The sequence below is a fragment of the Hippoglossus hippoglossus genome, chromosome 3 (genome assembly GCF_009819705.1).
Source record: "Hippoglossus hippoglossus isolate fHipHip1 chromosome 3, fHipHip1.pri, whole genome shotgun sequence".
NCBI lineage: Eukaryota > Metazoa > Chordata > Actinopteri > Pleuronectiformes > Pleuronectidae > Hippoglossus > Hippoglossus hippoglossus.
The window spans coordinates 883,707-952,867 of NC_047153.1; the positions used below are offsets into that span (position 1 = coordinate 883,707).

The following is a 69,161-nucleotide window of genomic DNA, read 5'->3' on the forward strand; positions in this document are numbered from 1 at the left end:
AAAAGAAAAAGTGAATTATTAACTCAACAACTGAACACAACCAGAATCACGTCATTATACTTTTTATTAAAAGATTTGAAGAATTTAGACTTTAATAGGAAGGAAATTTACAAAATGACTTATTAGGTGATTCTGTTACTACGACAACTCTCTGCTCTGTAAATATGGACCCTGTCATTTTATACTTCCTCCCGTCTTCAAACTCAGGTCACAGGTCAGAGGTCAGAGGTCAGAGGTCAGAGGTCGTCCATGCAGCTCAGACACGACTTGATGATAAAATAACAATAAAATAAGAAGTGTCATTAAACTACATGTGAGATATAATCACCTCATGAGACTGAAGCCCCCTGCAGGACGTCAGGGGGAGGGCCCTGCTTCAGGTTCAGGTTCAGGTTCAAAGGTGACGCAGCGTTTCCACAGGAGGAGGCGTGTCAGTGCAGGGTCGTGACCTCTGCTGTGAACACACCGTGTCGCACAAAGCTTCAACACAACCATCAACATCAGCTGCTTTGTTTACGGAGGCCGTCACACAAAGAGAAGAGAAAAATGCTGAACGCTTCAAAGCCAAAACTGTTGGCACTGCACTCTGTGCACACACACACACACACACACACACACACACACACACACACACACACACACACACACACACACACACACTAACATGTGAGTGTGTGTGTGTGTGTGTGTACAGAAACTGAACTCCATACATGCACACGTTTATTTCAGTTGCAGTTTGTGTGTTTGTATGTGTTTGTGCTCTGCGTGCAGTTGCAGTGTTTGCAGCTGGTGTGTGTGTGTGCGTGTGTGCGTGTGTGTGTGCGTGTGCTCAGAGAGCACAACATGTTCATGCCTTTGTGTGTGTGTGTGTGTTTGTATGTGTGTGTTTAGCATATGAATGAGGCCTGGTGCAGAAGCCCTCTGAGCTTTCTAGTACCTGAGCTCACCTCCACTCTGCGTATTTAAGGGTTTCTCTCGAGGCCTCGCCGAGCTGACATGAACATCTTTACTAAGGTCCCAGGATTAGCCCAACAAACCAGGTACGTTCCCAGAGCCAGCCCCCCCGCCCCCAGAGGGGGTGGGCCCGTCTCCACCTCCTGCTGCTCCTCCCTCAATCCCCTGCAGAGAGATGATGGCTGATGGAGACGTGCACATAAACATTTTAGATTTTAACACTAATCTGCTCTGGATCAAATTCTCAAATGGACCCGTTTAAATCATCTGCACTTTGTTTTCTTCTCTGTGTTCCATCATCTGATGTGAATCTGAGTGATGATTGTGTTATGTCTGTTTATTGAAATGCTCCTGTATCTACAGCAAGCTGGGGTCTGTGCTCCAACGCGCCTTCTACGGGTCCAGTGGGAGGGTGAGTCCAACTAGCACCGGCCGTTCTGTAGAAACAAGCTTCGAACCACGAGAGTCTGAAAGTTCTGTGGCTCGAGTGAAGCTGAGCAGAACGATTCGGTAGATTTAATCGTGGATTCTTCGTTGGAACAACATGTGAAACGTTTGCTGTTCATCAGATGTGATGATTATGATGAGAAATGTCTCAGTTTGGGTTTTATGGATTTTTTTAATTAAGATTGAAAACGCTAACATCAGTCTGGGGTCTGGGACTGACTCTGTATTCATGAATATTTTAATCTTTTCATGAATTTGATGTTGCAGAAACAGTTTGTCTGTATTCGTGTTAAAGTTCAACATCATGGAAATATTAGTTTTGTGTTTTTTTTGCTGAGAATCAGATGAGAAGTTTCTCTCATGTGTGTTCAGGTGATTAGCCTTTAGCTTAGCATCAAAACTACCAACCGCTGCTTTGGTTTGGTTCCAAACAAAAAATAAAAAGTACCAACATGTTGTATCTCAACTGTTTGACCTGCGGAAACCGAACATTCAAACAAACTGGATTCTGTTCTGTGATTCTCAGTGTGTGAACGTGTGATTCTCAGTGTGTGAACGTGTGATTCTCAGTGTGTGAACGTGTGATTCTCAGTGTGAACGTGTGATTCTCAGTGTGTGAACGTGTGATTCTCAGTGTGAACGTGTGATTCTCAGTGTGAACGTGTGATTCTCTCAGTGTGTGAACGTGTGATTCTCAGTGTGTGAACGTGTGATTCTCAGTGTGTGAACGTGTGATTCTCTCAGTGTGTGAACGTGTGATTCTCAGTGTGTGAACGTGTGATTCTCTCAGTGTGTGAACGTGTGATTCTCAGTGTGTGAACGTGTGATTCTCAGTGTGTGAACGTGTGATTCTCAGTGTGTGAACGTGTGATTCTCTCTGTGTGTGAACGTGTGATTCTCAGTGTGTGAACGTGTGATTCTCAGTGTGTGAACGTGTGATTCTCAGTGTGAACGTGTGATTCTCAGTGTGTGAACGTGTGATTCTCTCAGTGTGTGAACGTGTGATTCTCAGTGTGTGAACGTGTGATTCTCTCAGTGTGTGAACGTGTGATTCTCAGTGTGTGAACGTGTGATTCTCAGTGTGTGAACGTGTGATTCTCTCTGTGTGTGAACGTGTGATTCTCAGTGTGTGAACGTGTGATTCTCAGTGTGTGAACGTGTGATTCTCAGTGTGAACGTGTGATTCTCAGTGTGTGAACGTGTGATTCTCTCAGTGTGTGAACGTGTGATTCTCAGTGTGTGAACGTGTGATTCTCTCAGTGTGTGAACGTGTGATTCTCAGTGTGTGAACGTGTGATTCTCAGTGTGTGAACGTGTGATTCTCTCTGTGTGTGAACGTGTGATTCTCAGTGTGTGAACGTGTGATTCTCAGTGTGTGAACGTGTGATTCTCTCAGTGTGTGAACGTGTGAACGTGTGATTCTCAGTGTGTGAACGTGTGATTCTCAGTGTGTGAACGTGTGAACGTGTGATTCTCAGTGTGTGAACGTGTGATTCTCAGTGTGTGAACGTGTGATTCTCAGTGTGTGAACGTGTGATTCTCTCTGTGTGAACGTGTGATTCTCAGTGTGTGAACGTGTGATTCTCTCTGTGTGTGAACGTGTGATTCTCTCTGTGTGTGAACGTGTGATTCTCAGTGTGTGAACGTGTGATTCTCTCAGTGTGTGAACGTGTGATTCTCAGTGTGTGAACGTGTGATTCTCTCAGTGTGTGAACGTGTGATTCTCTCAGCGTGTGAACGTGTGATTCTCAGTGTGTGAACGTGTGATTCTCTCAGTGTGTGAACGTGTGATTCTCAGTGTGTGAACGTGTGATTCTCTGTGTGTGAACGTGTGATTCTCTCAGTGTGTGAACGTGTGATTCTCAGTGTGTGAACGTGTGATTCTCTCAGTGTGAACGTGTGATTCTCTCAGCATGTGAACGTGTGATTCTCAGTGTGAACGTGTGATTCTCTCAGTGTGTGAACGTGTGATTCTCAGTGTGAACGTGTGATTCTCTCAGTGTGTGAACGTGTGATTCTCAATGTGTGAACGTGTGATTCTCTCAGTGTGTGAACGTGTGATTCTCAATGTGTGAACGTGTGATTCTCTCAGTGTGTGAACGTGTGATTCTCTCAGTGTGTGAACGTGTGATTCTCAGTGTGTGAACGTGTGATTCTCAGTGTGTGAACGTGTGATTCTCAGTGTGAACGTGTGATTCTCTGTGTGTGAACGTGTGATTCTCTCAGTGTGTGAACGTGTGATTCTCTGTGTGAACGTGTGATTCTCAGTGTGTGAACGTGTGATTCTCAGTGTGTGAACGTGTGATTCTCTCAGTGTGTGAACGTGTGATTCTCAGTGTGTGAACGTGTGATTCTCAGTGTGAACGTGTGATTCTCAGTGTGAACGTGTGATTCTCTCTGTGTGAACGTGTGATTCTCTCAGTGTGTGAACGTGTGATTCTCTCAGTGTGTGAACGTGTGATTCTCAGTGTGTGAACGTGTGATTCTCTCTGTGTGAACGTGTGATTCTCAGTGTGTGAACGTGTGATTCTCAGTGTGTGAACGTGTGATCGTGTGATTCTCAGTGTGAACGTGTGATTCTCTCTGACCCAGGTGACCCTGTTCGAGCAGAGGAACTTCGCAGGCCGGAGACTGGACCTGAGTTCCGACTGTGCCCGACTCAGTGACAAGAACTTCCCAGAGCGATGCAACTCTGTGCAGGTGGAGAGCGGAGCGTGAGTCCACAGCGCCATCTAGAGCTCAGCCCACGTCACTGCCACACACCAGAGAAATGATATCAGGGAGTTTTCATAGAATGAGGTCGACAAGAGAACACGTGAAAGAATAAATATTATAAAATAAGCAATAAAATAGAAAATACTATGAATTAGAAATACAGGGAAATATAAATTATAAAATATAAACCTTTCACCACAGATGTAAATATTTGACTCTTCCTCTTTGTCTCTTTGTCTCTTTGACTCTTTGTCTCTTTGACTCTGACTCTTTGACTCTTTGACTCTTTGTCTCTTTGACTCTGACTCTTTGACTCTTTGTCTCTTTGTCTCTTTGACTCTGACTCTTTGACACTTTGACACTTTGACTCTTTGACTCTTTGTTTCTGACTCTTTGACTCTGACTCTTTGACTCTTTGACTCTTTGTTTCTGACTCTTTGACTCTGACTCTTTGACTCTTTGACTCTTTGACTCTTTGTTTCTGACTCTTTGACTGACTCTTTGACTCTGACTCTTTGTTTCTGACTCTTTGACTCTTTGACTCTTTGAATCTGACTCTTCTCCTCAGGTGGATCGGTTATGAGCATGAGAACTTCCGGGGCCGTCAGTACCTGTGGGACATGTCTGACCGAGGAGAGTACAACTGCTACGACAAGTGGTGCGCTCAGGTGGACCACGTGTCCTCGGTGCGCTCCGTCAAACAGGTGAAGACATGAAACGGATCAAATCAGATAAATACACAGGTCACCGCTGCTGCATCTGCCACACCTACAGTTACAGTTAGTTACAGACAGTTAAATACTTGTGTGACCTCCAGGACACCAACCCAGCCAAAGCTCAGCTGTTTGAGCGAGCCGGTTACTCCGGTAAGAAGATGGAGATCCAGGACGACATCCCCAACCTGATGAGCCGCTACAGCCTCAACAGGGTCGCCTCCATCCGGGTCCTCGGGGGAGCGTGAGTGCAGCAGCTGCAGCTTGCTCTCTGCTGGTAGAGTCACAGACATCCTCTCATCCAACTCCTCTGTGTGTGTCTGTGTGTCTGTGTGTGTCTGTGTGTGTGTCTGTGTGTGTCTGTGTGCAGGTGGGTGGTGTATCAGGAGCCAAACTACAGAGGACCTCACTACATTCTGGAGAAACGTGATTACAACAACTTCTCTGACTGGGGCAGCCAGAACAACACGGTGGGCTCCATGCGCCGCGTCCGCTTCAACTGAGCATCAGTTCCATCGCTGCCACCAACATCTTCATCAGCATCACCAGCATCATCATCATCATCATCATCATGATGCTGTGAACACGACTTCCACACATCATGACCCCTGTCAGCTCTACACACAATAAAACTTATTTTAGTAATAAACCTTCAAAAGACAAATGTTCTGTGTCTTGAGTCTTTATTTAAAAGTGCTTGAACTGTGGAAATATTACATAATCACCAGATTTATCTAAGAGCGGTTCGTCAAGTCGTGTGAGTGTCAGAGAGAGATCTCTTATCAACGGATGCTTTCGCTTTCTTTGTTGTGCTTCTGTTCCGTGAAGATCAGCACAGATTGTTCATTGTGTTGTTTTAGACGGAACTGGATCCACCTGATATGATGAGGGACCTTCCGATGGATTAGTGTCACCTTTCCTTCCTCCTCTCACTTGCTGGAAGAAAGCACCTAACAGGTTATCAAAGGTCACCGCCTCTGTCTGTAAACCTTTGAGTTTCCGAGAAACCGATTAGATCACGAGATTATCTGGAGACGAGGGCAGGTCTGAATAATGTGACTCGTCTCTCTCCTTCAGTAATGTCTCCTTTAAAGGGGGTGGTTGGATACGACCATAAAATCTAAATGTAATATATATAATACATTGTTATAATAACAATGTACAAAGATAGTTACGTACTCTAATAACACGATGCAGGGACATCAGTTTTAATTTCATGTGATCATTCTCATTCACATCATTTAGTCGTCATCAATATATTTTCCAAACAAATTCACATTTTACATTTAAAGCAAATATTATAAATTATTATCATCAACAATCCTTAGAAGTTATATTAGAGTGTATTATATACATATAAACTATATATTGTTCTTACTGCCTTCTAGAGTGATCATCATAATGATTTTAATAACAGGCTTCTATAAATTGAAGTCACTGTCATGTACGATCTTTATCTTTAATTCTGAAAACTGACCGAAAATGTTTTAAATGACTAAATAATACGGAAATGTAAATCCTAGAAAACACAATAGTAAAGTTGTTCTTAAATAAGAACAAATCCAAATATGTGAAACAGAGTGAAAGTCAGAATCTTTGTAAAAAACAGTAAGTTTTAAATTTCCTCTGGAGAACAGCTGGTGAATGACTGATGCTAAAGATTTTAAACTTCTTTACATCTGGAGTTCTTCAACTTCAGTTTGAAATCATCATTAATTCCACACAAAAGTTCACAAAACCAGTAAAACAGCTTTTTATTTTACGTTTCTCCAGAAAAACTCACTTCCCCCCCTGATGTTTCATGTATTTTTATTGAAAACTGTTCGTACAGTCATCGTCACACGTTGCTCTGCAGATCTGCAACTGAATTAAAATCACGTCTACAAATACCTGATGATTCTGAGGAAAAGTGTGAACAGACAAAAAGAGCCGAGCGGTGAACAGACGATTCTCACCGAGACGGATCAGTTAACATTTCAGTGGGTTGAAAGGTTGTTTTGTCATGTTTCTAGAGGACGTTAGTTAAATCCTGATATTTGTTTAACACTCGGGTCTGGACCTGGAAAGTTCCCTCAGCATCAGTTCAGGTTTTAGTAAAGATCGAATCAAACAAACCTCAACATCTTTTAAACAATCACAGAATTCATACAAATGAGATAAAACCTGTTTTATTCGTCAGAAACCAAAGTCACCGTCCTGCAGTTGCATGTCTCCTCCAATCAGAGCAGTCTCAGTCTACACACGCTCATTTTCCAGACTCATGAGTTCACTGTGACCTTTGACCTCTGAAACCTAATCACGTCATGTTTGAGTCCAAACTGGTGAGACTGTGAAGAAATTCCCTAAAGACAGATTTGAACAAAAACATAATTCATGAGGTCAAACACTAGCGGATGGTTTGGAGAACATTTACTGAAACAATCAGTTTCCATTTTGGTTCATCTGCAGGAACTCGTTGTGTAACTTCTCCTGCGCCTCGTAGAGTTTACGCAGCTTCTTAGCTTGACCTTTGCTCAGCTCCTTCCCTTCTGCGTCATGCGTGGGGAAACCCTGTTCACATCAACGACAAACAACTCAGCTCATCCAGTCATCTGAGAATTAACGGGAGAAGTTTCTAAAGTCGATATCTGAACCAAATTGTAATAACAGGTGTGAACGAGTGATTTACCGTTTCATCAAACTTGGAATATTTGTCAGTTTCTTTACGAAACATGTCACATGGAGGGATTTTCATCTTGGCGAGTTTCGCCATCTGAAACAGTAAAAGCGGCGAGTTAGTGACGAGTGATTCACTTGATTCCGACATCAACAGAACAACAGACGGGACATCGCTATGGTTACGCCTGGAGTCCTCACTGCTCCAGAGTTTCCAAGCTCCATTTTACTTTGAAAACTCTGGAGTAGTGAAAACAGAAACGAAGACGCAGAAACACACATTTGCTTCCTGATTGGATTCATCACATGAGGTTGATGATGTTAAAATGAGGTTCTCTGATACAGAGGCTTGTCTGGATTTTAACAGGAAAATGTTTCAGTGTGGACGAAGCCCACACGTCTGGACATGGAGCCACCTGACCTCTTGTTCCTGTTTCTTTCTGGCAGCTTCCTCCTTCTTCCTCTTCTTCTCTTCTTCCATCTGTGAAGGAAGAAGAAAACCTCAGTTCAAAGATCAAACCGTTCCGTGCTGCACCTCGGAGGTTGCTCCTTGTTGATCTAGATCTTTCCTGTGCATCTGGACACAGTTCATCTCATTTGATACCAGATTTATCTAAGAGCGGTTCGTCAAGTCGTGTGAGTGTCAGAGAGAGATCTCTTATCAACGGATGCTTTCGCTTTCTTTGTTGTGCTTCTGTTCCGTGAAGATCAGCACAGATTGTTCATTGTGTTGTTTTGACGGAACTCCCTTGTGACTGGATCCACCTGATATGATGAGGGACCTTCTGATGGATTAGTGTCACCTTTCCTTCCTCCTCTCACTTGCTGGAAGAAAGCACCTAACAGGTTATCAGAGGTCACCGCCTCTGTCTGTAAACCTTTGAGTTGCGTGTTTCAGTTTTGGAAAAACCTGATTCCAGGCATGTTGATGCAGTTTGAACGTGACCTTGTATCAAATTAGAGGAACTGTTCCAAGTTTCCAGGAGGTCAGAGGTCAGAGGTGTAGAAACCGTGAATCCTCCAGATAACCTCCTGCTGGTTTCTCACATGGACTCAGTGAGACTGGAGAAACCGACTCGATCAAGAGATTATCTGGAGATGAGTGCAGGTCTGAATAATGTGTCTCCACTCGTCTCTTACCTTCTTCTTCTCCTCCCTCTCCTTCAGTAATGTCTCCTTGTCCACCAGTTTCACCACAGTAGGCAAACCTGTGATACACTTTCAGTTACTGTCGAGTCACAGACGCTGCTCTAACTGTGTGACTCTATCGCTTCTACATTTTTAAATTCAACCTGGTTAAAAAATATGAAACTGAACAAAGAGAAAACTATTTCCTTCTAAAAATACATAAACGCTTGTTTTAGTTTTAGAATATTGAAGATTTAAAAGCACCGTTACCTTCATGATCCTCCAGTCGCACGCCGAGCTCCGGTAACGTGTCGTCACGCACTGTGTCGCAGAGCTGCAGCAGCTCGGTCACTGGAACGCATTTCATAAAAGAGCTTTGATCAGAGAAGCAAACACTGCAAGTAAAATGATCCCATCTTCTTTAATGTCATACTAAAATATCAGGAGATATAAAAAGGAAAAGAAAGTTAAAGTTCACGTTCTAACCTTTCTGCTCTCTGGCGATTTTTCTGACGCGCTCTCTGAAATCCGACAGCACCGAGAGATACGGCATCACCGTGCTCTCCAGCTGGAAAACAGCAGCAGCAGCACTTCAGATTCAAAGATACAAAAACCTAAACTCATCCTGCAGGAAATCGTCAAACGTCACATGCCGACACATTTCCTGCGACAATGAAAAGTAAAAACAGCAAAGTGTCACTTTACTCACGTCAATACTTTGACCTTGCCCCCCCACAGGGAAACCAACGGGATCGGATCCTTCAATTGTGCCAAATATCTAAAGGACAAAACAACCATGAATGCAAACGAGAACACTTGAGACGACGAGAAGCTTCAGGAAACGGTGGGTCTCAAACGGACCTCGTGTAGTTATCGTGCAGAAGGAGATGGAGGCGCTCACCTTCAGCATGTTGGTGAGATACACTGCGATGCTCTCCACCAGCAGGCGGTTGGGCCTCAGCTTGGCGCTCTTCCTGCTGGCGATGTAGCTGTTGCTCTGGTTGACCAGCACCCTCATCTCCTCCATGGCCGTGCGAGTGTCCATGTTGTCACACAGAGCCTCGTGCACGGCCGACTTCCTGTCGTAGAAACTGGACGACACAAGTAACCATCGCTTTGAGTCTCACACTGGTTTGTAACTGGATTAAATGAGGTGTGTGCAGATGAATCTCCACAAGTTCCTTCAAAGGTTCATCTGCTTCAGTGTCTGTGTTTTTGAAGGCAGTTACTTTTAGATTCTCCTGGTGAAGACTCCTTCAGAGCCGCTGACTCTCTCCAGTAAAACAGTGACTGAAGCAACTTCCTGTTAAAACTCAGTGTTTCTCTGACTCGTCTCTGATTGGCTGAGAGTCGAGCTGCCGCTAACGTTTGCTCCGCTTGTTTCTCTGATGATTTAAAATCCGACGACTAAAATCCTTCATCTGCTTCAAATACAGAGTTAAAAACCACCAAGATCTAAAAAGTGCATCAATAAAATGTGACTTCAAACTGGATAAAAAGTCACTTTTGACTCTTCTGGCAAACACAACACTGACACATGCACAGAGGGGATATGACGCCACCAACAGGCGCCCAAAGGAAATGCACTGTTAGCTTGATTAATATGTTCCACATCCTCGATCGCTCACCTGTTGTTGAGCTCCATCTCTGCTGCCTCCCACTTCTCAAAGCGACCTGTGATGTCGGTCGGAGCGCGCAGTAAGTCTTTCACATTGAGGAAGAACTCCTGTTTGAAGAAGAGGATAAAGAAGAAGATCAAAACAGACACATCTCAGGATTAAGACTGCAGCTGAACTGATGTTCCATCTGTCTCTGGTGATATGATCACAAGGATATATGGGGTTTTCCCCTCTCTTTATTCAAGAGCCCCTGCTTGTGCTCTAACTGTGAGCTTGCACTCAGATATTTTAATGCTTGGACAGATTTCCTGCGCTTCAGCTCTTCTCCTCAGTGATTTTTCATTTTTTTCTCTTGGATTTGTTTGTGCAATAAGTCTGTGAGAACTCCCCAACCAATAGACTGAAAGGTGTAGTGATGACAAGTAGAGGAGGAGATGAGCTAGAGCTGGAAACCTGAGTGGAAACACAGCTTGAGCACAAGCTGGAGCGATTTGAGTGCAAGCGCAGGTTTTTTTTGTGAAATTCATTACAAGATCTGAGCGTGAAATCAAGTCCTGCTCTCAAACATAAAGAGAGAAAAACAAATGGATGTTAGCACCAGACCCGAACAGGAGCTTGAATCCACCTACATTCATAAACTTCTCGTACTGGACGGCCGACTCCATCGTGTTGGAGGAGTAGTCCAGCGTATCTTTCCAGGAATGCATCAAGAACGCCAGGCGGAGCTGTCGCGCTGCAGGAGGAGGAGCAGACATTTATCTGACAGCAACATAACATCTGCTTGTTATCGAGCTTCTTCTCTCTACAGACTCTAAACAATAGAAACAAGATGTTATCTCTGCTGGAGCTTCAGAGGAGCGTGACTGTGTTCAGCTGATAGTGAAGTGTACTTCTTCATATTTTAACTGTGACCGTACACCGGTGAATCACCTGTGTTCTTTGCCAACGCGTCCTTAATGGTGATGAAGTTCTTCAGAGACTTGGACATCTTGCAGCCTGCGATCGTCAGGTGTCCGGTGTGCAGGAAGTATCGCACCCAGCAGTCGTTATCAAAGTAAGCCTGAGAGGAAAGTAACCTACAAACATCAGTGTCTGTATTTTACTTTGCAGGAAATGGCTTTAAAAAGGGACACACAGACACACACAGACACACACACCTCAGACTGAGCCAGCTCGTTGTCGTGATGAGGGAATCGCAGATCAAATCCTCCACCGTGGATGTCCATGGACTCTCCCAGGACAGACCCAGCCATGGCTGAACACTCGATGTGCCAGCCAGGTCGTCCCTATGGCAACATCCAAAAGAACAACATTACTTTGATAAATCGAAAAAGCTTTTCGTGATAAGCGCTGATGACAGTGTCGATGTGCTGTCAACCAAACACAAACAAAACCATGTGACCTGTGCAGTGGAATGTATTTGTTACTGCCTGCTGCTCCGTCACCCAAACGCTCCGGAGACTTCTGTGTCGTTGTGAACCAGAGACTGTGTTGTTCATATGTCAGAGACAAACTCTGGAGACTCGAACTAACCGGAACCCTTCCTCTTAGATGAGTTAAATGAGCTTCCTGATGTTGTTACTGTTCTTCAGAACGTCATCCTGTGACCGGCTCTGAACTCTCACCTTCCCCCAGGGAGAGTCCCAGGACGGCTCTCCTGGTTTGGAGGCTTTCCACAAGGCGAAGTCGTTTTGGGACTTTTTCTCACTCAGCCTGTCAGCGGAGATGCTCAGGTCACCTGCAGGGTCGGACAGGAGGAGGAAATCAGAAGTGACCAACATGACTCTGACCTCAGCGACACAAAGATAAGACAAAGAGTCAAAAAATGTATCTATAGCATTATTGTAATATTTGAACAATATCCAAGACAACACCACGGGAGATGAATGAAGTAAAAGAAAAAACACAGATTTACACTGGAGATACGGTCATCTCTCTGTTTTTAACTAAAGTCAATAAATAATTTCAAAGTGTCTTTAATTCAAAAAATTCTACACATTAGAGTTTGAAGAATTAAAGGTGAATTCTATTATTTGTCCACTTGTCTCCACCGGTTGTAAATGTCTGTGTGTAAATGGACATTTCCTGGACTGTCATAGTTTTACCCAATAGACAACATCATGGCCACTGCTGCCGTCTCGCAGCCGCTGGTGGAGACGACTGGACCGATTCTAAACTTTACATCTACACACACATATTTAACATTGTAGGGCTCAGTTGGAAAAATGCCAGAATTCCCTTTAAAATCGATCAAATGAAACGTGTGGATGTACCTTCTCCCTCTTGCAGAGCTGTCTGGTCTCCGACGGCCTCCGGCACCAGTTTGGCGTACGAGTGCTGCTGACTGGCATCAAACTTGGAGGTGTCGAAGTACACGGAACCGTTCGATTCGTACCTGAAAACATCACAAAGCCAAATTTATTCAAAACGAAGCTGCTGTGACGGAGTATTTGTTCAAACAGCGACATCACTCTGTTCCTCACCCGTAACCGTTTGAGACGACCTTCTTCACAAACTCCACGATCTCCGGCACGTACTCGCTGACCCGGGTGAGGACATCAGGGGGAAGAACCTGGAGGTCGCACAGACAGATGATGATCAGTGACCACACGAGAGATTTTTAAACTGTCTTTTTTTAAAACCTTCACATTTGACAAATACGTCCACGACTCGTGACTCGTGTTTCTTTTCATGCTCCTGGTTAATTCCCGCACCTCCCTCCTCTCTGTCTGAGCAGGACTTTACAAAACCGTTCCCTTGCCTTCCACTTACGTTCAGAGCTTCCATGTCTTTGTGGTATTCTCCCTCCCAGTATTTAGGGAGAATGGAGAAGATCGAGTTCTCCGTGACTTGACTTCCAAACTGTTTGTCCAACCAATCAGACAGCAGGTCTTTGGAACTCTCCAGCAGTGCCTTCGGAAGAAAGAAAGACGTTTTCAGACACAACTGGACTTTCTCCAGCGTTTACCTTTTACTTAGGAAGAACGCAGGAGTGTCTGCTTCCTTTATGGCTTCTCTTTTTCATCCTGAGATATTTATATTCTTTTAGTTTTTTTCAGTTTTGCATCCATTACATGTTAGAAACATCATCCACATGTCAAATCCTCCGGAGAATCTCCTGTTGTTACTCGGGAGCTTGTAGGAGAAGCTCCGGAGAACGTCCACAGCAACGGACTCGGACAGTTGTGATCTCACAAACGTTTATAAATCATATTCTTTATTTTTAATGCCTTGTTGTAAAATGACAGGAAATATAAATGATCATTTAAATGTCAATAATTCGACACTGAAAATATCATTTAAAATGCAATGTAATTTTGGTTTAAGACGAAATGAAATGAAGACTGCTCAGTGTTACCTGGGCCAGAGGCTGCACCGCCTCGTTGCCGCTCTCCATCGCTGCCTGCAGGGGCTTCAGGGCGGCGGTGACGGCGGCGTCCAGCCTCTCCAGCATCTGCTTCTTGTCTGGGTCTGTGGTCTCAGCCAAAAGAACCTGGAAGGGCTGAGAACAGAAAAACAAAAACACGTCACACACGACAGGACATGAGATCATTGCTTCCGACGACTGGCTCTAATGTGAATAAACACATAGAGAATAGACTGGAGGAGAAAGTGGGCGGAGGCGTTAACATGGGTTATATGTTCTTCAGGTGAGATTCTATGAGTCATCAGCAACTGCTCCGTTCTCTCTGTCTCTCGTCTTTTAAGGTAGCTTATTATTTCTGTGTATAAAGCTGAACTCACGTCTCTGGCACTCAGGACGTCCTGAAGTATCTGAACAGCTTTCGGCTGCTTCTCCTTGTATTGGTCCAGGAGGTAGTTCTGTCGGGCCCGTTTAATGATCTGGCAAAAAAATACAAGTATGAAGCCCGGGTAAACATAATTACAAATAAATAAAGACAAAGATAATGACAAATCCGTCCCGATTCATGGACTTAAGACACAGATGCTCATGTTTACTTATCCCTTTTTAGTGCTTTTGAAGGAAGCATATATTGGCCCAAGAATACACAAAAACCATAAAATCCAATATGTAATAATTATGATTTTCTTACTATAAAAAGCACAAACATGCTGAGATATCACAAGCACCTGTGAACTTGCTGCCTCAGAGGAATAAATACGTACAAACCAGTGAAGGAAAAGTTAATAAACCACACCCACTTTGTCGTCGATGTCTGTGATGTTGATGCAGTAGAAGACGTCAAACTTGAAGTAGTCCCTGAGAATCCTTCGCAGAATATCGAATGATATGTAGGATCTGAAGAAGGAGAAATCATTTTTGTTAAAACAGACAAACTTGTGACTTTACTTTAAGTGAATTCATTTATTATTAGTTTACCTGGCGTGTCCCATGTGTGAGGCGTCATAGACTGTGGGTCCACAGCAGTACCACGTCACTCGGTTCCCTTTCTGAGGAACAAACGGCTCCTGAAACATCAAGACAACAGATCTGAATGGAATCATATCTATTACCTGTGTGTTTCTGGAGGTGGAACCATTCCAGTTGAACCTATATTCCTAAAAACAATAAACCTAATAACTGTGATAAAAAGAAAATTATGACATCAGGTTTATAATTCAACATCTGTGATGGTTTTACAGTTTTCAGGGTTTCCAACAAAAATAAATCTTTTTCATAAGAACGTCTGTTTCCTGAGATAAATGAGGATGATGGCTGACACACAAACGTCGAGAAGGATTTGAGACGTGCCTCTAACGTACCTTCGCTCTGGTCAGACTGTTGTAGAGCAGAAGCTGTGGAACATCTGTCCCTGCTGGTGGAGACCAGGGCGGCTGAACCCGCTTTGCCTTCACTGAAAAGGAAAAGTGACACAAAGACATTTTATAAGGAGAAAATATTTATTAAAAAATCACTTTTATTCACCGTTTGTTGTGTTAAATACAAGAAATTAAAGCATCTACATGTCAAATCTGAAAATATCTGAATTTAGAAACTCTTTATCCAAACAGATGCAGTTCCAGCGATTATGGCTGTTCAATATTATATCAAGATAAAATAATTTAATACGTCCACATTGATATTTATCTCAATCAATGCTGACTTCTGAGTTTAAAGACTGAGTGAAAGTTGTGGTTTTAAACTCTATGAGCAAAATAGCTGATTCTAATGCTGATGCTTGTTTGTGTCGTTACAGCTGCGTCCGGCTGAAAGTGAGAGAAATGAGCTTGAGGTTAATCAAGCCGCTAGAAAAGTGAGTGTTGGTGTCAGAGCTTCTACAGTGAAGGGAGATATTCTTTAAAGCCAGGGGACACACACATCGCACACAGACAGACACACACACGACGGGGATATCACTTGATGATTAGATATTGTTTCTGAACTCGAAACAATATCCAGTTTCCTGAAAATGGTTCACGTCTGTGTGTTTCTTCAACATCAGGTATTCTTCAGTTTCTCTTTAAGGCAACAAGTCTGGATTATTTGGTCACAGCTGTCACCGTTTGTTTTGTTTGAACAGTGATAGACTGAGCGCTGAGCTACAGGTTCCAGTCCACAGACACAGTGACTCACAAGGAAAGGGAAAGTTCAAACTGAATTCATTCAAATGCCCGTAACATGCCAGTGTTTGCAGAGCTGCAGGTTAGAGCCGATTCAACACTAATCGACGAGGGTTTCTGGCTCAGGGAGCTCGGACCGCCGCGAGACCAAGAACACGCTGTCCCCGTTCATGCCTTCAACCGTCTACTCACTGCTGCTCTCAGAGGGGCCGTCCTGCTGCAGGGCGGCTACGTGTCTGTACCAGCGCAGAGCGTGGACATGCTGTGGGTCTGGGGGCCTGTGGAGGAGCTTAAAGGCCCTGTGGTCGGCCTGGGAGACGCTGAACCCAGCCAGGTAGCTGCGTGAGGTTAGGTAGTCATTCAGGGACACGGCCAGCGTGGCCTCCTCATTTATCTGTAGCAAGAAGCCATAGTCAAAGGCTGCAGAAACAAGAGGGCAAACGTGCGCAGAGAATTACAGACGAGGCCACAACAGCCAGAGACAACAACACTGACAAGTTGGATCACCACAGACCACGATCATTACAAAAACTTAGAACAGCAAGTCAACTCAAATGATGTTAAAAAGATCAAACTGAAAACTACAGATTATGTGACATCAACTCCTGGTGTCCATAAAAAGACAGACATGCACAGTTCACTGTGTAATATTTCTGTTTAATATTACAGGAAACATGAAATCGATTCTGAGTTTTCTGCTGTTGCTGCAACATCCTGCTCTCTGGAGTCAAATGAGAAGTAGTGAGATTTTTCTAGCAACAGCAACAGGGACAATAACGAGGCTTTGAAAAGTGAGTCACATGACCAGCGGGTTTCACATTGTCTCCGGCCTCGGAGCTGGATGAACAGAGTCTGATTGTGATGCTGCAGGAGGAAATCAGCCTGAACGGGATTCAGAGTACAAACAAATAAATAAAGCAACAGAAAAAAGCTCCAACATCCTTTTGTCCCGATCAAATAACGATTCTCTTGAATTTTCCAACCACAGTGAAATCCTCAAAGCTCAACAGAGTCTTTCACTAACTTCCTCTGTGCACGACATCAACACTGAACCTGAAAGAGGAGTCACTCAGAGTGAAGGTAGTGAAGTGAAGCCGGGAGGACGGAGGAGACAGACAGACTGATGGTAGTGAAGTGAAGCCGGGAGGACGGAGGAGACGGACAGACTGATGGTAGTGAAGTGAAGCCGGGAGGACAGAGGAGACAGACAGACTGATGGTAGTGAAGTGAAGCCGGGAGGACGGAGGAGACAGACAGACTGATGGTAGTGAAGTGAAGCCGGGAGGACGGAGGAGACGGACAGACTGATGGTAGTGAAGTGAAGCCGGGAGGACAGAGGAGACAGACAGACTGATGGTAGTGAAGTGAAGCCGGGAGGACAGAGGAGACAGACAGACTGATGGTAGTGACGTGAAGCCGGGAGGACAGAGGAGACAGACAGACTGATGGTAGTGAAGTGAAGCCGGGAGGACAGAGGAGACAGACAGACTGATGGTAGTGAAGTGAAGCCGGGAGGACGGAGGAGACGGACAGACTGATGGTAGTGAAGTGAAGCCGGGAGGACAGAGGAGACAGACAGACTGATGGTAGTGAAGTGAAGCCGGGAGGACAGAGGAGACAGACAGACTGATGGTAGTGACGTGAAGCCGGGAGGACAGAGGAGACAGACAGACTGATGGTAGTGAAGTGAAGCCGGGAGGACAGAGGAGACAGACAGACTGATGGTAGTGAAGTGAAGCCGGGAGGACGGAGGAGACGGACAAACTGAAGACTTGGCCTTGATGCTCTTGAATGAACAGAATGTGTCGCTTGGACACGACTGCAGCTTCTGGAGCTCAGCGTGAAGCGTGGACAGATACAAGCTGTATTCACACCACAGACTCTGGTTATTATAAAACCCTCTGGACGGATTCCCCCTGCAACGTGGATGTGCTGCAGCCCAGTGACGGACTCATCACATCCGGCTGCACAATCTGGATCAGGGGGCAAATCCAGGAGGACTTCTTTTTTACATTTTCACTGATTTCACATAATTCGTGGATCTAAATAAAACCTGAGTGTTAAAGAAGAGTGAATTAGCAGCTGATCTGTAATGAGAGACATCAACTGTCTTCATCACACAGGTCCACCCTGACCAGAAGGTCACAGCCGATTAAAACTGTTAACGTGTGGGATTCATTAATAAAACCATGTTTCCTGAAACACAAGGGGAAGATTCGGGATCTGGTCTGTTGTCCTGTGAGTGTCTGTCGGTTCCTCGCGGTCAGTTTCCGGTCGGTTTAAATAGCAGCTTTTTCAAAGGGGCTTCGGTCTGTGACTGGCTGACAGGGTTAGCCTAGCGGCTAACAAAGCTAACGTTAGCTCCCGGTGTGACCGCTCGTGAAAAACACGTTAAATCTGTCGCTGCCTCTGCGTCAGTTTTACGTGTGAACGCGATGAAACAGTGTTTCTGTACCTGGGTCTGCGGCGGCCGACATGACAGCTGAGGGTTGATGCTGATGCAACAATAACGTGTCCGGAAGAAGAAGAAGAAGAGGAGGAGGAGGAGGGTGTTACATGCTAACACCGGGAACCGGAACCAACGCGTCTGAGCACCACAGCCGTGGGGGACACAGATGACCGGCGGACCGCGTAGCCCGGAAGTTTGTGTTTTGTGTTTTGCGTTTGAAAGAGCAACTTGAGATTCCTCGACAGCAGCGGAGTCACGGGAGGATCGGACCGTTTCCGGGGACATGTCGCGCTTTAAAGAGCACGTGGACAAACTGACCCGCGTCTATGAGCGTTACACCGAGTACGTGAGGAGGAACCCGGCCGCCACGGCTCAGCTGGAGAGCACCGTGAGGACCATGTCCTACCTGATAGCAGGTCTCACCTCTTCATCATAACTGAACAACATGTCCGACAGCTCCTGCACGAGGGCGAGTCACACCACAGGGTCAAGATCAGCCTGCACTGGTCCCACAGGGGGGGGGCACTGGTCCCACAGGGGGGGAGCACTGGTCCCACAGGGGGGGGGTGCACTGGTCCCACAGGGGGGGGTGCACTGGTCCCACAGGGGGGGCACTGGTCCCACAGGGGGGGGAGCACTGGTCCCACAGGGGGAAGACCAGTGCTCACAATAAGCATCAATAAGTCATAATAAGTAATACTTGAGTGGTAGGAATATAATAAATATGAATGAATTAAACTGAAGATGAATGCAGAAGTTTTGAAAAGCAAAGAGTCAGGACTTGTTCACGTGCATCAATAATAATCTGGATCAATAAGACTCCACTAAATTCAGTTGTGTTCACGTGAAGAGAAGAAGAAGTAAATTCAATCCTGATCATGAGTAAACACACTGTTCAGTGTTGAGTTCAGAAACTCAAAGCATTTATTCAACCTTGACTGGAGCAGGTGCTGAACGTCTGTCAGTTACAGTGAAGTTAATTTAATAGGTGTCATTTCACAGAGTTCAGATGTTAAAGTAAAACGAGTGATAACTTGAGGCGACTCTTGTTTTTCAGGGCGATTTGCTGATTCCCATGAAATATCGGAACTAGGTAAGTGAAGCTGAATGTTCTGTACACAAGCTGTTTTCTGTCTCTACATTTAAAATGAATCGTTATAAACTGAGTAGAGATTAGTTTCTGCACATGAGCAACATTTATTCCCTTTTTCCTCCCAGACAAATGTTCATCACGTTCAAATCAAATGATAATTGAAGTTAGTTTGAGGCGCTGGATTAAAAGACCTGATTTCCTCAGTGTCTGGTGGTTTGTGTTTCCTCTGCCATCAGGTTCATTCAGCCTTGGCAGTTGACTCAGATCTTAGTAACTCAGCAGCCGCTCAGATTGATCATGTTTATTTAGATGTGTTCTTGTAGAACGGAGTGAACCTCATCTCTACGGCCTTGTGTCTGTTTCAGTTTACTCTGCCTCCAACCTCCTGGTTCTGTTCAACGACAGCATTCTGCGCAAAGGGCTGAGATGTGCTCTCCCTGCGGTGAGCGCCGCCTGATCTTCTTCACCATCATCTCACATTTGAATCCACAGAAAAACAAATGCCTGCTGCATTTGAGTGAGCGAGGCTTCTCAGTTATGGCGACATAATTCAGAGTTTCCCTGAAGAAACGTGTTGGAGCTTCACACAGCTTGTCCACAGGGACGATAAACAGAAAGGGTTGATCTTTGTGATCATGAGGCAATAAGCTGTGCAGTCAGCAGTAACCACATGAAGTAATAAGTACATCAACAAATACAAATACATCACGATGATTCAATTGAATGGCCAATGGCAGCAGCAGCGATAAATGACTTTTAAAATCTGTTCAGTCTGCATGTTGGCAGATTGAATCTACAGCCAGACAGAAGCAACTAAACCTCACTACCGTCTGAATCGTCTACGAGTGTTCAGGCCTTCCTCAAAATCTTGACCTTGTGCAGGTGATGAAGGTCATTTGGGGGCCGATGCAGCTGGTTCTTATTTTTGAGGGTAGGTGTCAGGTACCAGCAGATAAAAGAGACAGTAAGAACAGATCGGACAAAACAAGAATCAAGCTTTTGATAAAAGTATTATTTTCATTAAAACAGCGGCCTGTGAACAACGGGATCGTGATCAGGCTCGTCACTGCTGAGTCGTCAGTGAACTTATGACATGACGCCCCACACGCTGGCGTTGCTGCTCATTAGTGTACAGGACAAATTACAGAGGTGAAAGGACGCAGCTCTGGGCCGATCCAGCGGAGGAGACGAGGACGTCAGATAAAACGTCCCTGACCTTCACGTGTTGTGACCTTAAATCTGAAAGTCTGCAGGAGTCAGTTAGTTTCAGTTAAAATGTCGTGTTTCTGTCGACTGACGGTGAAGACGTTTGTGTGTCTCTGTGTCCAGACTCTGTCTCAGCAGAGACTCCTGACCTGGCTCTCTGTGCTGGAGTATGTGGAGGTTTTCCTGGAGATGGGAGCCTGCAAGCTGTGGGGGGACGCCGGCCGCTGGCTGGTGATCGGACTCATTCAGATTTTTAAGTATGGTTCAGAACTTGTGAACTTTAGTAGAGTTTAAATTGTCAAATAGCAGCAGCTTCAAAACTAGTTAATGTCAGATAGTTGTGAAAAAGCAAATCAACAGTCGCATGTGGGTGTAACGTTTAATGTTCACACGTCCTCGTGGCCACGCAGCATAAACATGAAGTATTTGTTAACCTTTGACACAACACAGTGTCTTGATGTGCTTTGATGTTTTTATTGGTTAAATGTGTCACACGTATGCGATTTGCTTCAGATTTTTGAATAATAATAATAATACAAAAGAGTAAAGTGAGGAATCTCATGCTTCATGTTGCCCTCTGACGTCACCAGGACAATCTTTCGCTTCGTTCTCCTTCTGTGGTACAAATCCGGGATCCAGACTTCACCTCCCATAATCCCCCTGGACAGAGGGGCCGACCTTGGCAGTGAAGGTCAGTTATATAAGATTTACGATTTATGACCTAAGGCCACGACTTGTTTAAGTGTGTAACAATAATGTGTGTGTTTCTTGTTTCCCTCCTCTCCTCCACAGACGATGATAACGGCGAGCCGGAAGATGCAACCTGCTTCGTGGGTCAGAGGTCAGGACGAGTCATTAGGCCGCTGGGCAGTGGTGAGACGACTTTAAAGTCTTTTGTTGTCGTTGTTGCTGTCAGTCATTTAACGCCCCCCCCCCCCCCCTTCACCCAGGTCCGTCCCTGCAGGCCCGGCTGTGGGGAGCACCGAGTCAGAAGAAGAGCAGCAGCTTGAAGGAGAAGCTCCTCAACAAACCGACACAGCTCAGGCTCCAGGAGAGCATCGCTGAGACGGTGTACATCGGGCGGCCGCTCATCCACCGTATCCTTCACAAAAAATACTCCTGCAAACTTTAGGATTCTTTAAATTCATCCTAGTCTGCATCAAAATGCAGGAAGAGAAATGGCAGCGGTACACGAGAAAAGACGCTGAACGTTATTATAACGACAGTAGATTTTATATTTTGATTACGTCTCTGGAGGTTTTTACAGGATCTTGTTTTTCTCAGAGGTGAAGAGTGTGTCTGTGTGTGTGAGAGTGTGAGTGTGTGTGTGCGTGAGTGTGTGAGTGTGAGAGTGTGCGTGTGAGAGTGCGTGAGAGTGTGAGTGTGAATGCGTGAGTGTGTGAGAGTGAGTGTGTGAGTGTGCGTGTGTGTGTGTGTGAGTGTGCGTGTGTGAGTGTGTGTGTGTGAGAGTGTGTGTGTGTGAGAGAGAGTGTGAGTGTGCGTGTGTGAGAGTGTGTGTGTGTGAGAGTGAGTGTGTGTGTGTGCGTGTGTGCGTGTGTGAGTGTGTGTGTGTGAGAGAGTGTGTGTGTGTGTGAGTGTGTGTGTGTGAGAGTGTGTGTGTGAGAGTGTGTGTGTGTGTGAGAGTGAGTGTGTGAGTGTGCGTGTGTGTGTGTGCGTGTGAGTGTGCGTGTGTGAGTGTGTGTGTGTGAGAGAGAGTGTGAGTGTGCGTGTGTGAGAGTGTGTGTGTGCAGAGAGTGTGTGTGTGCAGAGATGGAATGATGACGACTGTGTCACATGAGCAGTGAGATGAGAGAATCTCTCATTTGGAAATTCCAAATTGACAAAGCAGCACAGAAGGAAATTGTAATAAACTAATAGATACAAAATGTAGAATAAATGAGATAAAAATAGAAATCCAATTTACAACATATGTGCAATATAAAGATAAAAGTTGTGAAATTTGTAATTCTTTTAAATTCTTTTATATACAATCTGTGAGGGAATCGACTCAGGAACGAGTGAAATGTTCATTTAAATGTTTTTGTTCTTTTACTCATGAACAAAACCAACAAATTACTTTTATCCCCAAAACACAAATATTTAATGTCTCTCTAATATTGTCAGAAAAGTCTTAAATGAAAAATAACTCATGACAAATTCAAACTCAATCAAAGTCTGAGGTGACTCGTCTTTTATCTGAGGTGAAAAGTAAAGACAGCAGAGTTTATTCCATGTCTTTGAGGTTCTGCTGTCAGGTTCTGAGTAGAGACCGGTTTGAAGTGTTTCCTTGAATCCGACCTTCCCGTCGACAGTGCTCTGCCTCGGACTCTGTGGAAAACAGTCCTGGAAACCGTGGCTCGTATCCGGTGTCCTGGAACTTTCCAGGTGACTAAACTTATTATTATCATCATATATCATGCATGTTCTTCCCACGCAGACACGGAGAGAACATGCAAATACTGTGAATGGTTGTTTGTCTCTGTACGTCAGCCCTGTGATTCGCTGTCAACCGGTCCAGGTTAGCCACGCCTCTCTCCGGTGTCGGCTGTGTAGGACGAGCTCTATAGATAATGGAGGATTTTCTTTTGAAAGAGTTTGGGGTCTGTTATTCTTCATGCAGATGTTCTACGTTAATTGTTCTGTTGAGTAGATTGTTCCTGTTGTAAGATAATCTGCAGCTTCTCTCAGACGTGCACTGAACTCCAGACACAGTGAGCGAGTTGATGAAGTTTCTATCACGTGTCGGACGTGAAACTGAACAAAATGTGTGTAAATCATTTAACAGACGTTAAAGTACGGTTGCCCAGAGGCGGAGACGTCATAAAACACAGATCGTAAGGAAGGACTCAAAGAATTGTCCTGAGGCCTGAGTCAGAGAAACTCACTCATCATCCTGACCTGCCAACTGAACGAGTCACTTCCCTCTTCCCTCCAGCTTTGCCGTCCTGAACGAAAGCAGATTTGAGAATCGATGGGAGCGAGCGGAGATGAGGAGGAGAACGTTCCTCCTGCTCTACTACCTCCTGCGTTCACCTTTCTATGACAAATTCTCTGAGTGAGTATCTGTGCTGAGTTATCACCATGACACCAGCAACACACTCATCATCCTTATTCAGCTGATTTATATTTTCTATTCATTATGATAAAATTGATTGATTGACAAATTCATATTTTAATTGGATTATAAAAAATACAAGATAAATTATATATTTATAATAAAAACAAAAACAGCAAACCTTCACATTTGAGAAGGTTCAATCAGACAATGTTGAAGATTTGATTGAAAACATAATTTTTTTTTGCTTGTGTTAAATGTTCGAGGTTTAGTCGATGAATGGTTTCAGTTCCACACGGATGATTTCAGATTAAAAGATTTGTTGTTAAATTGCAGTTTAATAGACGTGATTGTGTTTCTTCACCTGCAGAGAAAAGATTCTCTTCCTGCTCCGACTCCTCGCTGATCATGTTCCGGGAATCGGGCTTATTGCACGTAAGTTCTCAACATTAAACATCTGAGACAAAAGAAAACAGTCAACATAATTAAATTAAAATAATGTTGTCACTGCTGTTGTCAGGAATTACCACAAAACCTGGTGGGAGGAAGTGGAACGGGTCAAACTGGGAGATGATCCACTTCTCTGGTCCATAAAACTTCCTTCCACCAAGTTTCAATAAAATCTGTTCAGCAGTTGTTGTGAGAATCGGGAATAAAAGCTGCTTCTCTCCTCAGGCCCTCTGATGGATTACCTTCCCACCTGGCAGAAGATCTACTTCTACAACTGGGGATAAAACCGGAGTGGATTTATTTTGTATTTGTTCTGGGGCAGCGGCGATAAAGGACGTTTGGGGTCGTCACTACAGGTTCAGCCCCAGATTCCTGCTGTAACTCCCCAGTAATCAGAGAAAAGGCTGTGGAGGCGACTTCCACTGCTGCACCTTCTTCTAACGACACTTCCTGTTTCCTGTCAGAGATAAAACACGATCATCCTGACCACATTTCAAAGAATCTGATTTTCTTTCCAACACTACAAAGAGGACAATATTTTCTTTAAGACCTTAATAATTGAGTTCTTGATTTGCGCACGTCTGTACGATGAAGACACGGATGATGCAGTTTTTATTGTCTTGTTTCATTAGCTCTATTCTTGCCTGAAGCTCTGTCAGTGATTTGTCCGTCATTCGTTTGCTGAGAGAAAACTTTACACTGAGCAGCAACAAGTGAGAAGTTCACCAGCAGGACTAAGATTTGAATTCAGTGTCGGGAAGTTTTTCCTGCAGATTCACACGCAAATAACTGAGCTACTGAAAAGAAGCTACAGCAAAGAAGCTACAGCAGAGTGTCAGGGCCAAACGTGAGAAAACGGTATGAGGAGGAAGGATTTTCTTCCTTTCGCATTTCAAGAATAAAGTAGAACTAAATCAGAGGATATTTAATCTAATAAGATATTTTGTTCAAGTGGTCGTTTGTACAAACGTTTATTTTCTTAACTGTTCCACTTTAATCTTGAAATTGAGGTAATTCTCCACATGCTCAAATTTTTTTGTATTTGTCCTTTAAATACAAAAACATCCTCTTTCCATTTGTACGTCTCTGCATGATTGACACTCAGTTTCCAGATTGTCCGTCAGTCTCGTGAACACGATCAAAGGTCACTGAACTCAAAACACGTCAGAGGCACAAAGTCCAACTGCAGGTGGTGATTCGAGGTTTTCTTGTGCTTGAAAACAAATGACACAACAAAGAGGTTCAAGACTATTTGTGTGTCAGTCAATGACTTGGACACAGCGGAGGTTTCAAATCTTTATTAACATACTGAATAAGTTTCTTTTTGTAGCCTACAAATAAATAGTTGAATGTTTCATCCTTTCAATCTGCGTGGTTGGTAATTTCTTGTGGTGGGAAACAGTCACGGAAAATCGTTCAACAAGTTGTTTCACGTGTCGTGAGCAGAAACAGACGTTACAGTGGGATCGTATTCACTTGCATGCGACCTGGTCAGTGTTACACAAAAACTGAAATGGTTCTTTGTCTTTTCATCGGCCAACATGTCTGCAATGTAAAAGATAAACATGTAAACTGACGACATCGGCCTTTCAAAATAAAAGGTTAGTCTGATGAGGGAGGGAAACCGGCAGCATCCACAGAACGTGTTGAGGTTCATTGAGTCGGTCGAAGTGAAACTGAGATGCAGTCGAGACAGTGTCGTCGTTTTATGAGCTGGGATTTACGTCAACTTTAACAGTAATCTGGGTTCAACAGCTCCGACACCACAAAGCAGAAGTATCTGATTCCTCCGAGCGCTTCCTGGGTTCAACAGCTTTTCAGGAGACAAATAAATAACCAGCGAGGACATCGGATGTTTGACACTCCAGTGACTCTGAACTAAATCTTCACCCACACAGAAACACAATGACCCAGACAGTTGTGAATGAAACAACCGGTTTACAAACTGAACTGGATTCAGATTAACGCTTAAAGATGAAAATATATACTGTGACTTTTTTAATATCATGATAAAAACAAGAGATGAAGAATTTCATAATAATCATCAATAACAACACTTTGATTTATGTAGAAGGAATAAAATATAGAAGAGTTAACTCTTTGAAAATCTAAGACCAAAACTTTCTCGGTGGTATATTACAACATGACTTGGTTTAAAAAAAGACGACACTGCGATGGTTTCCTTTATGAAAATAAGACGAGAGTCTGCTAATGAGAGAAGGAAATACTGTCTCACTCCTGTAGAACTGTCTCTAAAAGAGGGATGAGAGAGAAGACATTTCTCTTCCCCATGCAACCGTCTCTCCCGTCCAGATGCTCGTGGTCGTCAGGAGGCTGCTCGGGCGTCAGTTAGTGCGTCTTCCCACAGTCGCCACTGATCAGTAGGAGCCGTAACGATCCTGAAGGAAAACAGAAAATAATTCATGTTTGCGCGGAGGCTGATGACGTCTGATAATCGTCAAACAGCTTTTGGTCGTTTTCCAGTTAGCTCGTCGTGTTTCCTCGTAACCTGGACTCCGCCGCTTGAGAAGCACACGCCCACTGCTGCTGACTCACCTGGATCGTGTTCATGACCCCGTTGGCGAGGACGGCCATCTTGCCCGCTACAGTCTTCACTCCCTGTTTGAACTGTGCGATGTCGGGGCCCGAGGGGAGCACGCCGTCAAAGCCAGCCGCCCTCCCTGAGGAGGAGGAGGAGGAGGAGGAGGAGGAGTTAGTGGTTGTTTAAGTTAATGTACAGACTCGACCTCATTCTCTGTTTCACTTTTATTTTAGCTGAATTTATATTGTGTAAAAAGGACGGTGTGAAATAAAGGTGGTTGTTAATCCTGGAAAACAGGAGCTGGCGACACCCCTCATGCCAAAGCTCCGCCCCCAAAACACAGGAACGGGCTCTGACTGACGACTTTTCCGTGACGTGCTCGCTAACTTCTTAGTTTCGTGTCCGCTTGGTCTCTCCGGCTGAAGACTCGGGTGCAGTCAGAGCACGGACAGCAGGTCAGTTATTGACAGTCAGTCAATCATTTCTCCCGATTGGTCGTGTTTGCCACAGACACGGGCTTCACGCCTTCAAACCATTTCATTTAATTAGTTTCTATCAGGACGTGAAGAGGTTTGCAACTAATACGATGAAAAGTGTTTCAGAAACCCTGCATTGAATTCGTAGAGACCGAAGATGAGAAAAAAAAGAAAAATCACGAACCCTACAGTGAACGTCTCATGCTAACGACGACGTGTTCTTCAAAACCCTGATAAACCTGCTTGCTGCTATTTGCTTTTCACATCTTATCACTTTTCCTTCTGCTTCTTTATCTTGCAGATGAGCAGGTCTTACCTTTATGGTCGCTGTCTTCTCCAAACAGGTCGGCTGAACTGATGGAGGTGCTGCCGGACATGCTCTCCAGTCTCGTCTTAGCATCGTACTGAGAAGAGCGGAGATTTAAAGGTTCAATAACAGCGCTCTGTTCCACACAGAAAATCTCTGCAGGATTTATTGATTGAAAACCAAAGTTGCTTTTGAATTTGAGCCCGAGGTGCTTTTAGTTTTAGTTTGAAACTGAAGTGCAGATGAGGTTTCTCACCTCGGCGCAGCTCTCCCGACCAAAGAACATGTCGGACGAGATGGCCTTTGCATTGGCGAACTTCTGCCTGGCCTCACTCGACTCTGACACCGGAGCCGACACCTCAGCTTTTCTCCTGCTGGGAAGTCTGGAATAAACACGAGACCACACATCAGACCTGCACCAACAATTTTACAGTTTTGAAATATAAACAAAATACTGAACACGAACATCGACGTGAATACCTCTCTCCAATTGGCTGAATACTAGAGATGGTGACCTCCTCTTTGGGGTCCTCCTTCTCCAGAGCCCAGGACGTGGTGAAGGAGGAGCCTCCTCCCTCAGTGTCCCACCGCGATCCGAAGCTATCACCCACTGTGAACGGGTTGTCCTTATACCTGAAACATCAACCACAGTAGATCTAGTTCTTTACTTTCACTCGTCTTATCTGACTTGACTTCTCGGTGTGTTGTGTACTTTGGCGGTCCAGAGGTGAAGCCCGGCTCATCAAACATGTCCAGTTTGGAGCGAGAGGAGGATTTGGCTCCAACGGGAGTTTCCTGCTCGATCACCTGCATCTCTGACATCACGGAGTGAGACACGGCACTGAAACAGGAACATGTGCACATTTAGAGACACTCTGTTTCAGGAGTCAGCACAGTGAGATACGCTGTGTTATGAGACTCTTGATAATCTGCAGAGAAACTTTAGTGGCTCTACACGACTAAAGACATGAACTCAGGAGAATGTCTGCACCACGGGGCCAAGGCTTTCTCCAGAGTTTGTCTTTCACACATGTAGAACACAAGTGGAGATGACTGGTCCACACGTTCAGAGCGTTCAGGTGAGGGAGGGACGTACGATGCAGGACGGAACGTATAAATTCCAGAGACTGTCCACAGCAACTGACTTGGACATTTTCATTCTCATATACAGCCTCTCTGGATAACTCCAGGAGATTATCCCAAGTTCAGTGCAGGTCTCAAAGTAAGTTTATGAATTCTTCAGATGTGAACAGCACACTGATCTCAGTATGACAACAACCTGAAGGTGCTGCGATGTTACCTCCTGTTTCCGAAGCCCATGCCCAGTCTCTCGGCCTGCTCTCTCTTCTTGCCCTCCATGTTCTGAAGCTTCTTTTCCTCCATCTTCCTGTCGATCTCCAGTTCTTTGTAAGCCAAGCGCATGGAGGCCACACTGCCACAGGTGAGACGTATGTGAAGAGGTTTTAAAACACATAGAATGGAAATAAGCAACAGCAGCATAAAACCCGACCGTCACTAAACTTAATTAGTTCAGATAAACTAATCTTACATGGATTCCTCGGCTTGTTTCTTTGCCTCAGCAGCCTGCTCCTCTCGGAGCTTCTCGGCTACTTGTGCCTGTTTCTCCACCTCAGAGAAACTCTTGCTGCTCACCTTCTGGGCTCCCAGACCCTTCTTGGCCCCCAGCTGCATCAGAGTGAGAAGATGTGGTGCACATTAGACACAGTTAGAGATCCAGATCTTCACAAATCAAGAGTGGGTTTGACTGTTTGTATGTGCACCGTTTGTTTTCTCATTTATCTGCTAAAGGAGCAAAGTTTCACATTAAACCTTAGTCCCTGCAACTTGTGATGTAGAAACTAAGACGAAAAGGTCACAAACAGGGATTCTAAAATTATAAACAAGTCAAATTGAGGACTTATTAAAACCTTTTTAAAACAATGACATTCAATTTAAGACCAATCTTGCGATGGGAATAAGCACCTGTTGGACTCGACCCCCATCGTACCAAGTTTGAACCACTTTCATCACACACAGCACAGTTTGCATCATAAGCACTTCCAGGCTTCAACCACCACGAGGACTCGTCATTCTCAAGCCACTCACTGTTAGACGTGCATTCCTATGTTTTTATGAACGAGACCGAGCTCGCAGGCCGACGAGAGGCTTCGGCTTCACTGATAAACATAACCAGCAGAACCAGAACCAGAACCAAACCAACAGTGAAGCTCAGAGCGATAAGTCTTATTCTTCGGACCGGAGAAAAGTGACATGCAAAGCAAAGTTAACATCAATCAAATCTATTCTAATCTATTTCTAATTTAAGACAGTGTTATCGGTAAAATTGAATGTAAGACGTTTTAAGACTTTAAGGACGCTCTGACAAATAATGTTAGGACACAGCTGGTCTGCAGCATATACATTTTCAAAATGAACAAAATGTCTGTATTCCAGAAAATCGAAATTCCCCCCCAAAAAACTAACGAACAAAACCAAACCTTTATTTATGTTATTTACCAAGTTTATGTGCAATCGTCTAATTTCATCTCAGTCTTACACCTGTCATATAAATCCCTTCTAATACAGAGCGTCGACTCCACATGTCAACATCAGCCTCTCCACCTGCATCATCACATCCGACTGGACGTGAACACTTACAACCGCATCAATATTCAAAGCAGAAGATTTTTAAATGTCTTAAAATATGTCCAACTTCAAGCTGTGTGATGAAGTAACATTATTTTAGTGAATATTTCCGTTGGCTTCGTGGTTTCTCTCCTGTTCCATCAGCGATCAGGATATGAGGGTGTGGTTGGGTGAAAATAGGACTCACCCCTTTTTTGGCAGCCATGGGCTTCTTCTTTCCAATGATGGACGTTTTCACATCTGTAACACAAGAAGACATTTGTAAAAACTGCAACATATTTTACTTCCACAAAAAAATGGTAGAAGCTCCCACAGAGTGTGTTTTTATTGTGCGACACACAGACTGTAAATAAAGATGGACGACATGACAGATGCCCAAATGTGAAGCCAAAGCCTCTTGAGCCCCCCCTGGTGGCTGGCTGCAGTATAGGTCATAAACCACAACTTCTCCATGTTAACAAATGGGACATGAACAAAAAAAATGTATCAAAGCAGACATAACATAAATACATTTTACTCCAAAAGACGTCATTGGTGCAAGATGGCCGTGTTCATATATTTGATATTTTTTCACATTTGAAGGAAGCGGAGACGTGTCGTCCATCTTTATTTACAGTCCACGATGCGACCCATCAAACCACCACAGAAACACAAAGCTCGACGCTCGGCCATTAAGGTTCTTTGACCTCAGCTTCACAAAACCTCAGATACGTAACTTCTTTGACTTGTTTCACTTGTTTTGCATGAGAGAGAGATGAAAGCTTCCCGCTCACATAGCACTGATGTTACTCAGCTCCCAGAAGAACATGTCAGGCAGAAACATAATGACAATAATAAATATTTGAGAGAAGGGTAGGAATTAAAATAGATGCATTAGAGGACGACATTTTTCAGTGACACCACAACAGTGTTATTACTTCTTTTTGTCCACTTGTCAGAGACGTGTTATCCCGAGGTGCTTCTGATCACACTGAGGAGCGGCAGGTATGTGACAGCTCCACAATGACTGCTTTACTTTTACATAACCTCGGTTAACAAGGCTTTGTCCCATCCAGCGAAACTTGTTAAACAGCAGCTGCTAACAAAAGACCTAATATCACAAGTTCAGCTATTTCCACTGCGTCATGAGCAGAGAGGAGAGCGGCTGTTATGATGTAAGTCAAGCAACACAACCATGCGTCTGCAGGAACCAGCGCAAACAGCTACAACTGACGGCGAATCACCTTCAAGTGTTCGTCCTTCCTGTGGCGACAAGCGCATGGAGTCGTCTACAAGACGAGACAAACCAGTCGCCACGATCATGATCCAGACACACAAGGGGCTGATTTTACACAATAATAAAAACACGCAGCTTGGACTTTAGTCACTGACGCTGTCGATGACATAATAAGGATTTTGTTTAGATAAAACTGTGAAGATTAGGCAAACAGTTGCCCTGAAAGAAAAATAATCAGCAACTATTAACTATACTATTTATTCATATTTCTATGACTTTTAAAAAGAAAAACATTAAACGTGTCTAACTTACTCATTGGCTGCTCTTGTCTGGTTTAAAGCAAGTTCAGGGTCAGTTCTGAACATCACATTAAGCTCCGTGAAATGTGACATTTACAAGACATCTATTCATTGGTTTTAAAGCTCTGATTTGATTCCTGTGAATTCTCTCAGCTTAATTTCTTGTTCGTGATGCACGTTGTACTGCATCTTTGTTTTCAAATGTTGCATCAATAAAGTTCTACTATGATTAATAATTGAGACTAAAGAAAATAAGGAAACCAACTTGTCAGACCTTTTCATAACTGGTTGGATATAATAGGTGAGGTTCATTACATGTTCAAAAGCGTGAGACTGAGAAACCTTCCCAGTTCTTTCAGTGTAGACAGACATGACAATCTCTTAAACTTTAATAGCTTGTGTGCATGTGACAAGTTGTCAATCGTGAAGGTGTGAGCAGGTATTTGCTTGCAGATAATAACCCTGTGCGTGACATTTGGAGACTGCTCTGTGGAGAACTAGATTTAGTACCTCAGCCGTAGAGAGATTACTATGTTGAAACAAGAGAATAATGTTTGTGCACAGCAACAACTACTAATCCACAGGACTGTGAGTTATGACCAAAGGCTCATTTGACAGATATGTTGCTTTCCTGTCTACATCTGTGTTGTGAGGAAGAAACACAAAGTGTCGTCCAAACGACGAAAAACATTTCTGTAAATAGTGGGATGTGCGGCATTTATATATTTATATTACATTTATTTAATTGTCCTGACCTTAGATTTATTTATTGTCTACAGATACAAAGCCGCAGAGTGAGAGTGAGGTGAGTTAAACCCACTGAAAGATCGTGCACGTCAGACATGAGGGGACATTTTAGATGACAGCGCTGACGTTACGACAGAGCAGGACGATGTCTTTATTCCAAGAGACTGAATCAAACAGACTCACCAATGGAGGCTTTGGGTGACGTGCTCAGACCATCGATGCTGGGTCCTTCCTCCAGCTCTGCAAAAAGATAATAACGGATTAAAAAGACCGAACCTTTGAAGTGATTCCACTTTGTTGGATTGTCTAAACTGAGTCATCTCTGGCTGATGCCGTTTTATGTTTACAGCAAAATCTCTCCAGTTCAAACTCTGAACTGAGGATGCCAACTCAATTCCCTGCACCCAATGATTTACACTACATCCATACGATTTCATTAAATCTGAGGACTGAAAGGGATGGAGTACAAATCAAAGTAGTAGAACCTGAACCTCATATTTCTAATGATGCATCTAGTAGAATCCTCTCATTCGACTCCCTGAGGGCCCTCAAACTGCAGGCAAGGCCCCGATGACATCACTATGACATGACACAGACCACATCAAACGAACACCTGCAGAGAATTCCTTTGACAATGACTGAACACAGAATGCAAACGGTCTGGTTTACTGACGGGTGCCTTCCTGGAGTTTGGGTGTCGTGTCTGTCAGCTGCGGGGAAAGGTTGGCTCCGTTCTGCTCCGGCTCAGAGGGCGGCGCCATGCTCCAGTCATTAGCAGGCTGAAAATGTAAAAAGATATATTTTCACTTTGAGTGAAGAAGAATTTATCGGAACCACATCCTTTTTGTCATTTGTAGATATATCATATTATTTCAGATAAGTGAAGAGAAACCAAAGGAATGTTAAAACAGGCACGTCACACACCACCTCATTTTAGGTTATTTTGATCAACATATTTCATTATTTACAGTTCAGCCCTAACTTGTCCAACCTCAGCTTCATGTATATTTATGCTCTATTCATGTTAATTGTTTTTTTTAAGACTAATTTAGATCCAATTCAAACTCACAGTCATATTTGTCATTCGATAAACTGTAAAATGTCCAGCTCGGTTCATATCTTGGTCTACTAATCAAATCAATGAGATCCTTATTTAAATATCAGTTTGTGTTGTGCATTCACATTAAAAGAATTTTGGTTATTGCATCATTAGTGAAATAACTCAAAAATATCTGTGTATGATCTGCCTCAAAAGATGAACTGGCATTCAGACTCTAGTAGAAATAATCTTCCTGTATTGGAAATGGCATGTTAGCAGACATGTGGTGAATGTTTTCTATCACTGACGTGTTAGTGGACGACGGCAGCGACTTTATCAGAAACAAACAAACCTGCGTATGCTCGGCAAAGAAATCGGTCTCTTTCTTCTCGGGAGCTGCTGGGGTTCCTCCTGCAGAAGAGTCGATCCAGAGCTGCAGAGCATAGAGAGGTGTGTGTGTTATATTACACACTTACACACTTGCAGATGAAGATGAACTAGTATGGGTTCATGGAGCGGCTCATTCTGCGCATTCGCTAATGCATTAAAAAAATAAACGTGTTAATTCCACAAATGAATCATCCCACGTTAACGCGTTAATTTTGACAGCCCTACTATATATTTATATTTCATCAAATAACAGTCTGATCCTTTGGTTTTATAATTTAAAAACACATTTAGATGTGCAGCATCTCTCTTTAAAGATACAGGAACTACAGCTTATACTGAACGTTCCAGAGTCAGATACGAGTTCATTAAGCGAGAGTCTGTTTTTAAGGTCAGATTTATAATAGAAAATATACAATAAACAAAAACATGAACAGCTGAGCAGCTTTAACAACAAAGCCAGACATTCAGCAGGTCTGACTTCATCAGTACAGAAACACGGCCTCAGATCTGGAGAAATGTTCAGTCCACCTGCTGACTGGTGCGTATTCAGGATATTTGTACATGGTTACATCTGAATCAGTGTTGGTCTGCGACGATTCATTCCATAAAGAATTTCATTGATACTCACATCTGTGCCATATTTAGACAACGCAGCATTAGCTTGCTGCCGAATCTTCTCCCTGTACATCTGGGCTGCACGGCTATTATACTTGGCATTGGTGTCGTTTGTGGAGCAGCCATGCTGGCGGAAGAAAGACGACTTCAGACCAGAGGAGAAAGGGAGTTTATTAATTAAAGGTAATTACACTACCTTTAAATATGTCATCCTGATGAAAGATACAGGATCTTGTTCTTAATTGATTTTCATTTGGGCCAGATAGCCTCATTAACTCACCGCGTTGGCGTTGCCTCCAACCTGCATACATCTGAGCTGAAACCAGTTCCAGTTGGAGTCTAACTCAGTGGATCTGAGGGGAAAAGAAGAGATGTCAGCTCTCCAGTGCGACGGGCACAAGAACCACACTGGACATCATGTGTAAATGGTTGAGCTGATCTCAACAGTAGAAGATCATAGTGAAAGGCTGAGAGAGGAGAGGTGATAATGTTTAAATTTCATGGTGTTTGACATAGTTGTGTTACAGATGAGACGAGAGAGAGGAGAGAAGAACCAACCCTGGCTACTTTCTACTCAGTGGGGCTGTCAGAGAAGTATGCAGCATGACTATAAGATTACCAGCCATGGTTGTTACTGAACTCACCTGATGAAGCTGAGATGCACGCCCAGGGAGCGGTGGATGCCGGAGCAGTCGATGCACAGGAACACGCCGTAGGGGATACTTGCCCAGCTGGGGTTTTTAGCAGCGCAGTCGAAACATACCTGCGTGAAAACACAACATTTGAATACTGCTGTTACTGGGATAACTTCCGTGTGATCTGTAAGAGCCCAACATCAGAAAAGTAACTGCACCACCACCCTCCCCCTCTAACTTGACCCGTACTTCCTGTTTGAATCACGGACTGTGAGAAATTACTAAACACCATTACAGTACAAATATAACCTGCGTCTTTAATGAACACTGAGGACATTAATGATAACTCTTGTTCTGCAAATCAATGCAGCAATTACCTTTAATCAAATCAATTTGTTTATTAATATCAAGATGCACCGTATCCAATTACAACCTCATGTAGGAAATTCTGTCCAAACCTCCGCTCCTGAGTTGTGTTGAATAATGATGTCACAGCGAAGTGAACCCTTGACCTGCCCTGGACAAACGCTTCTTCAATCTACACTGCACAGCTTAGCTGTTTGGTTAGAAATGACAATAAAGTTCTTGAATTGAATTGATTTCATCCAATCAGACCAGTGTGTTAAATTTTGTCATAATCAGCATGTGAAGGATCCAGTTGTGGCCAAACACGAGGCACCTGATCTTGACCTTTGACCTCCCCACTCCACCCTCCAGTTAGGAAACCACTACAGTATATCCTACACAGGGCACTTCTTTAAAATGAGAACAGTAAAACCTCCATGGAAATATTATTGGTACTTTAAATGACCAAGCTCACCATAGAGTATAGCAGACAATTCAGCCATATATAGTTATTTCACTAAGATAGTTATAAAGTAAGTTCATCTCTCTTCTGAACCTTGTACGAGACCAAGTGTCTTTTCCCAGGCTCTGATCTTACTGAGTATTTTAATAATTAAAAATGTATTTATTTGTTTACATCCATACAATTTGTATTCTTCTATTTGTGCCCTAATGTTGTGTGATTCACTTGTGTCTCTTACTATTGGCCTTCAATTGTTCATTTATAACTATGTTTAGAAAGGTTCTACATAAAGTGATATTATCATTACTTTTATTGGCACGTGGCAATTTCCTTGCACTCGGTTACAAATGACACAGAGAGAACAGGAGCCAAAGATATGTGCAGGAGAACAGTGATGCACAAATCATCCACAGGCCAGAGACACCAACAAGCAGAGGAAGCACAATCAATGGACATTTCAAAATAACAGGACGAGAAATCAATTAACCTCAACTCTGAAACACGAGTGAAAGGCTTCAGACTTCAACTAGGAGCTGAAACAATTAGTTACCTCATCTAGAATCAAACCCTTTCGTAAGTATTTCATTATATTAACGAGTGGTTGAGCGTAAGAGCCAAATATTGTCTGATTGCAGTGAAAGTGAAAACCACAGTAAAGTGATTGTCGCTGTGAGACAGGAGACATTCCAGAAGGAATCGGGACGCGAACCCGCGGCTCCATGGAGGAACCCACAGGTGAGAAGCAGCCTGGTGAACATGGCTGACTCCACTAACAGGCGCGAGCCCAGGTGTCAGACAGCCGCTTCACGCGTGGCGGCCACACGAGCTTTGTAAACCTGGACGTGAGGCGGCTCGTGACGTGGTGACCGACCCCGCGCGAGCTCGTCCGGCGGAGACGTGGCCTTCGTGCTGCTTTACCGGCAGCTAGCCGCCGCTAGCCGCCGCTAGCCGGGCCTAGCTAGGGAGCAGTTAGCCTGCCGAGCTCACCGCTTCGCACCGGACACACCGGCCGACCGACCCGCCGGTGGCCACGCGCGGACGCAGCGAAGGCGCCGGTTACCTTGTTGGTGGGAACAGATCTCAGCCTCTTGAAGATGGTGAGGATCTCTGTCTTATTTGGTTCCGTCGCCATCTTGCCACTCTGACAATTTCCATCGGCTGACGTCACTACGGGTCCTCGCCTGAGCCACATCCTGACGCAAGTCGAACGTCGCGAACGACCTTCGCTCTCGAACCTTGAATTCTGAATTTAAACGTGAACGATTTAAACAGTTTGGTCTATTTATTTATTTTAACATTAAACCTGCCCCAGCTCAACCAATCAGCATCAACCTAATTTAACTAACTTTATTTATTTATGGAGAACTTTTCCAAATCTGAGTTTCAAAGAAAGGTAGGTAATAAAACCAGGAGCACGGCAAAAATTAAGGAATCACAAATATTAAAAGACTATATTCAATTTTAAGAACTCTAAAAGACATTCAATTATTTTAAATGGATTAAAAAAAAAATTTGATAAAATTAAAAGGTTAAATCAGGAAAGGCTCTCATAAAAGTATGTATGTTTTCTATCTGTCTGTCTGTCTATCTGTCTGTCTGTCTGTCTGTCTGTCTGTCTGTCTATCTATCCATCCATCCATCCATCCATCTATCAGTGTAATAATAGTTACAGTCGGGCCTCGCTCAGATCTGGTTATTCCTGTTTGGTGGAAACAGAGAGAAACACCTCTGGTCTCAAACTGTGACGGAGTGCCACTGAAGGAGCGTCTGTACGATCAGACCCGTGTGAGACATGATGGAGGCAGGAGCACTCGTCCTGCTGCTGTTGGCTTTACTGGGGTCTGTGTCCACTCTCACCTTCTATGGAGACAGTTTGACCTTCATGTCTCCAAAGAAGAACAAGGACGGGACTTTTACGGTACAGTCTCTTATAATCAACTCACGCTGTTTGAGCAATGTGAGCGATTTTTTAGAATCAGTGGAACATGACTGTAATTAAAGATGAGTCAGTGTAAATGCAAACAGTGACATGACTCAGATTAAAAAGTTCTGATGATTTAATAATCGCTGGTTTCTTTATAGGGTTAGGTTTTTATACGTATCAAATTAACTGCAGCCAACAATGAGTTTTCTGTATTTTTTCCTGCGTACTCCTGCTTCGTTGTTCTTGTTTTGTTTTCCCAGCATGCTCTCTGCTAAAGCTGTACATGTTTCTGGTCGTGTTCAGTGTTGTGAAACAATGTGTTTTGCACCATGAGAGAAGTTATGTGTCAGATACGACAGTAAAATCCTTCCATGTCTCACAGGATCACTCATCACCAGGAGATAAATATAATCACCTCGGAGCTTTTAATTTGAAATTTCAGCCCTAACTCACTTGATAGATCAGATTTCTGTAAGAACCTGCAGACTCATCATGTTATCACTTCAGATGACAGAACATAAAGTTCAAGCAGATTATTAATTCTGGTTCACCAGTCGATGGCCAAATTTCACGCTCATATACAAAAGTGGACATGAGCGAACATGAGTCTGATGTGAGCAACATGCAGTAGATGAAGAAACGTCCTCAGCTTACGAAACCAAAGATAGTTACTGACTCCAACAAAACTTTCTGGGACTTTTAGAAGCAGCGCAGAGGAATTTGGTTTTTTCATTTTTGAAAAAACCAGCCCGACTACATTGACTCACTCGGCTCTTCCTGTTTTTGTTTCTACTGTATTTAATGTACGAGGAAACTCAAAACTCTTTTATCGACGCTGTTCTTCCTCAAACGCTGCAGGTGACCTTCAGTCACAGACAGAACGGCCGGAGCAGCTGCCAGAATCAGTCGTCCTTCAATTGTGATGGAGACGTCTGCACCAGCTTTAATAAGTCAAGTGTCCTGCAGACGGACCAGGATGCAACGGGCCAGGGCCGGTGGTGCCAGACTGAAGGACACGCGACGGCGACCATCTCGACCAATCAAACCTCCTTCTCTCTGAGGTCAGTCAAGGTCGCAGCACAACAGGCCTGAAGGGGAATGTCCCTAATGTGGGACTGATACAGGATTATCTTATCCACATGTGGTTAATCTGAGCCATTAAAAGGGGATCAAAATGTTATCTTAAATAAGGTCAAAGACACATTTGTGCTAAGATATATATATATATCTAAGAATACAAATTTAAATATTTTCTTTCCTATTAATTTCAGATTCACTATCTTTGTTATTTCTTGTAGAGCTGAACTGAAGATTAATGTGGCTTGTGTTATAAAGTAACTCATATATGTACGAATGTTCGCTCAGAGGAAACCATTCATTTATATATGTACAAAATATTTGACTGGTTTTAGAAATTCCCTCAATTTTGTGCACAGTGAAAATCAAGTGATTAGTGTTTGACCACATTTCATTTTAATACAAAAGGTCAATAATAATAATAATACTATTCATAATAATAGGCCAATGTGTTTGAATTTGAAGTGGTTCAAACTAAAATTGATTTTAATCCTTTGACTCTGACAAGAAGAGTTTAGCAAGAAAAAAAACAAATAAAACATAAAAACCCGAACCCCGGTCTGAGTGAACTGTGCTCACGTGTTTGTGCATCTATGAGTGACACCACCTCCCACCCCCGCTCGTTCAGGGGCTCCGGCTGCTGCTGGGAGTCCAACGTCAACGGACAAACAAAGTGGACGAGTCTGGCAGAGTTGGACCTGGGAACTCGCTCCGACTCACATGCCATCAACAGCTGTCCTGTGACCACAACAGTGTCCCTTATAAGGTACCAGCTTTTCTTCTCATGCTGGGGTTCAAGTGTGACGGTTGTATAACAGAGAGCAACACGTGATGTACACTCTGTCTTTTTTACTTTATTTTTATCATCTCAGACATTTTTTGTTTTGTTTTAATGGTCGTTTTATTTTCTTCATTGATCCGAATGTCCCTTAAATATGTGGCACAGAACTTTAACAGAAAATTACAGCTTACAATAGTTTTTTCTTTTCATTCCATTATTACATTACATTTAGCTGACGCTTTTATCCAAAGCGACTTACAATAAGTGCATCAACCATGAGGGTACAAACCCAGAACAACAAGAATCCAGTTTTCAATTTTGAGTATCAGTATTCATTCATTTATTTTTTTAATGTTTAATGGTCAGAACAGTGCAGGAAATATCTAAAACATCTGTAATTATTCTTCTGTAAATCCCATGAGGTACCAAAGGAACCCAAACAAACAAAAAAGCTTAAACAAGATGTCAAGGGATATAATTTCTACAAGATTCCATTAATTACAATGTGTGTTAAGTAAAATAAAACTCACTTATGTTGGTTTTCTATTGGTTTTAACATCATAATTATGTGTATAAATATTTTCTCTATTCTTAGTCGGATGAGTATTTTTGTCTTGTTTGATTTATTTAACTTTTTTATTGTTTGGTTAAATTTTTGGTCAAAGCAAATGATGTCACGATTGAAAATGAAAATAAGATTAATGGTCAGTGTTGTGTTTCCACTCAGGGTTCCTCAGAACTGTTTTTCGAGGATTCGTCTTCTGGCTCATGATCCAGATGGAGACGACGTGAGATGCAGCTTCAGCTCAGGGGTCCCGGTTCCCTCCAACTTTACTCTGGACAAGGTGAACCATCATTTATTAAACAAGTGATAAATACACGGCAGAGCTACAGGGGTTTTGATTTTCTTATTATTCATCTTTTATTTTTATTCGAATGTATGAACATTTTACTATTACAGTTTATATTAATCACTTATAAATTTATTTGGTCTTTCCAGGAATGAAAAAAGAGCAGGAAGAAGAAACGTCTTGTATTAACATGCTACTTCATATAAATGAACATAAATACAGATGTTCATCCCTTTTTTCTCAAAATCACATGACACGGCCTCAAGAAGTAATTTAATATCTGATGAATCACCTGAAGAAATAATGTCTTCTTTTAAATCTTAAAGCTAAAAGGTTTTGATTAGATCTTCTTTACTGAATGTATTTACAGTATTTATTTTCACTGACACGTTAAAGGACGACCGTGTTTTCAAATCAATAACAATGTTCAGAAAATTATTTAATTCCTTTTCTGCGAAGATCAATGTCCAAAGAGACCAAAACCTTTTGAAAATGAACCATGGAACTGTTGGTGTGTTTCCAGGATGCGTGCACACTGACACGAGCAGGTGACGTCTCCGTCGGCGTCCAAGTGTTTGAGTTGATGCTGGAGGACTTCCCTTCTAAAAACATCACTGTGTCGTACGCAGACGGATCGTCAGAGTTTCACAGCGTCTCCGCCGTAAAGTCGTCACCTCTCTGCAGAGTAAAGCTGCAGTTCACAGTGGAGGGTGAGTGGTCCTTTAAATTTACTGATTGAAGAAAAACAGGTTTGTTTAACCTGAAAACCATAAAACAGCTTTTCTGTCAAATAGACGTTACAATATTAAGCCTGAGTCACAGTATTACAAGATGTTTGTAAACCAGAATAATTAAGAATAAGTAAGTAAAAGTAGAAGATAATAGAGTTGAAATTTAAATAGAATTGTCACAATTATATGACAATTTGTTGATCATCAAAAGAAAATTCACCTCCGTTTCACCTTGTTTCTCATTATGCTATTCTATATATTATATCATTGCATTATATTCTTTCTCATTATATTATGATATATTATTTTATTATATTCTTTCTCATTATATTGAGGCTTTGTGAACATGATATTTTATCCTCTCATAATTTCTACTGGAAAAACAGATTTCACTGAATATTGGCTTCACTGACTTTTTCTCATATTTAGTTTTAAATAATATTTAAAGGACTCGGGTGGTTTACTTTGCCACAAGCTAAATAATACTGCTTGATTAAATGTAAAAGTTTTTTCTTTTACTACTGAAAGATGTATTTAAAAAATTAATCTTAAAACTTATTATAATAACTTATTTAAACTTCTTAAAATATTTTAGGACCTTTATCTTTCTTATTGTTACCTGGTGACTTTACATAAATGTCTTTACAATAATAACTCACCTGTAAAGGCGTAAATTTCCCTGTGAATTGTGATGGAGTAGAAGTAAAATAACATTTAACAAATAACATTAAGTAAAGTGCAAGTACATAAACACTTTTTTTCAAGTAGGCTGCTAATTTATTTACTTTCAGTTGATTGCTTCCAATTTATTTTTCAGTCACTGTAAAATCAAATATTGTCACAGTTTGTCTTCTGTACTATTCTCAAAGCAGAAGTACAAAAGTTCGTAAACGTACAAACTGAAGATCTGAGTTTAGCTTTAACCTGAACCACATAATGCAAATAAAGATGCTGATCGCCTTCTTGTGGCTTTAGGTCATAAACCCCTCCTCCTCCATGTTAGCAGATGGGACATGGACAAACTAAAAAAATCTAAGTTAAATAAATGTTTGTCAAAGATGGTTTCTGTCATTTTATGTATTTCTTATCACAATGATGTTTGTTCGAGTGGCGGAACCTTAATACCACAGCTCCACCAGAGCAAGATGACAGCACCAAAAGAGGATGAGACGTGTTCTGGGGCGGCTGTGGCTGAGGGGTCGGTGGCTTGAATCTCAGCCCATGCCGAAGTGTCCATGGGCAAGATGCTGAACCCAGAATGTCCCCTCATAGATGTTAAATGCACTGATTGGAAGTCGCTTCGGCTAAAAGCGTCGGCTAAATGACATGTAATGTAATGTGTCCTCCATCTTTATTTACACTCTATGAGCTGGACTGTTCCACTGGATGCCTTTTAAATCAAAGGAGTAATTCAACATGGCTGCCTCATGATAGACTTCCTGGGCTTCATCGATGACAACAAATGTAAAAGGAAAGAAGAGGATGTGCTGTTCACAGCCTCTGGTGTTTGTGTTTCAGTCCTTCCTCCAGTGCCAAGGTGTGAAGTTGGTCATGTGCAGCCCATGTTCTTGTCTAAGACTCCGTCCCATGGGGATGTTCTTCATGCCACCGTGGGTCAGCCGTTCCAGCTCTACGCCCAAGCACAGGCTTCCCACAGCAGGTATGTACTTCACACATGTGTTAACCAATCATACGTGTCAAATAAAGATCAAGTTTCTCCTGCTCTGTCCCCATTTGTCCTGCAGCATCCATGAGTTCCAGGTCAGCGGCCCTCAGAACATGAGCAAAACGTTCAAGAATGACACACATGGAAAAGCCGAGGTCACCGTGCAGTGGACGCCACAGCGCAGCGATCTGTACAGATTTGTCCCGTTCTGCTTCACCGCAGAGACCAAAGAAACGTCAGTGTTTCCACGTGAATGTAATTCTCTATAATTCTCTGTTTATTGTTTTGTGAATCTGAATCATCTTTTCTTTCTTATGTCCTTCAGCCAGTCAGAGATGAGGTGTGTTGTTGTCATGGTGACCCAATCATCTATCACTCAAGGTTTGTTCATCTCCAGTTTGAATAATAATTTAAAAAACCGTAATGACTGTATATGAAACAATCTATGACTGGAAGCAATGAATGAATTCAAACATTATAAGCTTTTACACAATCAAATCCTCTTAACAAAAACTTCACATCTGAGCTTTATTAAGCTTTTCCATAATATATCTGGCTGCAGTATATGTCATAAACCCCTCCTCCTCCATGTTAGCAGATGGGACATGGACCAAACAAAAAAAAATCAAAGTAGACGTTTAATAAATGTTCATCAGAGACATACATTTCAGGTCGTTCTTATCTCACTGATGTTTGTTCAATTGTTTCTGATCAGTTTGGTTTTAATTCGTTATTTGATGATATAAAAACAAGCAGAGATGTCATGATTGACAGCTGAGACTGACTCAGGATTGGTTGAATCTGTTTATCGTGCGGAAACTCGATACCACAGCTCCAATCCAAGATCACACAGACACTTACTACAAATGATGTCAAAAGCACAAGAAGGCAGGGTTTACTGAATATCTGAGAGATTTTGGCGTCATGTTTGTACAGTGGCAGGAAGTGGATGGGAGGCTGCACAACATGCAGTTTGAGATAAATACGAACTTTCAGCTATAATTATTTTAATTCTGCTCTCGTTGAGTCCCAAAACACAAATATAGATCAGGAAATGAGCATAACAGCTCCCCTGTGATGTTCTGAACCAATATTTCACTTCTTGATAAGGAGTTAATGTGGATTCTGATTTAAAGGCAAGGCCACAGTTCAGTGCTCACCCAACAAGATGACGGTGACCCTGTACGCTGCCTCCATGCCTGGCATCGACGAGAAATTCCTGCAGCTGAGCGACCCTTCGTGCTCCCTCACCTCCAACGGATCGCAGATCACTGGCACCATGTCGTTCTCCGCCTGTGGCACAAAAATTGAGGTGTGGAGGGACATTTACTTTTTCTGTAAAAATCCACATGATCGAATCTGTGTTTTTAAGAGAAGAATTAAGCAAAATGCAGAGAAAGAATCTGTTTGTTCTGCTCTCAGCTGTTCATGGCCTTTCTACCACGTCTGTTTGTCGTAAATCAAGGATTCCGGGGACTACATCAGCTTCAAGAATGAGATCAACTCCTTCGAGCTGCCCAACGAGATCATAACCCGCAGGAAGAAGGTTAAGATTGGCTTCTCCTGCCAGTTTCCCAAAACCATCAGCATCACCAGTTACTACAACCTCTACAAGTCCGATTACATTTTCACAGAGTCCAGCTTTGGCAGCTTTGGCTACACCTTTGAGATATTCCCCGATAGCAACTTCACAAATAAGGTGGAGGCCAAGGCCTATCCAGTGGAGGTCAAGCTGTTGGACATGATCTACATGGGCATTCAAGCTCAGTCGGAACTTCCAGATGTGAAAATATTTGTTGAATCCTGCAAAGCCACTCCTGATGACAACCCTGAGAACCCCCTCTTCTATGACCTCATCAAGAACGGGTGAGTGGTAATGCCAAAATCCTTTTATTAGTACACATGGAAGATATTAACAATTGTTCTTATGCAGTGTCTTGATTGTGTGTCCTTTGTTTTTAACAGGTGTCTGAAAGATGAGACAATTAAAGTCTTCTCATCTACTGGGCCTACGTTCAAATTTGGCGTTCAGGCCTTCAAATTTACAGGAAACTTTGACCAGGTAACTCAGGATGAAGCTGAAACCTGAAATATTAGATAAGGCAGTTTTCCAATGAAATGGCTCAATAAAGGTTTATTAAATGTTAACTCAACGTACAACACAAACAACTTCTTAATTTCATTCCCATTTATGAATCATTTGATTACTTCAGGAACTCTAAACACTCTCTCCTGCCACCTTACAGGTGTACATCACCTGCTCCGTCATCATGTGTGAGGCAGACAGTCCCTTTTCCAGATGTGCCCAGGGCTGTCTGTCGAGTGCAACCCGCAGACGCAGGCGAGAGGTGAGCAAGGAGACTGCTGGCCACAACATTACCCAGGGTCCTTGGCAGTTTATCGGGCTGACTGTTCCCAAAGAGGCAATGGCAGATAACACTGTGATCATAAAGAGTGGAGAGCCCCCTGCAGGTTAATATGAACCTAACTACTCTACCCTATCTACCTACCTTCTTACCGACTCTACTCTACTCTACTTTACGGACCGACCGACCTACCGACCTACCTACCTACCTACCTACCTACCTACCTACCAACCTACCTACCAACCTACCGACCGACCGACCGACCGACCGACCTACCTACCTACCTACCTACCTACCGACCGACCGACCGACCGACCGACCGACCTACCGACCGACCGACCTACCTACCGACCGACCGACCGACCGACCTACCTACCTACCGACCGACCGACCGACCTACCTACCGACCGACCGACCTACCTACCGACCGACCGACCGACCGACCGACCGACCAACCTACCTACCGACCGACCGACCTACCTACCTACCGACCTACCGACCGACCTACCTACCGACCGACCTACCTACCGACCTACCTACCTACCTACCGACCGACCGACCGACCTACCTACCTACCTACCTACCTACCTACCTATATATCTACCAACTCTACTCTATCTATCTATCTATCAACCTACCTACCTACCTACCTACCTACCCACCTACATATCTACCTACGTACCTACCCACCTACCGACTGGACTCTACCCTTTCTACCTACCTACCTATCTACCAACTCTACTCTACCCTATCTATCTACCTACTTACCTACCTACCCACATCTACCTACCTACATATCTACCTACCTACCTACCTATCTTCCCATCTGCATCTACCTACCTACCTACCTACCTACCTGCCAACCTATATATCTACTTACCTACCTACCTACCTAGCTACCTACCTACCTACTTACCCACCTACCTACTTCCCCACCTACCCTCCTACTGACTCTAATCTAACCGATCTACCTACTTCCCCACCTACATATTTTCCGTCTGCCTGTAAACTGCTGTATTATTGTCTTTCAGTGACTCCTCCACCTGTTTCTTCAGACACCAAATCAAGCGTAGACGACTGGAAAATCCGGAAGATCCTTAACACCAACGGCAGCAGCATCTTCTTCGGCTTTGATAACTAAAACTAAAATATTAAAGGCATCTAGTGGTGAAGTTGCAGGAAGTGGAGACGTGTCGTCCATCTTTATTCACAGTCTTAAATTACAGGGCACAAGCCATGAAGCATAACTTTAAAAAAGCTGAAGTACATAAGAATCGATGACCGCTTTCTCAGCATGAATTTGTATTTGTAGCTGCACAAATCCTTTAGACTTGTCCAACTGGTTTTCTGTTGTATCTGGTGTTGACGTTTTTTTAAGAATTACTGGTGCGTGAAACGAGTGAGGCGAGGCCCAATAGTCAGTAAGGTAAGACCATATGAAACACAGGTGTATTCAAACAATGAGGGTTCTGGAACATGAAATACACCACAGGCCTGGTTAATCTTGGTAATTACATGGTTTACCTGTGTGAACAAAACATCAACAGATTCAGACTTACTCTACCTGGTCAAAAAACTGGTCAACTATCTGGGCATGATTCTGCAAATCCTGTTTTATTCAATGTGTTGAATGGTTGTGCCACTGAAAGTTAAAATACATTCTCAAATAACAAAAATGTGCACGATTTTGAGCATCATGAAATAAAAATAGTGTCACAGCAGCAAAACTTTTCCAACAGCTAAATACATCAACGTCTGTACTGGTGAAATCATATATTTCTGCAATTTAAATGGGATTTTATTTACGATAAATGTATGATAAAGACATTCGCTGATTGAAGCCTTAATCACATTATAATAAACCTAATTCTGTGTGAGTTTATTCTGTGTTTGTTATCATTTAGTTGGACAAACTGAATTTTCGGACTATGTGGTGAGGTTGTTTTATTTGTCATATGCCTTTCCGGATATAACATGGGATTTCAGACGAGGAGGGGATCGAACCACCAACCCAGTGAGCCCCCACCCCACCGCATGAGCTGATACCAGGAAGGATGGTGACATCGGCCAAAAAGAGATTTTCTTATCACCTTCTTTAAAATTTTGAAGTAGGGCATTTATTTACAATTGATTTCTCAGAGAATAACTCGTGAATCTTGATGAAAAGATCTTGTTTCTGATATTTATGAGTGTGGTTCAGATCCCAATAAAATCTTGATCTGTGGAATTTAAATGTGGTTTCTTGAGGAGGCCCCGGCGGACAGATGAACTCTGCATGATGTTCAAGTTCATTTCTTTCCTAAGTTGAGTACAGTTCCCCTACATTCTCCTACATGTTGTCCACAGAAGTTCAGCGCAGGTGACCTGAAGGTGGCACTACACTTATACGTAGTTACAATTTATTTTTAAAGTTAAGTTTCACTAATCAGGGTTGAGCATATATTTTACATTTTAATTATTATATGTAAAACGATGATATGTAATGTACAAGTAGCCATAATGGTTGATGAACTCCACTAAACTTAAAGGGTTGTTGGTGTTTTCCAACATCAAAAGATACGTCTCTAAAAGATTCTACCTTCTTTCATTGCCAAAGCAAACCAAAGAGCTCATTTTGGCATTCCAGAAGATCAAAGGCGGCTGACATACCATCATAAGTGTGTCAGGACCAGGAACAGTTGTGTAACCATCGGGTTTCAACTCCGACTGTTATAATGAAACAATAAGAGACATAAATAATGAGCAGTAATTATTATTAATTATACTAATAATAATAATAACTATAATGATGACGATGATGATAATGATAACAATAATTAAGATTAAGATTAAGAAGTCCTTTATTAGTCCCGCAATGGGGACATTTGCAATAATAATCATCATCATAATCATAATGATGATAATAGTTTGATGTAGAACCTATGGTCTGATCTCTTACCTTTGCTTATTGAGATGCTTCTTGATTTTGATGGATTGATCCTCATTCTGGCCAATGTGATGTTGTCTTCTAGTTTGATAATAATCATCTCCATCGCCATGGTGAATGCTAGTGGGGAGATAGTGCAGCCAGCCATGATGCCCACTTCGAGACGCTGCCATATGCTGGTAAAATCTGGGGTTGTGAAGCCGAATTGCAGATCTCTTTCCAGGTGCTCCTCTACATCCTGCTTTGATGTCCTTAGGGATCCTCCTTTCTTTGTGATGAGGAGAGATTTCACGAACTTGAAGGGATCTTTTAAGAAATGGGTTCTTGATTGTTCTTTTCTTTTCCAAGCTGTTTTAAGGCGTTCTGCTTGCCTCTTGGTTGTCAGTCGTCTCTTGATGTTCTCCTGCTGTATGTTAATTCCCTCCTTCTGTTCCTCTGATGTCTTCTTCCACTGCTTTGAAGCTGCATCCTCTCTTGTACCAGGCGTTTTATTTCCAGCTGCCTTCTGGACTTGGTTTCCATTGTTGGTGATATCCGTTCTTTCTGTGTCACTCCAAAATGTTCTGCTCCATTGTCATAGATGACGTTACCAATCCTTTCAAGTTTTGTCTCAACTGTGCCCTTTATCTTTCCCCGGATAGTGCTTAGGTCTGCATTGATGGCCTCCCATTTAGCTTTTTCTGATGCTCCAGGCCAGTTTACTTTTGGTTTGTTTTGTAAAGGTTTCTTCTCCCTTGTTGCTTTTCCTGGCAGAGTGGGCTCTATAAGCACTTCTGCTACTGCCTCTGTGCTTGAGATAACTTCCTCAGATACAGGGGGACTGATGTCCTGCGAACTTTGGGTTGAGTCCGGTCGCTGGACTTCACTCGACTGACTTGATTGACTTCTTAGAAAGTACTAATCAATGCGAGATCCCTGCTCTCTTTCGATCAAGCACTTCTTCTTTCCTTGGTGTATTTTTAGGCCCTTTGTTGATGTTATTTTCCTCCAGCCACAGGGACACACCTTGAGCTTGTTGTCTGATTCTGTCGTGTGAGCTTCTTGAATTGTACTTGCCTTCCTCTTTGTCGTTTCCATTCCAGGGTCATTAGCCATGTGGCCTGTTAGTGAGTCGTCTTCCGCCCCCACTCTCGCCGACTCTAGGGGTATTTTTGGTTTAGTTGCTTTCGTAGCCATTAGTGGGTGTCTCTGAATACCAATTCGTATTGGATCCTGCCAGTATGGGTAGCTAACCCATGCCAGCCCTGGTGGGGTCTATTCCCTCCAGCCAGCTGTCTTTCCCTCCAGCTATTCTGTTCATAGCGGTCACTGGACGCATCCATCTACAATCATTGAGAATATAGGACGAGATGTTGAATATTCCTTGTACATTTGAAGGTCTTCTGCACAATTTAGGTTTCCAACGACCAGTAGATTACAGCAGGTGTTAGTGGCCACCAGCTGATGTTAGGGACATAACTGTGCACCTTAGCGCCATCAAGTGTTTTGTTCTTGTAATCAAGGATACAGTCTGAACTTGAGGGGACGCTGAGGCTAAAGGTAAATCTGACTGGCTACTGGCTTGTATGGAAGAACTATGAAAGCCATGTGGTCGCTCAGTAGATCAGACATGGTTACCTCTTTGCCTTTTTAAACTAAACTTTGCCAGTTTAGAACATAGGACAAGATGGAGAATACGCAATGTACATTCTGTATCTACACGAGCGGGTTGCTGCAGTAATGTTGGCAGTAAGAGAGAGTTGACTGTCAAGTGTCACCCTAACCCTAACTCACCCACTTGGCCACTGAGCCAACAGCTTATAGACTGAGACTATTTATCAATTTCCTGTTGCAACATATTCTTGTCACACAATGCTCATAAAGAAGCGATGGGTGAACGAGTCCAATCCATGTGACGCTATGAGCCTGGGGCAAATAGAGTCTAATCATGTGAGAAGCTTGAGTGAACACATCTGAACATCTGCCACTCCCACAGGATTTCAGAACACACTTGATCAGAGTGACACATACTAGATTGAATGCCGGTCACACCCTTTAAATTTTGGGGTGATAGGAAGTTCAGAATCCAATCACGGAAGGCGATGTTGAGCCCAAGGTCTCTGAGCTTGGTGACGAGCTTCAGGGGCACGATGGTGTTGAATGCTGAACTGTAGTCAATGAACAGCATTCTCACAGATGTGTCCCTCTGGTCCAGGTGGGAGAGGGCAGTGTGAAGGGTGAGGGAGATGGCATCTGCAGTCGACCTATTTGGCCTGTAGGCAAACTGAAGAGGGTCCAGAGAGTCAGGGAGGGAGGAGGTGATGAAGGGTTTGACTAACCGCTCAAAACACTTCATGATGGTGGAGGTGAGTGCTACTGGGCGGTAGTCGTTCAGGCAGCGCAGCATGTAGTTCTTCAGCAGAGATCTGTGTGTCCAGCTCTGCACTGACCTCTGCAGGAACCTTGGGTAGACCCTCATAGAACGACTGTGCCACCTCTGGTCTCTCTTGGAACTCCATCTTGAAGAGTTCCTCATAAAAACTGACAGCATATCTGCGAATCTCTGCAGACTCCTGCAGCAGCTGCCCTGTGTTGGACCGCAGGGAGTTCATGAGTTTTTTTTGTCCGTTCTTACGTTCGAGACCAAAGAAGAAGTGAGAGGGAGCATCCGTCTTGGCAACGTGCTGGAACCGGGAGCGAACCAGAGCACCTTGAGCAGAAAAACCCAACAGGTCTGACAGAGCTGACTTGTTGTTTTTGAGAACTTTAATGTGTTCTCTGTCTCCGGTGGATTCTGCTAGATCTTGCAGATCCACTATTTCTGTCTCCAGAGCTTTCATAGACCTGGTCATGTCCCTTGTGACATTGAGAGTGTACTGTAGGCACAGATGCTTCATTTGACCCTTTCCTATATCCCACCACTGTTGTAATGAGGTGTAGTCAGATTCAGTTTTTGAATAATTGTTCCAAAACAAACATTTGTGAAAACATTGTCTGAAAGCAGGGCTACATTGAAATGCCAGTAACTATATTTTTGATAGAAACTGCCCTGACAGAGAGAGAGAGAGAGAGACAGACAGACAGAGAGAGAGAGAGCGAGAGAGAGAGACAGAGAGAGACACAGATAGACAGACAGACAGACAGAGAGAGAGAGAGAGAGAGAGAGAGAGAGAGAGAGAGAGAGAGAGAGAGAGACAGACAGACAGACAGACAGAGAGACAGAGACAGACAGAGAGACAGACAGAGAGAGAGAGAGAGAGAGACAGACAGAGAGAGAGAGAGACAGACAGACAGAGACAGAGAGACAGACAGAGAGACAGACAGAGAGAGAGAGAGAGCATACTTACCATCATCTACATGAACCTTTAATATATCCATCGCCCTTGTGAGACATTTGTGGTATGAATCAAAGTATGAGGAAGAGTTTCTCTGACATGTGTCTCACTCTGTCTCTCTGCCAGCAGAGAGAGGACAACCATCAGATAACCAAAAGGGACACTGAAAATCAAACTAAGTTACGCACACAAATCCTTTTTTTCCCCCTAAGTGACCAGATCTGATTGTTTAATGACAGTGTGAACAGCACTAATCACATGGAATCAGATCTTTTCAAACCAGATTTGGTCCACTTTCATATGTTCAAATACAGGCATTATTATTAGGGCCCAGGCACCTCCGGTGGGAGGCCCTATTGTATTTCGAAGGATTTTTATTTCCCTTTTGGGGCTTTTTCAGGGCCTAGACATGCTCAAATTCTCACCAAAGTTTTCAAGAAATTCAAATCCCTAAAAAGTAATTGTATTCTGGAGTAATTTGACGTGCAAGGATCGTCGTCTCGTGACAGACGCAGGAAGTGAAGCGTTTATCCTTCCCGCAGTGCGCAAAACGCATGCAACGCGGAGCCATGTGCCCGCTCGCCGATCGCTCTCTCCACCAACAGGTCCCGAGTTGCGTGTGCTCGGGCCCGTTCAGTGCTACAACGTAGCCCTAGTTATTATTATTATATGATTTTATAAAAGGTTATATCATTTATACGATATTAGTCACATGCTTGGGTCCAAGTGGCGCAGTCCTGCAGCTAAAAGCTGATGTGTGGTCATCTTTTTACAAATCTATTCTGTTTAGTGACCGTGTCAAAGTCTCGTGGCTCAACAAGCAGCCCGGCCGATCAGCTGCTCCGACCTCGGCTGAACCGTCTTCACTCAAACACGAGCTGCTTCCCGTAACTGAAAATAAACAGATGATTGATTGAGGTATCTCTGTTTCTCTCAGATGTGACATAGATATTCAGGTCAACGGAGCCATCAGATTACATTCAACAATCACATGTCAGGTTTACAAAAGCCTTCATTAAATGTCTAAGTACACATTGTCATTATTAAGCCAACTGGGCTCAGTGGAATGTTCTGAGCATGAACTTCCTCCTAGATACTAGACACTCACTGTAAGTACACACCCACTGTGTTTGTTAAGCACAGCTTTGTTACCTGAAACTGGAGATTACTGGTATTTCACACTTTAAAAATAAAAATAAAGACGACTATTATCCATCAACTAACCCTAACCCAACGCTGAAAATAAAGATTTACTTTTGTCTTCAAGTTTGTGGCCTGAGTGTTTGTAGTAGTGGTTGAAAGTACCACCATGTTTTATGAATCGTATGTGGGGAAAATGTACGACTGCAAAACAACACGTGCTCAAGTTCCTGCTCACAGGACAGAATAATGAGTGTTTATATGAATCAGCTCATTTAATCCCAGTTTGTACAGACGCTGCTGAATCCTGACAGACAGCACCGCTCTTAAACTCTTTATTCGTGCATTGCACTGATCTGATGATTCTGGTGGCTGCCAGTTCCCTGACGTGACCAATAAAGGGCTTGAACACCAGATAATATCATTGACATACCAAATCGTACTAAGAAGAGCCAGTCAATCAAATTGTATTTGTATAGCCCCTATTCACAAATCACTATTTGTCTCACTGGGCTGAACAAAGCCATCAACTGCCTTTCACGCCTTTCAGGAAAACATTCTTGTTCCTCTGCTCGGACGATTCTAAACTATTGTTGGAGCTTGTTACTGGTGAAAATGTGCTCAATAACAATCACGTAACAATAATTAATGTTCAAACCGGTTTTACTTATTTATTTAATTTATTTAATCAAATCCCTCTGAAGTTGGACTTTGTTGTCTTCATTTGAAAGAGGCAGCAGAGATAGAGTCGTGCAGAGAGAAGAGAAGAGAAGAGAAGAGAAGAGAAGAGAAGAGAAGAGAAGAGAAGAGCAGAGAAGAGAAGAGAAGAGAAGAGAAGAGAAGAGCAGAGCAGAGAAGAGCAGAGAAGAGAAGAGAAGAGAAGAGAAGAGCAGAGCAGAGAAGAGAAGAGCAGAGAAGAGCAGAGAAGAGAAGAGAAGAGCAGAGAAGAGCAGAGAAGAGCAGAGCAGAGCAGAGAAGAGCAGAGAAGAGAAGAGAAGAGAAGAGAAGAGAAGAGCAGAGAAGAGCAGAGAAGAGAAGAGAAGAGAAGAGAAGAGAAGAGAAGAGAAGAGAAGAGCAGAGCAGAGCAGAGAAGAGCAGAGAAGAGAAGAGAAGAGAAGAGCAGAGCAGAGAAGAGAAGAGAAGAGCAGAGCAGAGCAGAGAAGAGAAGAGAAGAGAAGAGAAGAGAAGAACAGAGAAGAGCAGAGAAGAGCAGAGCAGAGCAGAGAAGAGAAGAGAAGAGAAGAGAAGAACAGAGAAGAGCAGAGAAGAGCAGAGCAGAGAAGAGAAGAGAAGAGAAGAGCAGAGCAGAGAAGAGAAGAGAAGAGAAGAGAAGAGAAGAGCAGAGAAGAGCAGAGAAGAGCAGAGCAGAGCACAGAAGAGAAGAGAAGAGCAGAGAAGAGCAGAGAAGAGCAGAGCAGAGAAGAGAAGAGAAGAGAAGAGAAGAGCAGAGAAGAGAAGAGCAGAGCAGAGAAGAGAAGAGAAGAGAAGAGAAGAACAGAGAAGAGCAGAGAAGAGCAGAGCAGAGAAGAGAAGAGAAGAGAAGAGCAGAGCAGAGAAGAGAAGAGAAGAGAAGAGAAGAGAAGAGCAGAGAAGAGCAGAGAAGAGCAGAGAAGAGCACAGAAGAGAAGAGAAGAGCAGAGAAGAGCAGAGAAGAGCAGAGCAGAGAAGAGAAGAGAAGAGAAGAGAAGAGCAGAGAAGAGAAGAGCAGAGCAGAGAAGAGAAGAGAATTCCTGCAGCTGAGCGACCCTTTGTGCTCCCTCACCTCCAACGGATCGCAGATCACTGGCACCATGTCGTTCTCCGCCTGTGGCACAAAAATTGAGGTGTGGAGGGACATTTACTTTTTCTGTAAAAATCCACATGATCAAATCTGTGTTTTTAACCCTTGTGTTGTCCCTGCTTCCCACGGCTGTTGGCCCCCTCACATAGCCCACCCCATATTTGGACGCACATGTAGGGCAATAGACAAGTGAGCAGCCCTTGCAGATGTATTTGTTACACCCGCGGCACATGGTGTGAGTTTTACAGTCCTTTTTCCTGGGGCATATCTGACACCTCTTCCTCTTACTCGCCCCAAGCGGGGCTGCTGCTAGGGCTATGGAGGAGGCCGGACGCTCGGGTCGAGCGTCGTAGTCGTTGTGGTCAACAGCTCTCTGTGCGGCGGCGGCGGCGGCTTTTACAGCCTTCACAACCGCGGCGAACGCTTCCGTGCGGGCGATGAACGGAGTCACGAGAGCCTTTCCCAGCTGCTCTAGGAACACCCTCCGTTTGTTCCGCTTGCCTGGCATCCAGTCTGGGTTGATCTCTCTCCATATCACGAAGGCGTTGTAGGAAGAGACGTCGAGAATGTTGTGAAAGACGACCAGGGGCCAGCGCGTGGTCATCCTCCTGCAGCTGTACATTCCGATCACCTTGCCTAGGTTGTCCACGCCACCTTTGTTGCGGTTGTAGTCCAGGACGATAACTGGTTTCCCGTCCTCGCGGTCGCTGACGTCGGCCTCGGCATGCCGTGTGCTCAGGAGCACCACGTTCCTATTTTTCTTTGGGATGTAGGACACCAGAGTGGCGGTGGGCGTGAATGCGAACTTGGATGAGAACACCTCATCTTCCCTTGACCGCGAGCAGCCCGGTCGGGAGCTCGGGCTTGTTCTTCCGAACCGTGCCGACCACTTGTGAGCTTCCTCTCCAGGAGCTGCCGCGCGAGTTCGTAGGAGGTGAAGTAATTGTCGCACGTGACGTTACGACCGTGCAGTCCCTCCGTTACATCGAGCACTACCCGCAACCCCTGGTTCCGTTCTGGGCGTCCGCCGCTCGGTTTTCCGGTGTACACTTGCATCTTCCAAGCGTAGCTGGATTTCGCATCGCAGGCCACCCACGACTTGATCCCGTATTTCGCCGGCTTGCTGGGCATGTACTGACGGAACGGACACCGGCCTAGGGAGAAAAACAGGAGGAGAAGAGATGAGAGGAGATGAGATGAGGACGAGGAGTAGCAGCCGCTATCTACATAACATAACATAACATAACATAACATAACATAACATAACATAACATAACATAAAACGAAAAAAAAGACTAACCTCTGAACGGAAACAGTTGCTCGTCCACGGTCACTTCGGGCCCCGGGTTGTAGAGGCGCGGTAGCTGCGCCACTCACGCGTCCCAGACCCCTCGCACGGCCGCCAATTTGTCCGTGGCTCATCTCGTGCGTCTCGTCTCGCGGTCGTCGAAGCGCAGCAGTCTGGAGAACGTGTGGAAGAGTTTTAGGGGCATCGTGGCAAGAAACATCGCCCGGCCGCTCTCGGCGTCCCACAGGCTGGCGGCGGCCTCGCCCCGGGACCTGTACACGCCCGCTAAGATCAGCAGCCCTACGTAGGCGTGCAGGTCGGTCTCGTCCATCCCTTTCCATTCGTCGCCGTATTTTCGACGACCCTCCCGATTCGTTATCTCCAGGATGGGGGGGACCCCGCTTTGAGCCGCAGCAGAGGAGGAGGAAGAGGAGGAGGAAGAGGAGGAGGAGGAGCAGCGGCCCTCCTCTCGGCCGTACGCCCTCGAGGACCATGTTATTTCCCCGTTTCTTGACGGGAAGGTCTCTCTTTCCACGAGTCCGGTGGTGTAGCCGTGGTCTTGTCCTTCTTCTTCTTCTTCAAAGGATGAAGAATCTGCAGAAGCATCACCCACTGGGTCGTAGTCTTCGTCGCCGTCGTCGTCTTCGTAGTCACTGTCGTTGCCGGCGACGACGGCGACGACATGGCCGTCCTCTCTGTCTTCTTCTCGGTCTGCTTTTCTGTCCGCTTCTCGGTCTGGCTCTTTCGCGTCCTCTTCGGGTTCAGAGGATGGTTGCTGGGAGAATAGCTGTTGGAGAACCTGTTCTCTGGTGAAACGCTCCTGACGTGACATCGTGCCATGGTCCAGGAGGGTGGCACACGGAAAATGGCGCGCCGGCTTCTTTGTGGGTACCCCCCTAGATGACAATTGGAATCAGGTGTGGGTCTAAATGACCCCACAGAGCACCACAGCGCCCTCTCTGGTGGTCTAAATGACCCCCCAGGAGAATCAAGAATGACAATCCTTGGGTCACCCTAACCCTAACCCTGACCGGCCAGGGCTTGCGGATGATCACACACACGCACTCTGGGTCAATCCGACCCAGGAACAACACAAGGGTTAAGAGAAGAATTAAGCAAAATGCAGAGAAAGAATCTGTTTGTTCTGCTCTCAGCTGTTCATGGCCTTTCTACCACGTCTGTTTGTCGTAAATCAAGGATTCAGGGGACTACATCAGCTTCAAGAATGAGATCAACTCCTTCGAGCTGCCCAACGAGATCATAACCCGCAGGAAGAAGGTTAAGATTGGCTTCTCCTGCCAGTTTCCCAAAACCATCAGCATCTCCAGTTACTACAACCTCTAACTCTTAAGATTAAGATTAAGAAGTCCTTTATTAGTTCTGCAAAGGGGACATTTGCAATAATAATAATCATCATCATCATAATCATAATGATGATAATAGTTTGATGTAGAACCTATGGTCTGATCTCTTACCTTTGCTTATTGAGATGCTTCTTGATTTTGATGTACGTTTGAAGGTCTTCTGCACAATTTAGGTTTCCAACTACCAGTAGATTATAGCAGGTGTTAGTGGCCACCAGCGGATGTTAGGGCTACCACATAGTTGTCTATGGTATTGCTGAAAGTGTGACACCCACTTGGCCACTGAGCCAACAGCTAATAGTCTGAGACTATTTATAAATTTCCTGTTGCAACATGTTCTTGTCACGCAATGCTCATAAAGAAGGGATGGGTGAACGAGTCCAATCCATGTGACGCTATGAGCCTGGGGCAAATAGAGTCTAATCATGTGAGAAGCTTGAGTGAACACATCTGAACATCTGCCACTCCCACAGGATTTCAGAACACACTTGATCAGAGTGACACATACTAGATTGAATGCCGGTCACACCCTTTAAATTTCAGTTTTCTTGTTTTAGAGGATTAAGAAGAAATGCAATCATAGAACATCCCATAAACACCTACTAAACTTAATAAATAAAGCTTATTAAATGTTTTAACAAGCTTTGAAAGACCCGAACCACTGGATTCCATTTTGTTTCCCAATAGAAATACAGTTGCTCTATTCTTACATGAGTACACACATGAGTATACTGTAGATGAGTTGGTCCACACACTGAACTGAAACTTCATTGGGATCTCAAACCCACTCCTGTAAAGTTCTGTGACTTTGTCTGGACTAGTTTCTGTGAATACACCTGCATCCATGTACTAACTTCTTCTAATGTCATTTCATTCATATAAGAAGTGTGAAGCAGCAGCTCTGTTCTGACAGTCAGAACTTTAACTTCATACGAAATCAGGAGAACTTTCTTGTTCCTCTGCTCGGACGATTCTAAACTATTGTTGGAGCTTGTTACTGGTGAAAATGTGCGTAACATTTAAATAACAATAATTACAATAATTAATGATCAAACCGGTTTTGCAGGTGGGTTAGGGTTAGGGTTAGGGTTAGCCCATTGTTTTCAAACCGAATGTGCATTCCATCAAACTCCAGCTTACAGTATATAAAGATGCTGCAGGTGGATGTGAGAGGCACCCGGGACACAGACCAGTTCACTGCATCATGGCTTCCACAGCGGTGCTCCTACTTCAGCTGCTCCTGGTCTCACTGGCGTCTGCAGCACATCTATTAGGGGGAAGTGCGGCCTTCACCTACAGAGGACAAAACCCTGATGGAACGTACAGGGTGAGAGAAGCAATGATGACATAGAGACAATGTGTGAATCTGGTCCATGATAGAAATGTCTTATTCTTCTTCATTATTACTGTTGTCTTGTGTTTGTGGGAGCTTAATTTCTTTTGTTTGATTTTCTAGTTAAGCATCAAGGCCACAAAAAATGTATTGATTTAATAATAATAGTAATTTTATACATTTTACATATGAAATTCTTAAAGATTTGGATACTGTTAAACTTCCAATTCTCACCCCTAATTAGCTTTGAACAAGACAAAGTAATAATAACAACAATAATAATAATTATAATTGTTTAGCACTTATCTAGACAAGGTTACAATGTGCTTGACAAAATACATGGAAATAAAACACAAATAAGACGGATGAAATAAATTAAACTTGGTCACGGTTAGTTACCGGCCGTAGTTACCAGCATTAGTTACTGGCCTTAGTTACCAGCATTAGTTACCGGCCGTAGTTACCAGCATTAGTTACCGGCCGTAGTTACCAGCATTAGTTACCGGCCGTAGTTACCAGCATTAGTTACCGGCCGTAGTTCCAGAGCAACCACCTGGAAGCACAGCGTTCATTCTGATCTTTCCCCGCAGGTGGACCTTCGCACCAAGTCAATCTTCACGAGATGCGACTACCTGTCGTGGAGGTGCTACGGGAGCAACTGTCTCAATGTCGCTAGACGTCCGTCGGGTGTGATTGACAGGAACACCAACACGCCAGTAAACACTTGTGAGGCTGAAACAGTTTTCACGACTAATGTTAGCAGTGACAAACCTTTTCAGATGAGGTGAGTCTTTTTAAGGCTACTTAACTTTCACTTGCTGCTTAGTAAGACTAAGTTAAAACTGGTTTTATTTCCAGTAAAGTTATCTGCAATGGACTTGTTTGTTGTTTCTGTCCCTTGTACTGTTTATGTGTTTGGGACCCCCTCGAAGTCAGGGTGATACATCTCAAAGAGTTAATGCCATGACAATACATTTCAAAGTATAAAAACTTATTGAATTTTGTCCCTGAGTTGTTTTTAATGTCTCTGTGCAGCACCTTGAATCTTCTTCTGTGTAAGAAATGTGCTTCATAAATAAAACTGCCTCACCTTTCTGCTCTTAACATGTATTCACTGAGTACATTTTGTGGAGCATTATTTAATTTATCAACCCTGCTTGACAACAGTCATGTTCACACACCTCGATCTGCTCCACACACACCAGGGCAAGTGGCTGCTGTTGGCGCTCAACGGCAAATTCTGTTAACAACTGGCGTCTACTGACTGAGGTAGATCTGGGAAAGAGGTCTGACACCAGGAAACCAAACAGATCACCAGACATCAGCATCCTACCTTTCCTCCGGTAAGTCTCCTGCAGATACCTGGAAACTTGTCGACCTTTAACCCTTTTATCACAGACACTGGAGAATTTGAATTTGTTTTAAACACTGATGATTCCATCTTTAGTTTTTTTTACTAACTCCTGTTATCGTGTCCATTCAAGAGTTCCTCAGAACTGCCCTCGGACATACAAGCTCACGTCTTTTGATCCTGATGGGGACAAAGTTCGATGTCGATATGGAAACGTCAGGGGGACGGAGTGCGACAGGTGCAACCTGCCACCAGGCTTCCTCTTAGACCAGGTCAGCTGAGAAATCTGAATCTCCATACTTTGTATTTTAATGCATTGACGCTTTGCCTCCCTTTAATAATAAATATTCACATTGATAGGGCTCTTGCACATTGCACTACAACTACACCCAAGCCAACATCAAGGCTTTTGCACTTGAGATGGTGGTGGAGGATTTCCCACAAGGCTACATCAATCTGCAATACGGAGACGGATCCAGATCCTACAGGGCTCCGATGACCGTGAGGAGAGGAAAGAGAGCGGCCACCACAACCCCACACATAACCACAACCACAACAACAACCCCACCCACAACCACAACTACAACCCCAACCACAACTACAACTCCAACCACAACCACAACTACAACTCCAACCACAACCACAACCACACCCACAACCACAACTACAACCCCAACCACAACTACAACTCCAACCACAACCACAACCACACCCACAACCACAACAACAACCCCACCCACAACCACAACTACAACCCCAACCACAACTACAACTCCAACCACAACCACAACTACAACTCCAACCACAACCACAACCACACCCACAACCACAACCACACCCACAACCACATACCCAACCACAACCACAACCACAACCACACCCACAACTACAACTCCAACCACAACCACAACTACAACTCCAACCACAACCACAACCACACCCACAACCACAACCACACCCACAACCACATACCCAACCACAACCACACCCACAACCACAACCACACCCACAACCACAACTACAACTCCAACCACAACCCCACCCCCAACCATGGCTCCTCTCAGCAAACTTCCTATGCAATTCTCTTTTCTTGGTAAGTATGTTTTTACTTTTCCTGACACATGACAATATATTTAATCAGCCAATTCTTTTTAAGTCCCACCAAGCAGAGGTCCTGTTGCTGCTGCTCTGGGCTCAGTGAGATAAAAGTCTTTATAAGTGTTGGACCTCTAAGAACGTCCTAATGTGTGACACATGTTCACAAAATACTGAGACCAGGGCTTCCTGTACTTAATAGAATAGAGTTTTTTTCTTCCATCACTTCCTCAGTGTTTTCTGGATCTTTTGTACTCGTACAACCCTGCATGTACTTTGAGAGCCTCTGGCAGAAGCCTTGAACTGTTCCAGATTCTGGGTTGAGGACTTCAGGGAACACAGGTTTAGAAAAGAGCTCCGAAGCTCTGGAGCCTCCTGTCTGAGGAAATACAGCAGAAAGAGTCTTATTGTGACACATCGCATGATTTTCATCATTCAATTTCTGTCACACGTTTAGTGTTTTATTCTTTTATGTTATTTTTGTCATGTATTTTTACTTTGACATTGTTGTTTTATTTGTGAGAAGTTTAACTTCTTCACTATGAAATTCTTTGTTATTCAAATTCCTTGTATTTCCCTTAACTCTTGCATTTCTGGCTTTAGAACAACATGTTCTTCATTTTATAAAAAATTACAATTTAGTTGTAGGAGACGTTCTTTCAACATATTAATCTTAAGTTTTTGTTTTTGTTTTTTACTGAGCTGTGACTTTATTTAGATTTTACAACTAACAAAAGACTCAGTAGCAGTTTGCTAATTGCTGTTCAATACTTATCACATTTGTTAAATTCCAGTGGACCCCCCTGCTCCGTCATGTCAGGAGGGAGCTTTCCTGCCCAAGTTTCTGACCCCAACACCTGCAAATGGAGGTCGTTTCCTAGCAGAGGTCAACAAGGAATTGGAAATCAGAGTCAAAGCGCAGGCCACAGATGCAAAGTAAGTGAGAACCAACGAGATCGCTGAGGCCTTGTGGCAACAAAACATCTCAGCAAGCACGATAACTGTGTTCTGTTTTCACACAGAATAAATAATATCGTCGTCAGTGGGCCGGCGAATATCAAAAAGTCCCAGAACACACAAGGAGAGTTTGTCCTCAGGTGGACGCCGCTCCCAGATGACCACGGACAACATTTCGTGATCTGCTTTGCTGTTGAAGCCGTCAAATCGTGAGTCTCGGACTTCAGTTCTCTATTGACACCATCATGTGCGTAGGAAACCATCGTTTAACTTTTCACATATGTTCACAAATGTTTTTCAGGCCTGCCGTCTATCAGTCCGAGATGAGGTGTGTTCTTGTGGAAGCCAGGAGTGAAATAGGTGAGTCACCAGGATACATCACTGTCAGCAGTCTATGTTTTTTTAGCACAACTGAAAACTGCATCAAGCACTTTTTGACCAGCAGAGGGCAGAAAAACACCGGAACTTGAACTACACACCATACAATAAGGCTGGTGTCGTCATGGTAATCCTGACAACAACAAAATAATAGCAACATTAACATCTAACATACATCAATATGAAATAAAGACTAAATATCAGTAATCACATAGAATATTTATTATATTTCTATATGTAAAGTACTGAAAAGGTTATGGTTTAAAATGTACTTCTTTTGTTCCAGTTAAATCCCATGTGATCTGCAACGAGTCCTCAATGACAGTATCGGTTGAGAAAGCCTCATTCCCTCGACTCCATGAGGATCATATGCAGCTCAATGATCCCTCCAACACGGCCTGCAGCCTCCAGAGACACTCCAACAGCACTCACATCATCGCCATCATCCCCCTCAACGCCTGCGGCACTCAGATCGAGGTAGCGAGGGCCTCATTTCATCTCACTACACACTCAGTTACCAGTGCTGCTTCTTGTTTGTCGGTTACTGCATGAGGACTGAATTCATAACTTTCTGTCCTGCAGGAAGACAATGAGAACCTCATCTTCAAGAACGAAATCACCACGGTGGACAACCCCAGTGACCTGATCACCAGGAAGCACCAGATGGAGGTGCAGTTCTACTGCCAGTACTCAAAACAAGGAAACGTGTCATTGAGCTTCGTGGCACACAGGAAGAACATCACTGTGTGTGAGAAGGGCTTCGGCACGTTCACCTACCAGTTTGAGTTCTACCCTAACAACCAGTTCCAAACCATGATGGATCCAGCAGCATATCCTCTGGAGTACGACATTGGGAAAAGGATTTACATGAAGATCAAGGCCACCTCCTCGGTCAACAACACCGAGCTGTTTGTGGAGTCCTGCCGAGCTGCACCATACGACAACCCCAACTACCAACCGACCTACTCCATCTTTGAAAATGGGTATGAAAACACACTCTACTGTTTGAAGGCAGATGTTGGTTGTCAGGGGTAAAGGTGCCTTCAAGAAAGGACGTAAAATATGTCAAAGGATTTGCAGCTAGCTGGGCCTTTGAATGACAGTGTGAACGATTGCCTGTCACGTCCGTCCTCTAAATAAAGATGAATGAAGAATCTCCACTTTCTCCCACCATCTAGAAATCAAGCCAAAATATCTCAGATATGAACTCAGACATTTAGTGATGGTGAAATGAAGCTGTGACCTCCAGGTCCCTCCCAAACACATGCTCGGCCAACCGCAAGTCAGGCTCAGCTGTCAATCGTGATCTCAGCCTGTTCTTACATCATCAAATAACTAATTCAAACCAAACTGATCAGAAACACTTGAACAAACATCAGTGTGATAAGACCTGAAATGACAGAAACATCTTTGACAAACATTTACGTGCCTCAATTTTTTATTTTGGTTCATTTCTCATCCATTATGACTTAGTCTTGGTGTCGCCTATGCTCCCCCCAGTGGCGTTTAAGTGCAGGGGCACTGTTCTTACCGTGTTTTTTCTTTCTTCTTCCTTTGAAAAGGTGTAAAATGGATCCAACTGTTCAGATCCACTCCCCCGCTGAACAGAAAGAATTCAAGTTCAGCATGGAGGCCTTCAAGTTCATCGGACTGAACAATCAGGTCAGCAGTGGATTAGAACTTCTTTTGTTTATTAAAAAGGGACAGTGTACATGAATATATATATATATATATATATATATATATATGGACAAGTTTTAAAAACCTTACACAGTAACTGAGGATTAAGTGGAGCAGAGGTTTGACTCTAGATCTGTACGTCTGCTGACATATCGACGGCGTGTCTTGTTGTGTTCAGGTGTACATCAGCTGCTCGGTCATGATGTGTGAAGCAGGGAACTCCAACACCAGGTGTTCCAAAGGTTGCATTAACTCTACGTCAACAAGCCCCCCGCGCTCCAAGAGAGAGGCTGTCATCCAGAGTGCAAGTCACTTCGTTTCCCAGGGGCCATTGCGCTTACGGAGATCGGCAGAGAGCGTCAGAGCCACAGGTATGACACGCCTGGAGCACACCTGCCTCGTCAGAATCCCAGCTTGATTTTGGACAAAGCTCGACTCACATTGTGTTTCTCTTTTCTTCAGCGACCAACCTGAATCTGAACCTGGTGTTCATCGCTGGATGTGTTCTTGCAGCCGTCGGCATGGTCTGCGGAGTGGTCGTGTACAGAGCCAAAGTGTCAAAGGTCAAATACCAACCTTTGCCAACATTTGAGAGTTAAATCAGCAGCGTGTGTGAAATACTGATTTATATTGATCACTTCAGACTGTACCAAGTCTTCTTTCATGGTTTTTGGTGGGGGTTTATGTATCTAATCAGGTGCAAATGTAAGCAGATGGATTTCATATCAACATCCTTGTGAATGTCTGCAGCTTTTTGTAAGATTTAACTTTTATTTTGAACAAATCTGAAAGGTGTGTGGTGTTTACAGGCGGGATCTCATGTGGTTTTATAACTGTTCATTTGTGATGTGTTACAATATGATTTAAACAAGTGTTCTGATTGAAATGTGTGTTTTTACTTTCCAACACACACATTTCTCATGTGTCTGAATACATATTAGGTATATATACTGTATCTCTGTTTCACACTGAAGTGTTTGTCAATGCAAAGTCATTCAGGGAAGTGTCAGATGGTTGAGTGTGGTTGATGTCGCTCTGAGTTGTACATGTACATTAAATATCAAGTTGCAAACATGTGACCTCCTGATAAGAGTCATCGCCAAACCTCAATTTACAAACTGCAAAATCCAAATGTTAGTCACCTGGAGGAATGAAGCAACAGCACGGGATGCTCTTCTTCTTGGTCCAGGGATGGTCACCATGGTGATTCAGGCTGCAGCTTCATCATCATCATTGCTTCCTCTGACCATTATTTTCTCAATTCATGGAAAATTCTCATATGTCAAGTTTTGTTTGATCAACAGTCTAAAGCAGAGATGTGTTTATGTCACTGTCACCTTTGGGAAACTGGAACTGAATCTTTTTTTTGGTGTTCGGCTTAAAAATAAACAACAAATACTAATCGAAGTAATTTCCTGTGAGTTCTTTTCCACTCAAATACGACTTTCAGTCTAACTACTTGTGCTTTTAATGGTTTATTCCACCTGAATACTACCTTCTGGTTTCCATTTCAAATAAGACTTAGAGCAGTGGTCACCAGCCTTTTAGCCCAAGATCACTTTTTAATTTCAAACTTAAGCCGAGATCTACCATTACATTACATTTCATTTAGGTGACGATTTTATCCAAAGTGACTCACAATAAGTGCATCAACCATGAGGAACAAACCCACAACAAAAGTACAATTTCTTCAAAAAAGCAAAACTACAAAGTGCTATAAGTAAGTGCCATTTAAGTGCTACTAAATTGTTAGTTTAAACTTTTATACAAGGTGTAGTCGCATGAAATGTGTTTTTAGTTTGCGGCGGAAGATGTGTAGACTTTCTGTCCTGATGTCCATGTGGAGCTGGTTCCACCGTTTAGGAGCCAGGACAGCAACCAGTCGTGACCTTGTGGATATCTTCCAAAAAACAACTTAGGAGGGTCATACTTATTATTTTTTGCAATTTCTGTTAAAGGCTGAATGTACAAGAAATAAATATACACAAAGAAAGACAGTTGTGCAATTTTTTCTATTCAATGCACAATATTCAAATTAATATCAATTCATATTTACAATGCAAAATATGTAGCTTCTCAGTTCCACATCATGTTCTGCAGAGGAGCTGCTACTGCAGCACAATGTTTTTACATATAGGCTTTGATTTGAATATGGCCACAAATAGGATTATTTCCTTATATGAAAGAAGTCCCTTGTACTCAGATAAATACCAGTACTACACAGTATGAATCCGTGCAGCTTCCGCTCCAGCAAATATTTCACAATAAAAAAAACCTTTTTAAACAAGGGAATGAATTCCATTAACAGAAACGCTCAAGTGCTTTTATTTTGAAAAGGCATACAGAAAGTGTTGCAACCATTTGTTTGTGACATAAATTCATCAGATAAACATTAAAAATCAGTTGAAAGATCATTTTCTCTGTTTATTCTGCTGTGAACCACCATGTTTATCTGTTTATGACACAAACGTATTTACATCACTTCCCGAACCCGTTTCAAAGTAAAAGCACTCCAGCGTTTCACCTTCTGAATCCACTCATTTGTTCCAACGGGACTTTGATTGTTATCCACAGACCGGAAGATGCTCGTCTTCAGACCGGACATTTAGTTTAGGACATGAACCAACTTGTTCCTGAAGGAAATGCAGGAGATAAACCAGCAGCTCCACCGTCAGTAGGGGACACACAGCGCGTGTGAACAACAGACAACCGACACACAGACAACCGACACACAGACAACCGACACACAGCGCGTGTGAACAACAGACAACCGACACACAGCGCGTGTGAACAACAGACAACCGACACACAGCGCGTGTGAACAACACACAACCGACACACAGCGCGTGTGAACAACAGACAACCGACACACAGACAACCGACACACAGACAACCGACACACAGCGCGTGTGAACAACAGACAACCGACACACAGACAACCGACACACAGCGCGTGTGAACAACAGACAGCCGACACACAGACAACCGACACACAGACAACCGACACACAGCGCGTGTGAACAACAGACAACCGACACACAGACAACCGACACACAGCGCGTGTGAACAACAGACAACCGACACACAGCGCGTGTGAACAACAGACAACCGACACACAGCGCGTGTGAACAACAGACAACCGACACACAGACAACCGACACACAGACAACCGACACACAGCGCGTGTGAACAACAGACAACCAACACACAGACAACCGACACACAGATAACCGACACACAGCGCGTGTGAACAACAGACAACCGACACACAGACAACCGACACACAGACAACCGACACACAGACAACCGACACACAGCGCGTGTGAACAACAGACAACCGACACACAGACAACCGACACACAGACAACCGACACACAGCGCGTGTGAACAACAGACAACCGACACACAGCGCGTGTGAACAACAGACAACCGACACACAGACAACCGACACACAGACAACCGACACACAGCGCGTGTGAACAACAGACAACCGACACACAGACAACCGACACACAGACAACCGACACACAGCGCGTGTGACCACTGATCTACATGAACCTTTAATATATCCACCGCCCTTGTGAGACATTTGTGGTATGAATCAAAGTATGAGGAAGAGTTTCTCTGACATGTGTTGTTGCTTAATGATGGCAGCTTCTTGTGCGTTGCACTCGGAGAGAAAACACTTGACGGAGACGGTGAACCGTTTAGCCCGTGGCTGTGTTTATTGTCTTAGCACCTGCACATCAGGTAGACAGACACTTCTTCACTGACAGTGATGACACAAGCTTGCGTCCTTAATTCTTCAGCGCCTCACAGTGGCATAATAATGATACTGCACCCCCAGTGAAATTACATACAGAACAGTACATCCTGACACAATCCTTCTGTAACAACTGAGGACACATGTGATCACTTACTCTTAACATGTGTCTCACTCTGTCTCTCTGCACAGCAGAACCACAACAACAGGAGCCACAAACCAGCAAGACGACTTCACTAGACTTCAAACAGCACATCCACCTTTTCCCGTATTTCATGGACGGGTAACACAACTGGGCTTAATAATTATACTGGGCTAAGCAAAGACTGTTTATTCGATTCCGTGTGATGTTTATAAGTTTGATTTGTGTTGCTGTGATATTTTGGTTATAAGTTATTTTAAAGTTAATGTTAGTTATGTTATGCTCTTCACAGTCTTTCTTTGCATGCAACTAGCTACTTTCTCTAACTTGGCACCAACACACACACACACACACACACACACACACACACACACACACACACACACACACACACACACACACATCTCTCTGACCCCCGCCACATGTCGTAAACATACTGGGGGGGATGGTTTATTGCCTTCATAGTGGCCAGCCACCATTTTGAAAGCACACTCACTGACACAGACACACACACACACACACACACACACACACACACACACACACACACACACACACACTCACATACACATATTTATATAGTAAGTACACCTTTAGTTATTTGTGTTTTTATACTTTATTATCTTCATAATAAAAATGTATCTTTCACAAATGTTGTTTTCATTAATGTTGCATAAGTGTGAATTTTGCCAACCTCTACCCTGTCAAGAACTCTATATCCTTCAACTTTGCCAACTATCTATATGGTAATTTTGGTTATAGTTATTAATTTAATTGTTAATCAGAGTTCCAAATTTGTGGTTAGTACTTTCATGAGACTTAATCAATAAATTGGCTATTTAGCCCTTCCTTTGAAGGGTGGTGCCCCGAGGTAACTTTAGTCAATTAAAGTTATTATTTAATATTCATATTTTTAATGTTAATATTCAATATTTTTTCTGATAACCAAATTTATTGAATGCCCAAAGGCACACTATGTAATGGTGTGACGTTTAATGTATCAATTGCACAACACATGTCAGGTTTACAAAAGCCTTCATTCAATGTTTAAGTACACATTGTCATCATTCAGCCTCCTGGGCTCAGTGGAATGTTCTGAGCATGAACAGGTTTAGTGTTTTGCATATAGGCTCCAACTTCGTCACTCCCCCATATGATTACACAGGAATGATGGGAGTGATGAGCTAATACTTGTAACCCCCCGTTGGAGCCTACAGGTGGATGCTGGGTGGTGGAGGGGCTGAAGCAGCTGGTAGCAATACTGCAGCAGCTACTTCAATAGACCACCTGATAAGGTGTGTGTGTATTATAGATGGTTGTGGAGAGTGAGGTCACATGATGTATGTCACATGATTGGAGCAGCGCAGCTCGAGTTGGCTGCCTGAACTAACTCGCAGGTGTCGCTCCATTTTACACTTTAAAAAGAAAAATAAAGACGACGTTTGTCCATCAACAAAGTCTGAACCAACGCTGAAAATAAAGATTTACTTTTGTCTACAAGTTTGAGTGTTTGTAGTAGTGGTTGAA

General features: G+C 43.6%; 7 protein-coding genes across 11 annotated transcripts in view; 5 read left to right on the forward strand and 2 right to left on the reverse strand.

The window, feature by feature from the left end:
- The first annotated feature begins 996 nt into the window (after positions 1-996).
- Positions 997-5,487, forward strand: crybgx (crystallin beta gamma X). The gene is made up of 6 exons (XM_034569829.1): positions 997-1,040; positions 1,318-1,366; positions 3,994-4,115; positions 4,685-4,820; positions 4,934-5,073; positions 5,200-5,487. The coding sequence occupies exons 1-6, from the start codon at positions 997-999 to the stop codon at positions 5,330-5,332; spliced, it is 624 nt and encodes a 207-aa protein (XP_034425720.1). The 3' UTR covers positions 5,333-5,487.
- A 1,134-nt stretch (positions 5,488-6,621) lies between these two features.
- On the reverse strand, positions 6,622-18,380 carry cars1 (cysteinyl-tRNA synthetase 1). 4 transcript variants are annotated; one of them, XM_034615513.1, is made up of 23 exons: positions 18,210-18,346; positions 15,947-16,174; positions 14,957-15,048; positions 14,574-14,662; positions 14,396-14,492; positions 13,976-14,074; positions 13,590-13,733; positions 13,004-13,144; positions 12,715-12,803; positions 12,505-12,626; positions 11,857-11,969; positions 11,389-11,517; positions 11,162-11,291; positions 10,861-10,964; positions 10,241-10,338; positions 9,514-9,703; positions 9,322-9,390; positions 9,099-9,180; positions 8,883-8,963; positions 8,625-8,692; positions 7,906-7,965; positions 7,498-7,581; positions 6,622-7,379 (listed from the first exon to the last, which is right to left on the reverse strand). In XM_034615513.1, the coding sequence occupies exons 1-23, from the start codon at positions 18,229-18,231 to the stop codon at positions 7,251-7,253; spliced, it is 2,460 nt and encodes an 819-aa protein (XP_034471404.1). In that variant the 5' UTR covers positions 18,232-18,346; the 3' UTR covers positions 6,622-7,250. The 4 variants fall into 4 exon arrangements, with proteins under 4 accessions (XP_034471404.1, XP_034471432.1, XP_034471412.1 ...); XM_034615541.1 differs by having other exon boundaries at positions 15,947-16,148; positions 18,210-18,280; XM_034615521.1 differs by lacking the exon at positions 15,947-16,174 and having other exon boundaries at positions 18,210-18,380.
- On the forward strand, positions 18,348-25,117 carry pex16 (peroxisomal biogenesis factor 16). The gene is made up of 11 exons (XM_034569333.1): positions 18,348-18,619; positions 19,261-19,296; positions 19,662-19,738; positions 20,626-20,759; positions 21,093-21,193; positions 21,295-21,375; positions 21,453-21,599; positions 22,815-22,887; positions 23,438-23,557; positions 23,928-23,992; positions 24,233-25,117. The coding sequence occupies exons 1-11, from the start codon at positions 18,487-18,489 to the stop codon at positions 24,289-24,291; spliced, it is 1,026 nt and encodes a 341-aa protein (XP_034425224.1). The 5' UTR covers positions 18,348-18,486; the 3' UTR covers positions 24,292-25,117.
- A 173-nt stretch (positions 25,118-25,290) lies between these two features.
- On the reverse strand, positions 25,291-36,959 carry arfgap2 (ADP-ribosylation factor GTPase activating protein 2). Of its 2 annotated transcripts, XM_034568845.1 has the most exons (17): positions 36,788-36,915; positions 34,929-35,047; positions 34,565-34,637; positions 34,298-34,429; positions 33,632-33,712; positions 32,914-33,019; positions 32,424-32,480; positions 31,202-31,246; positions 30,166-30,218; positions 28,882-29,018; positions 28,633-28,764; positions 28,045-28,173; positions 27,813-27,965; positions 27,589-27,715; positions 27,342-27,429; positions 26,564-26,688; positions 25,291-26,406 (listed from the first exon to the last, which is right to left on the reverse strand). In XM_034568845.1, the coding sequence occupies exons 1-17, from the start codon at positions 36,857-36,859 to the stop codon at positions 26,386-26,388; spliced, it is 1,650 nt and encodes a 549-aa protein (XP_034424736.1). In that variant the 5' UTR covers positions 36,860-36,915; the 3' UTR covers positions 25,291-26,385. The 2 variants fall into 2 exon arrangements, with proteins under 2 accessions (XP_034424736.1, XP_034424744.1); XM_034568853.1 differs by lacking the exon at positions 31,202-31,246 and having other exon boundaries at positions 36,788-36,959.
- A 521-nt stretch (positions 36,960-37,480) lies between these two features.
- Positions 37,481-47,005, forward strand: LOC117751767. The gene is made up of 13 exons (XM_034568672.1): positions 37,481-37,645; positions 38,510-38,712; positions 39,357-39,494; positions 40,237-40,354; positions 40,884-41,070; positions 42,610-42,751; positions 42,837-42,992; positions 43,083-43,138; positions 43,894-44,069; positions 44,223-44,623; positions 44,723-44,819; positions 45,004-45,229; positions 46,155-47,005. The coding sequence occupies exons 1-13, from the start codon at positions 37,520-37,522 to the stop codon at positions 46,262-46,264; spliced, it is 2,136 nt and encodes a 711-aa protein (XP_034424563.1). The 5' UTR covers positions 37,481-37,519; the 3' UTR covers positions 46,265-47,005.
- Positions 47,006-60,573: 13,568 nt separating this feature from the next.
- Positions 60,574-65,136, forward strand: LOC117752688 (ZP domain-containing protein-like). Its single transcript, XM_034570252.1, has 9 exons — positions 60,574-60,712; positions 61,509-61,650; positions 61,737-61,880; positions 61,973-62,031; positions 62,336-62,526; positions 62,632-63,032; positions 63,612-63,711; positions 63,908-64,100; positions 64,192-65,136. The coding sequence occupies exons 1-9, from the start codon at positions 60,670-60,672 to the stop codon at positions 64,326-64,328; spliced, it is 1,410 nt and encodes a 469-aa protein (XP_034426143.1). The 5' UTR covers positions 60,574-60,669; the 3' UTR covers positions 64,329-65,136.
- Positions 65,137-67,755: 2,619 nt separating this feature from the next.
- Positions 67,756-69,161, forward strand: part of LOC117752673 (ZP domain-containing protein-like) — a 9,158-nt gene continuing 7,752 nt past the window's right edge. The window contains exons 1-2 of the mRNA XM_034570225.1: positions 67,756-67,760; positions 69,060-69,064. The gene's annotated coding sequence lies outside the window, so the exon portion shown is untranslated. The remainder of the gene's footprint in view (positions 67,761-69,059; positions 69,065-69,161) is intronic.

What these genes read in the sequence shown, in the direction of transcription:
- LOC117752688 (XM_034570252.1), top strand. Translation starts at nt 60,670, where the DNA reads ATGGCTCCTCTCAGCAAACTTCCTATGCAATTCTCTTTTCTTG. An exon ending in GCTGTTGAAGCCGTCAAATC is followed by an intron (nt 61,881 to 61,972) that starts GTGAGTCTCGGA and finishes AATGTTTTTCAG; the next exon opens with GCCTGCCGTCTATCAGTCCG. An exon ending in GGAAGCCAGGAGTGAAATAG is followed by an intron (nt 62,032 to 62,335) that starts GTGAGTCACCAG and finishes CTTTTGTTCCAG; the next exon opens with TTAAATCCCATGTGATCTGC.
- crybgx (XM_034569829.1), top strand. Translation starts at nt 997, where the DNA reads ATGAACATCTTTACTAAGGTCCCAGGATTAGCCCAACAAACCAG. An exon ending in GGATTAGCCCAACAAACCAG is followed by an intron (nt 1,041 to 1,317) that starts GTACGTTCCCAG and finishes CTGTATCTACAG; the next exon opens with CAAGCTGGGGTCTGTGCTCC. An exon ending in GTGCAGGTGGAGAGCGGAGC is followed by an intron (nt 4,116 to 4,684) that starts GTGAGTCCACAG and finishes TCTTCTCCTCAG; the next exon opens with GTGGATCGGTTATGAGCATG.
- cars1 (XM_034615513.1), bottom strand. Translation starts at nt 18,231, where the DNA reads ATGTCGGCCGCCGCAGACCCAG. An exon ending in AGAGGGAGGAGAAGAAGAAG is followed by an intron (nt 7,966 to 8,624) that starts GTAAGAGACGAG and finishes CTTCCTTCACAG; the next exon opens with ATGGAAGAAGAGAAGAAGAG. An exon ending in ATTCCAAGTTTGATGAAACG is followed by an intron (nt 7,380 to 7,497) that starts GTAAATCACTCG and finishes TGATGTGAACAG; the next exon opens with GGTTTCCCCACGCATGACGC.
- pex16 (XM_034569333.1), top strand. Translation starts at nt 18,487, where the DNA reads ATGTCGCGCTTTAAAGAGCACGTGGACAAACTGACCCGCGTCTATGAG. An exon ending in TGAGATGTGCTCTCCCTGCG is followed by an intron (nt 19,739 to 20,625) that starts GTGAGCGCCGCC and finishes CTCTGTGTCCAG; the next exon opens with ACTCTGTCTCAGCAGAGACT. An exon ending in GGCCGACCTTGGCAGTGAAG is followed by an intron (nt 21,194 to 21,294) that starts GTCAGTTATATA and finishes TCTCCTCCACAG; the next exon opens with ACGATGATAACGGCGAGCCG.
- LOC117751767 (XM_034568672.1), top strand. Translation starts at nt 37,520, where the DNA reads ATGATGGAGGCAGGAGCACTCGTCCTGCTGCTGTTGGCTTTACTGGGG. An exon ending in CCAACTTTACTCTGGACAAG is followed by an intron (nt 40,355 to 40,883) that starts GTGAACCATCAT and finishes GTGTGTTTCCAG; the next exon opens with GATGCGTGCACACTGACACG. An exon ending in GAGTGGAGAGCCCCCTGCAG is followed by an intron (nt 45,230 to 46,154) that starts GTTAATATGAAC and finishes ATTGTCTTTCAG; the next exon opens with TGACTCCTCCACCTGTTTCT.
- arfgap2 (XM_034568853.1), bottom strand. Translation starts at nt 36,919, where the DNA reads ATGTGGCTCAGGCGAGGACCCGTAGTGACGTCAGCCGATGGAAATTGT. An exon ending in GTCACCCAAAGCCTCCATTG is followed by an intron (nt 30,219 to 32,423) that starts GTGAGTCTGTTT and finishes CTTGTGTTACAG; the next exon opens with ATGTGAAAACGTCCATCATT. An exon ending in GGGTCATGAACACGATCCAG is followed by an intron (nt 26,407 to 26,563) that starts GTGAGTCAGCAG and finishes GTTTTCCTTCAG; the next exon opens with GATCGTTACGGCTCCTACTG.